Source organism: Pipistrellus kuhlii, unplaced genomic scaffold (assembly GCF_014108245.1).
Source record: "Pipistrellus kuhlii isolate mPipKuh1 unplaced genomic scaffold, mPipKuh1.p scaffold_m20_p_2, whole genome shotgun sequence".
In the NCBI taxonomy this organism is placed as follows: domain Eukaryota; kingdom Metazoa; phylum Chordata; class Mammalia; order Chiroptera; family Vespertilionidae; genus Pipistrellus; species Pipistrellus kuhlii.
Window position 1 is genome coordinate 98,731,430 of NW_023425515.1, and position 72,089 is coordinate 98,803,518.

Below are 72,089 nucleotides of genomic sequence, written 5' to 3' on the forward strand. Positions count from 1 at the left end.
ACTGCAAAGGACATCAGAAAGGGGAGACAATTGAAGCCAGAGGAAATAGAGCTGCAGACCAAACTGCTAAGGAAGACGCCCAAAGACCAGTAGGGCCTTTACAAGTCTGCCAGACCCCAACCTACACCAAACAAGAGGAAGAATTGGCTGAACAGAAGCAAGTCATTAAAGGACCAGATGGTTGGTGGACCCTACCAGATGGCAGACTGTTGGTCCCAGAGGCTCTAGGTCGGACGTTAGTTGCCCAGTTACGCCAGGTTACCCACTTAGGCATCAGCAAAACTTCTGAACTTCTGTGAGGCAGATACTACGAAGCTTAAGTAAGGTAAAAGCATAGTCACTAGAAGTACTGTCTGTGTACAGGTAAATGCTAAACAAGAATAGATGAACCCCCTGGGAATTCAGGCCCCAGGGAAATTCCCTAGGAGAGCATTAGAAGGTGGGTTTCATAGAGATTAAGCCACCAGCATTAAGGTACAAGTATATGCTAGTTTTTATAGACACCTTCTCAGATTAGGTTGAAGCATAGGATAGAAACTGCCTCTGTAGTAGTCAAGAAATTACTCCAGGAGATTATACCTAGATTCGAGTTGCCAGTAGTCATAGGATCAGATAACAGCCCAGCCTTTGTAGCAAGGTATCTCAAAGTATAGCTCAAGCCTTAGGATAGGCCTGAGCGGAACTCTATAAAGTTTAATTAAATTTGTCCTGGAAACCGGTGAAAATTGGACCAATCCCCTGCCCTTCACCCTATTATGGGCCAGATGTACCCCCTACTGGGATGGATCCCCCCCTTTTTTTTAGATCATACATGGTAGACCTCCCTCCATCCTTCCTGGGGTCAGGGAGAAACTGAAAGCTAGAATTCATAACCATTCCCTTGCTCAAGTCCTTATAGGCTCTGCATTTTACCCAGAGACTCACCTGTAAGCTTGTTCCAGATGCACTGCCAGTGCCCACCGTGGACCCTGTACACCCCTTCCAGCCCGGAGACTCAGTGTGGGTAAAGAAGTTCACTGTCCAAGGACTCATCCCAGCCTCACAAATGTCAGTTGTTCATGTCTCAACCCGGAACCCACTTATTATTCAGGAATTGCTGTTAACATCTCTCTTGGAGATACCCCACAGGACATAAGAAACATCTCCATGGACGCTGTGGAGGGTCACTGCCAGTGAGGTCGTAACCCGAAACTTACTCTCAGGGATCTACAAGGACAAGGGACGTGCTTGATGCCTGCTAATTACCCTCTGAAGGACTCTTTTTACGCCTGCGCCTCCACCATCCTGCTACCGGAGGAGCCATCTTGAGGAGGAGCAGCCCTGCTGGCTGCCCCTGAAGGGACTTGGTGGGCTGTACCAATGGAATAACTCCTTGTGCCTTTCCCCGTTTCTCTTAGACAAGAAATCGCCAGGCCTCTGAATCTTAGCACACATACTTCCTCAGGTCTATTACTTCTCTGGGGAAGGGGGCCGAGAACACTTAGGTCTCGCCCCACACCGGGTTAAGAGGGCCCCAGTCCTTGTTCCCCTTTTACTGGGAATTGGAATTGCAGGATCAACAGCTGTGGGAACATCAGCCCTTGTTAAGGGGAACCAGGACTACAAAGAATTGAGCCAACAGATAGATACTGATCTTAGCATTCTTGGAAGTACAGTCAGCAAGCTAGAAGGGTCACTGAGCTCCCTAGCTGAAGTTGTCCTCCAGAATAGACGGGGTTTAGACCTACTTTTTCTCAAACAGGGAGGGCTTTGCCTAGCCCTGGGTGAAGCTTGTTGTTTTTATACCAACCACTCTGGAGTTGTAAAGGAGAGCCTCAGCCAACTAAGAAAAAGATTAAAGGAAAGGGAGGAAGCCAGGGCCAGCCAGGGGAACTGGTATGAAAACCTCTTTATGTGGTCCCCTTGGCTAACAACAACTCTTATTAGTGCCTTAGCCGGCCCCCTCCTCATTCTATTGCTAGCTCTAACTGTGGGTCCTTGTTTGTTCAGATCTCTGGTAAGTTTAATACAATCCAGAGTCCAGGACCTTAAGATCATGGTCCTCCGAACTCACTATCATAGTCTCAATACGGAGGACTGGGAGGAGGAGGAATCAAAGATTTGATTCCCCGATAAGACCAGTAGGGAATGTGACAGTGGGCCCCATCTGCCCAAGAGATAAGGACTCTGGAGACAGACCTGGCCAGGGGGGAAAAAGTTAAAAAAATAAAATAAAATAAAGTCAGTTGTAACTCAGTGCCGGGAATTCCTTTGTAGTAAGATATGCAGACCTCCCTCCAGACCTGGCTAGGAGATTGGCATCATCAAAACAGCAGCATCCTCACTTCTGTTTGAAGTCAGAACAGACATTCTGCTTGAGGCAAAAACAGGCCAGGTTGTGTAAACTACCTGAGAAATAGCTCTGGAAGGCCAGGTCTTTGTCATGAGGGGCCAATCTGAGAGTGACATACCAACAGTGGGAGGGGTGGGGAAAAAGAGGTATAAGAGGAGGGACTGCCCCTCCATCTGGACTCTCACCTGGGTGTTTGCCGGCTGCTGTGTCAGACAAGGTTTGAGCCCGGATTTGAATCTGTAATAAACTCTAGCATGCTTAATCAAATTGGCTCCGGTGGTTCATCTCTTGGGGACTCACTTTGTAACAGACAGTTGTGTGCATTTGTTTCAAACTAGTTTCTCTCCCCAAGAGCACAGAAATCCCAGACAAATTTCTAAATTTTTTAAAAGTTTTCATAGTGAAAAGGATTCTTTAAATCAGCATACTGGGAGAGTGGCCTTCCATATTGGATTGCCATATGTCTCCCTTCCCCCACATCCTGCTTACTTCTGGGGAAGCATCAGTAACAGATCTGGCCACTTATCTTTTCATGCTTAATAGATAAAGACAGATCTTAAATTATTTCCTTTTTCACTTTCTGAAGTAATTACTAGCACCTAAGCTTATCTTTGCCATAATTTTGCATTTCCCAGCAAGTTCTTCTATAATTAAAAAAACAAAACAAAAAAAAACTTTAAGTAATCTTGTTGTAGTATACCCCAAATCTCACAAAGGATGCCTCAATCAAAAAGCCAAATTATGGAATCATTTATTCAAAGTGCAGTGTCTATGAGGGGCAACAGCACTCCAAGTCTTGCAGCCACGAAATGCTCACCAAATCTGGCTTATATAGGCAGAATATCAGAAAGGTATTGATTTCATCTTTGAGTTTGGAATGAGAGACCTGGTTTTCACAAAGCAGTTACAGTAGTAAAATTGAGCAAGTTAGTTATCTATAAATATTAAGTATAGTTTTGGGTCTATGGATCACTGAATCAACAGAAACACTTTATCTGGAGCCACTGAGGCAATTTAGAATAATTGTGCTGTCCTGGTTTTGGGATTACTGAGTCAACTGGAACACATTATCTGAAGCTATTGTGGCAATTTAGGGTAATTGTTCTATCCTGGTTCCCAAAAGAATGTGCTTTGATAACCAGTAAGATCACAATCAATGGGATATTCAAACCACCAACCATGGAGTATTCAATTGATTGGGATAGCAGACATAAGTTCAGAAAATCAAAATGACTTTTCTATTGTTTTAGCAAGCAAATAAGTACAGAAGCCAAACAGCAGGGTTAAAGTTAAAGTTAAAACTGCAATTTCTACTTGAGATGATTGCTACCATACTTTAATCTCATTGCGGGAGAGCGGATAGCCCTGCCCTCTCCTGCCATCTTCGAATTTCTCTGCACCAAGGTGGTTTTGGCAGCCGGGTTTCATTTCTTATTACATATTTTAGATTCCAAATACAAATTAAGATTTTAATTTTAATAAGAAACCACATTCCTTAATTATGCAAACCAAAAGTCTATAATTAAATTTACTTTATAACCTAATTCTGTTCCATTAGCCTGGCTGAAAAAGACGTTCCCATCCTACTTATAGATAGTAACTTCTGTAGCTGATAATGGGCTTTGCTTTCGGTGAATTTCCTTAACCTATATGGTGAATTCTTCCCCACCTTTTTGGTGTAATCTTCCTTTCTTTGTTGTAGGCAAAATACCATCTCCTCCAGAGGTCCCATGTTGAAGGCGCCAGTTTGTAGTGTTGCATGTTTGGGCTCCAGTTTGTAGTGAACCCCTTTCACATCCCACAGGGTTCAGGTTCAGGGTTTGGGCTCTAGAAGAGGCTGCACAAAAATGAAAGAGACTAGACAAGAGAATATTAATTTGGGAATTGGGGGCCAGGTGGGAGCCCAGCTCAAGAGGAAGGACTCTGCTTTGTTCTGCCCTTGATATCCTTTTTATTCAGGTTTTGGGATACACCCATAGCTGTTAGGCAGGCAATTCCAATGATAGCTCATCAGCAAGGATTTACACAAGACTAAATGGTGGAAGTTGCTTCAGCTCCCTTTGTCTCAACTAGACAGTGGGTGCTTGGCTCTGACCCTTGCCAAAGCCTTCAAGATTGACCAGCCTTGTCCAGACCTCTCTGCTAGTGAAGACAATAGTTAGCTTCCAAACAGCTGGTGAGGCAATATGTGGATAGAAAGGTCAGGTATCACCTAGAGAAAGGTGAGATCTGGGATCCAGACTGCAGGGAGAAACATGCACAGCAGGGACTAAAGTCTCAGATGAAGACTAAACCGAACAAAATCCGTGGCTGTTGGGGACAGTGTAGTCCTCGAATGTGGAAGGGGGTCCACAGGACTGCTGGCAGAAGGGGACTTTAGATATTATCCCACAGATGGGCTGAGAAAGAAAGGCAGCCTGAATTTATATACCAGCTGTGCAGTGCCAGGGGAAAAAAGAGGTGAATTGGCACACTTCATTTGGCTTTTTTTCCTGTTTAACTCCTTCCTTTTGCTTGCTAAGTCCAATACACAGGATCTTCCAATTAAAAACACTCACTGAGGCTTCAGGGGAAAGTTTTTTTGTTTTGTTTTGTTTTTGTGGAAACTGGGGATCAGAGTGGGTAGAGATGAACAGAAAACCAGATCTGGGGCAGTCTGTTCCTCTAACCCAGTATTAAGTGCAGCAGGGAAAGAAAAATCTAAACACTGGGTAGAGAGACCTTTTAGCCCCAGATGTCAATACAGAAACACTGTCACCAAAGGCTTGTATGAGAAATTCACTCTTGTGTAAATACAACTAAAGGAAGACTGAGAAACAAAAGGAGCAGAGAGATTCCACCTGCTTGTAAACAGTATTGTGGCTGATGACACAGAGGAGTGAAGGATCAAAAGGAACTTCAATACTGTTCTGACTACCTGACAGGAAACAGAGGTGCCAAGCAGAACATTAGAGGAAGTGAATGAACTTCACTATTTCATTTTTTATCCTTTATCTAAGAAACCAAATTTTTGCTCACTTGATTTTACTTTTTTAGTATTCTATTTTTATTATTTATTATTACTACTACTATTATTTTACATTTTTAAAAGTTTTATTTTGTTTTTATTTTATTTTAGGATTAGTGTTCTACATTTTATTTTTATTTTAGCATTATTTTACTCTATCTCAATTTTTCCTTTATGCCAACACCCTCTTCCTCACTGTCCCCTTTATTATCCTATTTCTCTTACCCTGTTCCTGCTTTAGTTTTCCTCTATCCTTTCTTTATACTCCCTGTTAAAATTTATCTTACTCATATATCTAATTTTCTCTCCCCTGCTCCAAGTCAATGCACACTTCTCTCTTCTTTTTCTTCACTGTCCAATTTTTTTTCCTTTCTCCCCCCACCCTCCCCACCCTTTTCTTTATTTCTGTCTTATTCTTGTTGTTTGTTTGATTGTTGGTAAGTCTGTTTTGGCTAATTTTTTTGCTTATGTTTTTCCTCCCCTTGCTTGTTCTCTTCTTCTATTAATAGATTAATTAACTTCAATCACCAACTCAGGCCTATTGACTCTCTATTCCCTTTTTTCAATAGTAAACAAATACATAGATTAAAGAAAGGGGAAATTTATGTACATATATTTTATCTCTTTTTTATATATTTTTAAGTATATATATTTTTTCTTTTTTGTATATTGTGTTTTACTTTTCTTCTTATAGTCTCTTTCTACCTCATCTATACTGAATTGTGGCTATTTTCCCATTCATTCAATCCCTTGGCCTTATCTTCTGGAAATAAGATCTGCCTCCTCAGATTCACTTGGGTGTTTCTTGTTTGGGTGTTTGTTCTTTGCATTTTTTGGATTAGTTGTTGTTTTATTAGAATTTTCTCATATATATATGTGTGTTGTGTGTGTGTGTGTGTGTGTATGTATATATATATGTGTGTATACGTATATGTATATATGAGATATATAATCCCATTTTTCCATTCTCTTTCATTTCTCCATTACATTTTTTCCTTTTCTCAATATAATTTTTGCACACTTTTCTATCCTGATTCTCTTTTTTCTAGTGGTCACCTTTATTTGAGGTTATTAGTATCTTGAATATATTTGTTTGGTGCACTGTGTGTTGTGTCTTCCTGTGTTGTATTTTGTGCCTTTAAGTCAATACAAGAGAGATCTACATAACCATACACCCTGACAGGAGTGATAATGGGGAGACAAAGAAACAGCCTGCATACAAAAGAAAAGGAGCAACACCAGAAAAGGAAATAAATCAAATAAAGGCAAGCAATATGTCAGAGAAAAAATTTAGAGCAAAGGTCATAGAAATGCTGAAAAGGTTCAAAGACAAACTCGACAATATGTGTAAGAACCAAGATGAAATGAAGAAGAACCCAGAAGAAATGAAAAATGACATCAATGCAATAAAGAACTCAATAGAAAGCATCAAAAGTAGCCAAAATCGGTTTGGCTCAGTGGATAGAGCATCGGCTTGTGGACTGAAGGGTCCCAGGTTTGATTCCGGTCAAGGGCATGTACATGGGTTGTGGGCACATCCCCAGTAGGGGGTGTGCAGGAGGCAGCTGATCGATGTTTCTCTCATTGATGTTTCTAGCTCTCTATCCTTCTCTCTTCCTCTCTGTGAAAAAATCAATAAAATATATAAAAAAGAAAGAAAGAAAGCATCAAAAGTAGATTAGAAGAAGCAGAGAATCGAATAATTGAGCTAGAAGACAAGGTAGAAAAAAATATCCAAGCAAAGCAGCATCTCGGAAAAAATCCGACCTAATGAAAGAGTAATGTGCAAATTAAGCATCATTCCACTCCACAAAACATGCCCACCAACCGTGCCCACCAGCCAATCAGAGCGAGTATGCAAATAAACCCAACCAAATGGCTACAGCTACAGAGAGCAGGAGGGAGGCGTTTCCCCAGCAATGGAGGAAGCCAAGCTTTCTGCCCTTGCCAGCCTAAGCCTCCACTCAAGGCTACAAAGTTTCAATTATAGAACAAATCCAAACAGAAACGGCTTGCTGCCACTGAGTGAGCAGGAAGCTTGCCTTTGCTCCATGTTATAAAGTTTGAATTGTAGAAAGTAAATATATCCCAGATACCAGGGCCTCTGCTTGGGTCACTAGGGGATATGGCCGGCCTGAAAACCACCACAGGGCCCTCGCTCAGGCCGCCTCATGCCCCAAGGGAACCCCCACCCTGATCTGGGACATCCTTCAGGGCAAACCAGCTGGCCCCCACCCATGCACCAGGTTTCTATCCTATCTAATAAGAGTAATATGCAGATTAACCATCATTCCAACACACAATATAGATGCCACCAGGTGGTCAAAGATCCTGACCCTATATGGACACAAGATGGCCAGTGGGAGGGGGAAGGGGCAGTTTGGATGGACCAGGCCTGCAAAGGAGGACAGTTGTGAGTGATCAGGCAAGTAGGGAAGGGCAGTTGGGAGGCACGAGGCCTGCAAGGAAGGGCAGTTGAGAGGGACCAGGCCTTCAAGGGAGGGCAGTTGAAGGCGATCAACCCTGCAGGAGAGAGCAGTTAGGGGTGACCAGGCTGGCAGAGGAGGGAAGTTAGGTGCAAACAGGCTGGCAGGGGAGCAGTTAGACATCAATCAGGCTGGCATGGGAGTGGCTAGAGGGTGATCAGACTGGCAGGCAGAAGTGGTTAGGGGCAATCAGGAAGGCAGGCAGTTGAATATTTGGGAGCCAGCAATCTGGGATCAGGCCTAAACTGGCAGTCGGACATCCCTGGAGGGGTCCCAGATTGGAGATGGTGTAGGCTGGGCTGAGGGACAACTTCCCATGTCCCCATGCATGAATTTTGTGCAACGGGCGTCTAGTAAATAAATAAACTTAAAGAACAGAAGGAGAGCCTAAGGGAACTTTAAGACAAATGAAATGAAACAACATCCATATTATAGGGGTGCCAGAAGAAGAGGAAACAGCAAGGAATAGAAAACCTGTTTGAAATATCGACAGAAACTTACCTGATATCGGGAAGAAAAAAATTCACACATGTCCAAGAAGCTCCCAGAGTCCCAAGCAAGATGAAAGAAACATAAAAAAACACTAAGACACATTATAATTAAATTGGCAGACACCAACAACAAAATAAGAAACGTAAAGGCTACCAGAGAGGAACAGAAAGTTACCTACAAAGGATCCCCCATCAGACTAGTGACTGAATTCTGAACAGAATCACATCAGGCCATTATATTGTACAAAGTCATGTAAAAATGAGTCTGAATCCAACCATACTGTACCCAGTAAGGCCATCATTCAAAATTGAGGGTGAAAGCAGGAGCTTAACAGACAAAAAAGAATAAGTGAATTTATTACCACCAAACCAGCAATGCAAGAAATGCTAATGGATCTGCTGTATGAAGAAGAAATAGGAAAGGAAGAAGAAGCACAGGCATAAAGAATAAAAATGGCACCAAACAAGTCACCTATCAATAATAACTTTACCTATCAATATTACATATCAATAATAACTTTAAATATAAATGAATTAAATGCTGCAATTAAAAGATTTATGGTAGCTGAATGGGTAAGAAAACATGACCCATATATAATAATAAGTGTACTGGTTAATATGGTGGATTTTGTAATAAAAGAAAACACAATAATTTCAAGAGAAACATCAAAAGTACTTTATTCAAGGTGATAGTCCATCGCTAGTTACACATTTTCCAATTTTTCAGGTAGGTTTTGGATTCCATCTCAATAGAGCGTTTCTTGTTTTGAGGCAAAACATTCAGGGACCCAATTTTTCACTTCTTCATACGTTTTGAAGTGCTGATCAGGAAGTGCATGTGCCATTTATTGTAACAAATGGTAATTCAAAAGAGAAAAGTCTGGTGAATACAGCAGGTGGGATAATACTTCCCAGGCAAGATCTTTTAATGTGTCTTTAACTGATTTTGGAGTGTGTAAGGGTGCATCTTTATGAAGCAAAATTACTTTGCCGTGTCTTCTAGCACATTGTGGCTGTTTCACAATTAAAGAGTGGTTCACATTGATTATTTGTGTTGGTAATGATCAGTATTAACCATTTCACCTGGTTTTAGAAATTCATAATACACCAAACTTTCCTGATCCCACCAAATGCTGAGCATTGTTTTCTTTCTGACGTGATTTGGCCTTGCAATTGATATTGATGGTTGACCAAGATCAAGATATAATTTTGAGCATTTGGAATTCTCAAAATAAATGCACTTTTCTTTTTCTTTTTTCTTTTTTCTTTTTTTTTAAATCAATCTTTATTGTTCATATTATTACAAAGGTTCCTCATTTCTTCCCCCCTCCACCAGGTTCCCACCCCACCCATCCCCCATTGTCCTCATCCATAGGTGCACAGTTTATGTTCAGTCTCTTCCTCCCTCCCTTTCCCAGATAGTAAATCCCTTTTCAGATACTAAGTCAGTTACGTAGCATTTTCTCATATCAATAATACCTCCACATGCCCAATGATACACTTCACACAAAAGACATTTCCAAATAGGTCAATCAGCCTCATCCAGGCCCCACCCAAGGCACTCACAGATCAACACCCCAGCACTATACTAACTCAACACATCCAGATCTAAGCCTTCATCACTTGATTCAGCAGACCCTCAAATTCCCACAAAAGTTTCCAGCCATGTCTGAGAGGCAGCCGTGGGGCAGGGGCAGGCGAGGAGAGAGCTGTTCTGGGCCTGGCTGCTCCGGGCCTGGCCTCTGTTGCTCTGGTTCGTTCCACAACCAGCTGTTCCGGGTCTGGTCACTGCCGCTCCCGACCTAGTTGCTCTGGACTTGGCAGCTGCTGCTCTGGGCCCGGCCGCTCCCAGCCTGGAAGCTGCTGCTCCAGGCCTGGCTGCTCCCAGCCTGGCAACCGCTACTCCGAGCCTGGCCGCACCAGACCCGGCTGCTCCGGGCCTGGCCGCTCCCAGCCTGGCAACCGCTGCACCGGGCCTGGCCAGCCGCACCAGACCCGGCTGCTTCGGGCCTGGCAGGCCGCACCAGACCCGGCTGCTCTGGGCCTGGCCGCTCCCAGCCTGGCAGCCGCTGCTCCGGGCCTGGCTGCACCCGACCCGGCTGCTCTGGGCCCAGCTGACCCAGGCCCGGCCACTCCGAATCTGGCCGCTCCCGGCCTGGATGCTCTGGGCTTGGCTACTGCTGTTCTGGGCCTGGCTGCTCCCAACCCAGCTGCTCTGGGTCTGGCTTCTCCAGGCCCGGCCACTACGGGTCTGGGTGTTCCTGGACTGGCCACCCTGGGCTTGGCCTCCTCCACCTCAGATCTAGCTGCCACTGCCCCAGGTCTGGCTGCTCCAGTGCTGGCTGTTGATGCTCTGGTTCTGGCTGCTGCTGCTCTGGGGCCTGGCCGTTGCTGCTCCAGGCCCGGCTGCCACTGCCTTGTGCCTGGCCGCTGCTGTTCCAACATTCTGTCCTTTTTTTTTTTTAAACGCATTTATGTTGCAATGTTGGCTGGTGAGTTGAGTTCTGACTTAGTCTTTGATTTTTTCAAGATCTTCTTTGTATTCTTTCTTAAGTAATTTTACTATCTTTTGCTCTCACTTGATTTCCTCACATTGAGAACTTCTTTGGTTTTTTCCTCCTTGTCCTGGGAGCTCAGCAGGGTGGCCTGTGGCACCCCTTTGTTCTCCGCGGGCTCCTGCGCTGCTTCAGCCTGTTGCCTGGGTCAGCACCGCCCAGGAAGCAGCCCCCGGCCTTGGCTCCATTGCCTGCGCTCAGTGGTTGAGGGCTCAGGGGCACCCCCCCCCGGGGGCCCCGTCACCTGGCTCCTTGCTGGTGCCCGGCTGGCCAGTGTCCAGCAGGGGCTCCTGCTCCTTGTCGCGTTCCTCCAGTCTGGAGCTTTTTTTTCTTCTTCCCGCTAGGGGAGTCTAGGATCAGAGTCAACAGACTGTCCTCTGCATGCAGTGTGCGCGACTCTGGGGGCTCCGCTTTTCGCCGCTCCCCTGGGATTCCACCTTACAGCCCCGTCTCCCCCTGCCTGAGCCTGGGTCCCCAGGGTCTGGCCTAGGACGGGTTCAGAGCAGTTGAAGCTGGGGCCCAACACTGCCAGGGATCCTGTTTCCTTCCCTCCAGGGCAATCCGGCATCAGAGTCAACATTCCTTCCCTTGCAAGCAATGTGCGCAACTCCGACTCCAGGGGCTCGGGCTTTCGCCGCTCTCCCAGGACTCCACCTCACAGCCCTGTCTCCCTCTGCTTGAGCTTGGGTCCCCAGGGATTGGCCTAGGACTGGGGTTCAGAGCAGTCCGGACTGAGGCTCAGCGCCGCTGGAGGCTTTGTTTCTCCTGGCTAGGGTAATCCAGCATCAGAGTCAATATTCAGTCCTCTGCACGCAATGTGCGCGACTCCGGGGGCCCTGCTTTTCGCTGCTCCCCTGGGATTCCGCCTCACAGCCCCGTCTCCTCCTGCAGGAGCCTGGGTCCCCAGGGTCTGGCCCATAACTGGGGCTCAGCGCTGCCGGTTCGAGGTTTCAGCCCAGGCTGGGGGTTTTATTTTCTTCCTTCTAGGGAACGCCAGGCAGCACCCAGCCCTCTCCTCCTCTCTGGCTGCTTCCTCTCCACACGCGGGCGCATGCGGGCGCGCAGCATGTCTGTGTACCTTAGACTTTTTTTCAGCTCCTCTGATTTTCCTTCTGGTTTTCTCTTTCCTTCTTGTTGTAGAATTTTCAGTCAGTCGACTACCTGTAGCTCTGGGCAATGTCCACTCTACATTTTAGTTGTATTCCATTGAAATTGTTGTGTGCTGCTGCGGTTAGATGTCTACCAGAGCAGCCATCTTGGATCCTCCTCATAAATGCACTTTTCATTGTGAGTCACAAAAAGATGCAAAAAGACTTTTTTTCATGCTGAAGAAGCAACATTTTACTGATGACTTTTGGTTTTCCATTTGTCTTTTATTCAGTTGATGTGGCACCCATTTTCCTTCCTTTAAATCTTTCCCATTGCTTGTAAATGACCAGAATTTGTTTGCTGAGCAACGTTTAATCATTCTGTAAATTGTTGTTATTGAGTTTAATACACATCTTCAACCAATAATGCTTGTAATGGTTTGTCTTCAAATTTTTTCAGTTGACCTGGACGTTCTTTGTAATTCACATAAAAATAAACACTTTTAAAGCATTTAAAAGAGCATTCACAAGTATCTTGAAATGGATTATTTTCACCATAAGCTTCCCAAAGTAAACAATAACTTTCAGCAACACTTTTTTTTTCCAAATAAAGTAAGGAATTAAAAGTTCCCGCAAATGCTCATTTTTGGGCAAGAAATTTGACACTTATAGCATAAAAATATCTATGATGATATAACCTTCAGCAAATTTGACATATGAAGTTTTTAAATTTGTTGTCAATACAATAAAATAGCATACATATCAAATTGCATATATATCGAAATATGTGCAACTCCACTATTGAAAAAATCTACTTAATAAGTGTTACACCTAGTATCTGCTGTCTACAGGAAACCCACTTCAGAACAAAGGACTCACACAGAGTTATGGTGAAAGGATGGAAAAAGGTTTTTCAGGAGAATAGAAATAAAATTAAAAAAAAACTGGGGTAGCAATAATTACAGTATATCTGACAAATTAGACCTTAAAGTGACAAGAGATAAGGAAGGCCACTTCATAATACTACAGGGCACAGTCCAACAAGAAGATATAACTCTGGTAAAATATGCACCCAATACAGGAGCACCCAAATACATTAAAAAAAAAAAAAACAAAAAACAACAACAACAAAAAAAACACAACCTTCTGGAGGATATTAAGGGAGAGATTGACAGCAATACAGTCATAGTAGGGGATGTTAATACCACACTAACACCACTGGACAAATCCTCTAAACAAAAAATCAGCAAAGAAACATCAATCCTAAATAACCCACTAGATCAGATAGAATTAATTGACATCTTCAGAATATTGCACCCTAAAGTCACAGAATATACATTCTTCTCAAGTGCACATGGGTGATTTTAAAAGCTAGCCCACGTATTTGGAAACAGGCAAACTATCTTCAAATTCAAGATAGAAATCATGTCAAGCATCTATTCAGATCACACTGGTATAAAACTCAAAATGAACTAAAATAAAAAATAAATCAAACATCTGGAAGCTAAATAGCATGCTATTAAACAATTCTTAGGTTACCAAAAATATCAAAGAAGAAACAAAAAGCATCATAGCAACAAATGATAATGAAACACAACAATCCAAAAGTCTATAGGACACAGTGAAAGCAGTCATGAGAAGAAGTTCATAGGCCTACCTCAAAAAACAAGAAAAAATGGTAATAAACTATCTAACCTTACAACTTAAAGAATTGGAAACAGAGCAACAAGAAAAGTCCAGTGTAAGCGGAAGGAAGGAAATAATAAAGATCAGAGCAGAGATAAATAACAGAGAGAAAACAAACAAACAAACAAACAAAACCAGGAGCTGGTTCTTTGAAAGGATAAACACGATTGATGAACCTCTCTCCAGTCTCACCAAGAAGCAAAGACAGAGGACCCAATAAACAAAATCAGAAATGAAAAGGTGAAATAACAACCGATCCCACAGAAATACAAACAATTATGAATAAAAAAAATACTATGAACAACTCTTTTCCAACAAAATGGACAATCTGAAGGAAATAGAAATATTCCTAGAAAAATACAACCTTCCAAAATTCAATCAGGAAGAATCTAAAAATCTCAATAAGCTGATAACTATGGAGGAAATTGAAGCAGTCATCAAAAACTTCCAGCAAACAAAAGCCCAGCACTAGATGACTTTACAGGAAAGTTCTACAAATCATTCAAAGAAGAACTAAAACCTATCCTCTTCAGAGTTTTCCAGAAAAAAAAGATTAAGGCACACTTCCAAACTGTTTCCATGAAGCATTACCCTATTCCCAAAACCAGATAAAGACACCACAAAAAAGAAAACTATAGGTCAAAATCCTTGATGAACATAGATGCTAAAATCCTCAACAAAATTCTAGCAAATCAGATTCAGTTTTTCCTTAGAAAAATAATACACCATGACCAAGTGGGATTTATTCCGGAAATGCAACAATGGTACTATATCCACAAATCAATAAATGTGATACATCACATAAACAAGCTAAGAGACAAATTCACATAATCATATTAATTGATGCAGAAAAAGCCTTTGACAAAATCCAACACCTTTACTTGATAAAAATTCTCAGGGAAGCTGGAATAGGAAGAGCAGTTCTCAATATGGTAAAGGCTATATATGACAAACCTAAAGACAACATCACACTCAATGGGCAAAAACTAAATTCATTTCCCCTTATAACAGGAACAAGATAGGGATGCCCACTTACTCCACTCCTGTTCAATATACTACTAGAAGTGTTAGACATAGTGATCAGTCAAGAATAATAATAATAGCCAAAGCCGGTTTGGCTCAGTGATAGAGCGTCAGTCTGCGGACTGAAAGGTCCCAGGTTCGATTCCAGTCAAGGGCATGTACATCAGTTGCAGGCACATCCCCAGTAGGGGGTGTGCAAGAGGCAACTGGTCGATGTTTCTCTCTCATCGACGTTTCTAGCTCTCTATCTCTCTCCCTTCCTCTCTGTAAAAAATCAATAAAATATATTTTAAAAAATTAAAAAGAATAATAATAATAATAATAACAATAATAATAAAGGTATCCAAATTGGAAAAGAAGAATTAAAGCAGTCATTTACAAATGACATGATACTGTACATAGAAAATCACAAAGACTCCATAAAAAAACTACTAGACATAATAAAAGAATTCGGCAATGTAGGTGGATACAAAATTAAGACCCAGAAATCGATGGTCTTTTTATACACCAATAATGAATTCACAGAAAGAGAAATGGAAAAAAACAAAAAAACAAAACAACAACAACAACAAAAAAACCCACCTATTTACCACTGCACCAAAAAAAATTAAGATACCTAGGAATAAATTTAACTAAGGAGGTAAAAGACCTGTACTCAGAAAATTACAGGACATTGAAAAAAAGATACAGGAAGACATAAACAAATGAAAGAACATACCATGTTTTGGGGTTGGTAGAAACAACATAATTAAAATGTCCATACTACCCAAAGCAATCTACAGATTCAATGCAATCCACATTAAAATTCCAAAGGCACATTTCAAACATCTAGAATAAACTCCAAAAATTCATCTGGAATAAAAAAAAGAACCCGAATAGCCACAGCAATCCTGAGAAAGAAGAACAAATTTGGAGGGATCATAATACCAGATATCAAGCTATATTACCAAGTTCTCAAAACTGCCTGGTACTGGCACAAGAACAGACATATAGACCAGTGGAACAGAACAGAGAACCCAAAAATCAACCCAAGCCATTATGCTCAATTAATATTTTACAAAGGAGGCAAGGCATACAATGGAATCAAGACAGTCTCTTCAATAAATAGTGTTGGGAAATTTGGTCAGATACATAAAAAACAAGAAAGAAAAGAAAGAAAGAAAGAAAAGAAAGAAAAGAAAGAAACAAACAAACAAATAAACTAGATCACCAACTTACACCATACACAAAAACAAACTCAAAATGGCTGACGGACTTAAATGTATGATGGGAAACCATAAAAATCATATGTAACTCCATAGGCAGCAAAATAGAAGACATATATTGTAGCAATATCTTTACTGACACAGCTCCTAGGGCAATGGAGACTAAGGAGAAAATAAACAAATGGGACTACATCAAAATAAAAAGCTTCTACACAGCAAAAGAAGCCGTGAACAAAATAAGAAAGCCCACTGCATGGGAGAACATATTTGCCAATGATATTTCTGATAAGGGTTTAATCACCAAAATTTACAGAGAATTCATGCAACTTAACAAAAGGAAGATAAACGATCCAATCCAAAAAATGGGCAAAGAATCTAAATAGACATTTTTTTTTGAAAGAGGACATACAGAAGGCCCAGAGACATATGAAAACATGTTCAAAGTTAGTAATCATCCATGAGATACAAATCAAAACAACAATGAGATACCATGTCACACCTATCAGAATGGTTATCATCAACAAATCAACAAACAACAAATGCTGGTGAGGATGTGCAGAAAAGGGAACTCCCTTGCACTGCTGGTGGAAATGCAGACTGGTGTAGCCACTGTGGAAAACAGTATGGTGCTTCTTCAAAAAGTTAAAAATGGAACTCCCACTTGACCCAGTAATCCCACTTCTAGGATTATATCCTACGAAATCAGAAACACCAATCAGAAAAGATATATGCATCCCTATGTTCACAGCAGTACAATTTACAATACAATGGCTAAATTTAGAAACAGCCTAAGTGCTCATCAGCAGATGAGTGTATTAAAAAACTGTGGTACATGTGCACAATGGAATACTATGCTGCTATAAAAAAGAAGGAACTTTTACCATTTGCAACAGTATGGATGGAATTGGAGAGCATTTTGCTAACTGAAATAAGCCAATCAGAGAAAAATAAATATCACATGATCTCACTCATACATGGGATAGAATGATCAACATAATTTGATGAACAAGAATAGATCCAGAGACAAATAGTAGGGTAAGGGTAGTTAGAGAGCAACCAAAAGACTTGTATACATGCATATTAGCATAACCAATGGACACGGACACTGGGGTGGTGGGGGCTGGCTCAGGGTGGGTATGTCTGGGGGGATCAATTAAGGGGAAAGGAGACATATGTAAAACTTTAGACAAAAGAAAAATGTAATAGAAAAAAATAAATGTCCAAAGCAAAACAAAAAGTATAGCACCCTGGCATGTGTTGCTAAGAGGTTAGAGCATCATTTCTAGCATAGAATAGTCGTGATTTGATTCTGGGTCAAGGGCACATGACTGGGTTAAGGTTTGATTCCAGGCCCTGATTGAGGTGTGGGTGCATGGGGAGGCAACCAATCCAGGTGTATCTCTCACATTAAAGTATCTCTCTGTCTCTCTCTCCCTCTCCCTCCCTTCCACTCTCTCAAAATATTAGTGGAAAACATATCCACTATGTAGTGTGCTACCCTACCTAATATTGATGATAGTAAAAGACTACTTTACTGGCTTGGAGCTACTATATTGTACTCTTTATGGTTATTTTAGGGTGTACTCTTTCTAGTTGTGAAGGAAGTTTGCTGTGAAAGGTGCGCTGTACTACATTGGCCAACCTGTCAATGTCGTGCTCACCGTGGCTCTTGGTTGCATCTTTTTCTCTTATGTTCCATGTAATCTCATGCTGTTTTGTATGTAACATGTTCATAGTACAGGCCTATTCCTTATAATACAGGCTTGTTTTCTGAGATCAATAGGCGATCCCATACCACCTGGGTGTGTAGTAGACAAGAGCATCTACCGTGTTTCCCTGAAAATAAAACATCCTCCAAAAATAAGACCTACTTACCAGGTTTCCTTCTGAGTGAAATATAAGGCATCCCCCGAAAATAAGGTCCCCTAGGCTCTGTCTCAGAATGAAAATTAGTTTACCATAAACTGGTCACTAAGGCCACCCCGACTGGCATCTAGCAACCAGTGATGTTACTCGGAGTCCTGACGTCACTGCTGTGTGGAGGTGGAGCGGAGGTCGGAGTGAGCGGAGGTCGGAGTGAGCGGTGAGCGTGGGGCGGGAGAGAGGAGGAGACTTTCGCAGATGCTTGTAGAAGAACAGGAGGATTAGAGCGGATGGGACAAGGCGAAGGTAGTGAGTGCTGGTCTGTCTCTGGTGACACTACCCGATGCTCGCGGCGGCCCTCATGATGACTGAAGGTTCTCAGTCAGTGGCAGACCCTGCTCCAGCCCAGATCCAGGCCCCAGCAAGCCCAGTGACAGTCCCCAGGCAGGCCCCAGGGGGTAAATGTCTGATAAAGGGGTAGGGAGGATGTCTGGTGAAGGTGTTCAGTAGAACAGGGGTGGGGAGAAGGGGGTCACTTAAAATGACACAGGAGGATCAGAGGGGGCAATCAAAATGACATAGGAGGATCAAAAGGGGTTACTAAAATGGTAGTCCTCCCTCTGATTCTCCTGTGCCATTTTGATTCCCCCCTCTGATCCCCCTGTATCATTTTAAGTGACCCCCCTCCACCCACCTTGATACCCCAATTCCTTTTTTTTACCCCTAGAAATGAGCACAAAAAAGAAAAAGCTACTCCGTGGAGTACAAGAAAGGAATTGTGGAAGACTCTTGGGGCCAAAATCTTACTGCTTCCTGCAAAGAGAAGATGTTGAGTATCTGATTGGTCCTAGAATGGCGAGCAGAGTATGGTAACCTCATTGAACAAGTGGACAAGGGAAATGCTAAAAAGCGCAAGTGTGGATCAGGTCGGCAACCATTATTTTCCAAGCTGGAAGACCTGATCTGTGAATGGGTTGTTGACAGGAGAGCAAAGACTTTGGTTGTGAATAGGGCTCAGATTCAAGAATTTGCCCTTGCAATGGCACCACAGTTTGACATAGCCCCCGAAGACTTCAAAGCATCACAACACTGGCTGGATAATTTTCTTCAGCGAAGTGAACTGTCTTTAAGAAGATCTACAACATTGTTTAGGTTGGAAGATACTCAAGTTATTAAGCGAGCACTTGCATTCAAGTTCTTTATTGATGATGCTGACTTCTCTAAATACAGTCTTTCCAACATGATTGCTATGGATGAAACTGCAGTCTTTATGGGCCAATCATCTCAAACATCAATTGAACAGCGGGGTGCCTCCTTAGTGTACATTCCCTCCACTGCTTACGAAAGTGCACGTGTTTCCTGCATTTTGGCAATTTGTCTGGTTGGCACTAAAATCCCACCTTTAATCATTTCTAAGGGCAAGAAGGAAAAGATTGAACGTGTTTTGGGCGTTTTTATTGTTGAAACTGAAAAGCCTGGGCTACACAAGCAGTTATAAGGAAGTGTGTCGATTTAATGCTGCTGCTTGTTATTCGAGGGAGCCAAAGAGGTCTGCTAGTCTGGGATGCAGCCAGCATTCACTGAACTAAAGACATGAAGACATTTATTCACGAAAGAAAAATAGATCAGATAAGGATTCCCACAGGAATGACAGCCTATCTCCAGACTCTTGATATTGCAATAAACAAGCAATTCAAAGACAATTTGTGCATGGAAATTAATGACTACATTTAAAATAGAATGGAGAGAAATCAGCGTGGAAACTTTGTGAAACCTAAACTGTGACTTGGGTGAAGTTGTGACTTGGGTGAAGAATTCATGGGAGAAAATCACTGACAGTTGCATTGCAAATGCACTGCGAGCAGGCTACTTTGACAAGAAGTACTCATTTAAAGACAGTGCTATTGCTAAACATGAGAGATTTGGTCCACTGATTCTGAAAGAAATGGAGTCACAAGAAATTCACCAGGAAATTCAGGAATTGGATGATGATGTTCCAGAAGATGATGACATGATTGTCATTGAATAAATGAGTAAATTCTTGATACTGTAGGATTCACAGTTTGTCTGGTTTGTGTTGACAACTACCGTATTATCGTAAATTTCCTTTATTTTCATTTAACAATAAATGTGTACTGTATTCTTCTTCATGGAAAAATAAGACATCCCCTGAAAATAAGACCTAGCTTATCTTTGGGAGCAAAAATTAATATAAGACACTGTCTTATTTTCGGGGAAACACGGTAGGTGTGTGTACTGCAATGCACTCTGTGGTGTTCACACAAGGATGAAATCTCCTAATGATGCACTTCTTAGAATGAATCGTCATTACAAAGTGTCCCATGACTGTAAAGCACAATGCCTGTCACTTAATGTGTATACATAAGGAGTGGGTATTATTTTAAATGATATTAATAGACCTGGATTATGTGTTCCTTCTCTCTCCTTGTCTCTTTCTCACAGGAGTTTCTTTACTTTCCAAACTCCAGGTTATCCCTGTGGTTCAGAAAGGATGAATTTTTCAGTAACTCTGGGCTTAGCCTTACTTCTTATATTTATTTAAAGCAGCTAATCTCTCTGTTCTAAAGAACCTCTGGCAGCTCTTGCACTTTTTAGGTGTAAACCTGAGTAGTCACTGTTGAAGATACATTGTTTCCAGTTCACTCATAGTCATCACTGAGTAAGGAATAAAATTCTGATACATACTACAATATGAATGAACCTTGAAAAAGTTATGGTAAGTGAAAGAAACAAGGCATAAAAGGATAACTGTTGCATGATTCCACTTATATAAAATTAGACTGAAAAGTATACCTTCTACACAGGGCTTGTTCTTTTCAAAAATAACTTTGCTTAGTTTGAACTTCCTGTTTGGCTTATTTTTTAAAAAGTATGGGAAGGCTAAAACCCAGTAAAATGTAGAATAATATTTCAAATAAATGTCTCAGCAAATGCTCTTAAGGTCAGACATAGTTGTACGTAGTCTTGAACTTTTACAATGACCTTCGCACCCATCCTCAGAATGGCTTGTGACACATCTCATTACTGCTGGTAGTATCTGGTGAAATGGACCAATTTGCAAAATGTGGCCCTGTTTTCATTCCCTCTCAGTTGAAAACCCCAGCCTTATATTGCAGACTGAATACGTTTTGCAGGAGAAGTCATTGGTAACATGCCCCTGATTTCCAAAAGGGTAAAATAGGGATCTGATTTCATGCTGACTCAGATGAAAACATTCCATGGCCCCCTTCCTCCCTCCTTCCCTTCCCTTCCCTTCCCTTCCCTTCCCTTCCCTTCCCTTCCCTTCCCTTCCCTTCCCTTCCCTTCCCTTCCCTCCCCTCCCCTTCCCTACCCTCCCCTCCCCTCCCCTCCCCTCCCCTCCCCTCCCCTCCCCTCCCCTCTCTCTCATAGAAACATCAATGGATCGGCCTCCTCCTGCATGTCCCACAATGGGGATCAAGCCCGCAACCTGGACATGTGTCCTTGACCGGAATGGAACCCTGGACCCTTCAGTCCACAGGCCGAAGCTCTAGCAATGGAGCCAAACTGGCTAGGGCTAAACCCTTCTTACTTGAAGCCTGGTGCATGAAATTCATGCACAGGGAGAAGGGGGGGAGGTAGGGGTGTCCCTCAGCCCAGCCTGCACCCTCTCCAGTCTGGGACCTCTCAAGGGATGTCTGACTGCCTATTTGGGCCTGATCCTAGTAGGCCTGATCCTAGTAAGCCGTACTGGGATCAGGCCTAAATGGGCAGTCAGACATCCCTCTCACAATCCAGGTCTGCTGGCTCCCAACTGCTGGCCTGCCTGCCTTCCTGAATGCCCCTAACTGCTTCTGCCTGCCAGCCTTATCACCCCCTAATCACTCCCCTGCCAGCCTGATTGATGCCTAACTGCTCCCCTGCCAGCCTGTTTGCCCCCAACTTCCCTCCTCTGCAGGCCTGGTCACCCCTAACTGTCCTCCCCTGCACATCTGGTCCCGCCCAACTGCCTCCCCTGCAGATCTGGGTCCCCCAAACTGTCCTTCCCTGTAGGCCCGGTTGCCCCCAACTTCCCTTCTCTTCTGGCCTGGTCACCCCTAACTGCCCTCCCTTGCAGGCCTGGTCCCTCCCAACTGCTCTCCCCTGCTGGCCAACTTGTGATAGCTATTTTGTGTCCACATGGTGGCAGCCATCTTTGACCACATGGGGGCAGCCATCTTGTGTGTTGGAGTGATGGTCAATTTGCATATTACTCTTTTATTAGAAAGGATATGTAGACTAGGCAAATGCATAGAGACAGAAAGTAAATTAGAAATTACCATGGACCAGGAAAAGAGGAAATGGTGAGTTATTGCTTAATGGTTAAAGTCTTGTTTGGGGTGATGAAAAATTTGGAAATAGTGGTGATGGCTGCACAGTATTGTGAGTGTAATTAATACCACTGAATTGTACATTTAAAATAGTTAGATGACTAATTTTGTTTTACCATGAGAAAGAAATGAAAAAAGATGCATCATGAAACACTAACAAAACAAACAAAAAACAAAAAAACCCACCACTCTAATTCATCATTTATAATAAACATTTCTTTATATTTTTACATACCTGAAATCAACATTCATTTTGCCATCAATGGTGACTTAAGTTTGCTGTTTTCCAGGCAGTATTTTTGAAGTGGAACCATTGCCAACACATGACAAAACATGGCTGTTATTCCATTATTATTGGAGAGGTGCTACCTCTAAACACTTCAATCAACACACTGTTCAAGAGTCATTTAAGGAGGATAACAGAGGTGCTTTTTATTTCCAGTCTGAAATCTTGTTACATCCACTACTAAATACAACAAAGTGTCAGCATCAGAATGGTGGCTATGGCTTAAGAAAATATTCTGGGGGCAATACTAAAGTGCTCAGGAGAAATGTGGCTTCAATATTCTTAATGACACACAGGGTAAAATATAGTGTGGAAAAAAATGTACAGTGAAGGCTCTGAAAAGAGAAGTGGGTCACTCAAGAGAATGGGTGACCTCTGGAACTCAGACTGAAAAATCCTGGGTTGGATTCCTGATCAAGGCCATGTACCTGGTTGCAAGTTCCTCAGCCCCAGCAGGAGAGCATGTGGGAGGGAACCAATCAGTATTTCTCTCTCTCTCCTCCTCTTCCCTCTCTTTCCTCTCTCCCTCTACTCTGTTTAGAAACCCATGGGGAAAATAACCATTGGTGAGGATTTTTAAAAATAATAAAAATAAAATATTTTCAAACACCTTAGCCCATCTATTTCACTTATGTTTTCCCCTTAAATATACACACAAAAAGTCTAAGCAAGCTCTTTCAATACATATAAAATAAAAATGTTAAATAATAAGACTTATTGCGACATTGTGTTTTTTTAAACCTCCCTCCCCTTAGGAATAATATCTTACAATCAATGGCATCTTAGATTTAATAAATACAGTAATTACAACAATTAACCAAAAATTAAAACCTTAATAAGATGAAGCACTCCTACAAAACAACAGAGATGTATGAACAAGCCAGATTTTATAAATGAGCAAAGGAAAAGAAGCAGTTCACACAAAAATTAAATGGCCATCAAACTTATTGGAGAAGTAGTCTGTCTCACGAGGCTAGAGCTGAAGTGTCAGGGGAAGTTAAGACATGGACTTCTGACTCATGTTTCCAGGTGGCTTTCTTGACCTACCTTGTCCCCTTCTTAGTGACCCATCAACAAGTGAATTTGGGAAAGGCAATTACTGGTAGATCTCTGTATCCAGCCACTTTCTCTTTCCTTATGAATTGCCAATTCTCTGCTTGTCCATGTGTGCTTTCCACACAGAGCTTCAATGACAAATCTGTCATCATTCCACTCTGCCTGGGATAAAAATGGGGAAAATTAATTGCAAGATACAGTATTTGGAAAACTACTGTTATCATGGACATAGGCCATGCTGTCCAATAGCTTTATCAATAGCATAGGCAACATTCTCCATCATATCTACACTAATAAAAGAGAAACATGCAAATTGACCATACCTCCATTAGGCCCACCAGCCAATCAGGAGAAAGTATACAAATGAACACAACAAAGATGGTGGCAGCCACTGAGCCAGAACAAGCAGGAGGCTTGGGTTTCCTCTAGCAATAAAGGAAAACAAGCTTCCAGCCCGCCCTGGCCTCCACTCAAGGAGGGGCTGGGAGCCTGGGTCGTGGGGAGGTGGGGGGGGGGGGGTAGTGGCCAGCCAGAAAACGGCCCTCAGCCCCTTACTCAGGCTGGCTATACTCCCTGTCTGCCTGGAAGGAGGGAAGCCATCAGCCCCTCACCAAGACTGGCGAGGCACCCCAGCAAGGACCCTGACCCTGAAGGGGATGTGGCCATCCTAAAAATAGCCCTCAGCCCATCACTCAGGCTGGCCACGCCCCCCCAGCTGGAACCCTCACCCCATGGGGGTGTGGCTAGCATGCAAACCACCACAGGCCCCTTGCCCCCAGGCCACCCCACTCCCCAAGGGAACCCGCACCCTGATCTGGGACACCCTTCAGGGCATACCAACTGGCCTCCACCCATGCACCAGGAATATATATATATATATATATATATATATATATATATATATATATATATATGGACAAAGCCATGGTTGTGGGGTCTAGGTAGAGGTGGTTAGAGGCCAAGAGTGGAGGACAGTTGTGGGTGATCAGACCAATGGGGGAGTGGGGGATAGAGGGTGAGCAGACCAGCAGGGGGCAGTTGGGGGTGAGCAGGCCAGTGGTGGGGGCAGTTGGGAGCAAGCAGGCTGGCAGGCAGAGTGGTTAGGGGCAATCAGGCAGGCAGGCAGGTGAATAGTTAGGAGCCAGCAGCCCCGGATTATGAGAGGGATGTCTGATTGTTGACTTAGGCCTGATCCCTGTAAATTGGCAGTATGACATCCTTCAAGGGGTCCCAGATTGGAGAGGGTGCAGGCCAGGCTTAGGGAAAACACCCTCCCCATGCACAAATTTCATGCACCAGACCACTAATATATATATACACACCCACACCCCACACCCACACAACCACATACACTAGAGCCCCGGTGCACAGATTTGTGCACCATTGGGGTCCCTCAGCCTGGCCTGCAGCGATACTGCTGAAACCATTCTCCAACATCCCCTGAGGGCTCCTGGATTGAGAGAGGGCACTTCTCGGGTGACACCCCAGAACTGGGCTCCCTCCTCTCTTCTCCCAGTACTATGTCACTTTCTCTCATATATGTCTCACTTCTTTCATATCACTTTACCCAAAGTTTGGCAGTAACTGATGACTTGTGGGAATTAAGCTGAAAAATGCAATTATTTAGCAAGCAGGATTTACTTATCCTGGAATCTAGTCAGCCTATGTCAGGACCCTGCTCAATGTCAGGCTCCCTCCCAGGCCCTTCAGTTCAGGCAGAGTCCTATGATGGTGGGAATATCCTTCTTCCCACCTGAGCTGCTCCTTTGCCTCCTTCCCTCCCTAGAGGTTGCACGATGGTATTACTGTCTGCCTGGAAGAAGGGAAGCTGCGGCCAGTTTTCCAGCCAAGTGGAAATCAATATTAAGTAGATGGGCCAGCTTAAGTGCCAGATGTCAGGGCCGCAGCCAACACAGCAGCCATCACGTCTCATCATTTAGCTAATCGAGTTGAAAAGTTTCTGTAAGGGCCAGACCCACAACCTCTGCAATGGGCTAGAGACCCAGTGGGTAGCCAAACCCAAAGTGGAAGCATATGGGCCAGAGACCGGGTGCATGGATTCGTGCACCAGTGGGGTACCCTGGCCTGGCCTGCAGGGACCAGCCAAAACCAATTCTCTGACATCCACTGAGGTCCCAGATTATGAGAGGGTGGTTCAGAGGTGACACACCCCAGAATCAGGCTTCCTTCTCTCTGGTTCCAGGTGTAGGACCCAAGAACCGCAGCTGCCAAGTCACCACAGCTCAGCAGCTCCTGCATTGAGCATCTGCCCCTTGGTGCTCTTGGTGGTCAATGCGCATCAAAGCTACTGGCTGGCTGGTTAAATGGTAGGATGGTCGCTTAGGATATATTATATAGGATATATACACTGAGTGGCCAAATTATTATGATCTCTGAATGAATAATCTGGCCACTCAGTGTATATCTTTTATAATAAAAGGTTACTATGCAAATTGTCCCCTCCACCAGGAGTTCGACCAGCAGGCAGACTGGACAACCGCCCTTGTCCCCTCCCCCTGGCCAGGCTGGCTAGACCCCACTCATGCACGAATTCATGCACTGGGCCTCTAAAAATTTATATATATATATATATTGTTTTCAGAGATAATAATATGGCAAGTGTATATATATATATATGTGTGTGTGTGTGTGTGTACTTGTGTGTGCATTTTATTGACTTCAGAGAGGAAGTGATAGAAACATCAATGATGAGAGAGAATCACTGATCAGCTACCTCTTGCATGCCCCTCATTGGGGATTGAACCCACAATCTGGGCATGTGCCCTGACTGGGAATTGAACAATGACCTCAGGGTTCATGGGTCGACATTCAATCACTTAGCTATGCCAGTTGGGCTATTCTCCATCTTCTTGATTCCTGCATTTGACTCTAGTCTAAATTAGGCTGAAAGGTATTAATTTTCCCAAGACTCATCAACTAATTTTCTTTAAAAATCTCTATTGTTTTGTGAGACAGTGAGAAGAAGAGAGCATCACTTCTGTGAGTCATCTCTTTTAACCCTCAGCTGTGGACATTTTCCCATTAATTTTTAGGGAAAGAGAGGGAAAGACAGAGAGAGAAACATTAATGTGAGAGAAATACATCGATTGGTTGCCTCCTGCCGAAGCCCTGAGCAGGGTCCAGGCCAGTGAGGAGCTGGCAAACAAGGTACGTGACCTTGACTGGAATCGACCAAAGGGTCCTGGGTTCTATCTGTTGAGCCAAACTGACTAGAGCTGTGAATCATATCTTCATCTCACAGCCTAGTGACTTCTTTCAATATTTGAATCATCTAAATATCTGTGATATATTATACATAGAAAAGGAAAGCTAAAATTGATAAAATCCTAAACTTGACTGAATGCCATGAGCTTATTTTTAAAGTCTGTCATCTATCAAGGTAAACTTTCTTACAAGTATGTATGCTTAAAACATAGAGTATAAGGCACTGCCCATAGATTCAACAATATTTATAGTATAATTTAACAATCTTAAAGGCTGAGGTAGTTCCCTAGAAACAGAATATATTAGTAAACTCATAATGAGAATAATAATCAGAGATTTAAAGTTTTGAGGTCAAAGGGGAAAAGTTCTTACCACCCTTTATTTTCCATTATTGTTCTCATTTTCTACCCTTTTCTCCCCATGTCCCTCTTAAACTTTACTTCTTTTTCACATTGTCTCTATCTCACTTGAGATTTCTCTTCGTTTTCTTGCCCTCACAAATCCTTTACTCCCCTTAGTAATTGAGGAAATGCATGTGAGTTTTTACAATTATATGATCTTACCTTCAAATATTTGCTTCTGGTTCTTAAACTCTGCATCCTAGTCTAGTAGAATATTGTAGGCAACTGGAAAATCCATGTTGAGCCCTAGGTCTGCTACTACTTATTTTTGTGATCCTGGGCAAATACTTTTCAAAAAAAAAAAATTAAAAGTACTATTACAAAATTAGGCACATAGCTAACTAGTGTAATAAACTATAGCTATAACATTATACAGTATACAATAGGTTCTTTTAAGTTTTTTCCACATACTAAAGCAAGTGCAAAATTAAAATAGATAAGGTTACCCAAGACATTCACCTTATGGTTCAAATTGTTTCCACTTTATTTTAAAGCTAACTTGTTCTAATTAGGCTAGAAAAGTAACCTTTGCATTTACTTTATGGGCTATGCAAGTCTCCTTTAATGCAAAACCTCCCTCCCCTTTTTCCTTGCAATTTGCTAAACAAAATAAAGTTATTTACCCTGTAAAATTGCCCATTCTGGACTCTCTGGACTGCATCCCATGGAGGCCTCTATCATGTTTCTCTATGCTGGGTATTTCTCATTATCAGACAGATCTGAGGGATTGAATAGATGCAGTTTTGTTGTTTTTCTGGGAAGAAACCTCATAGGTGGTGCTGGGTGCTTCTTTTCACTGGGTTGTACTGGAAAGCACATCAAAATTGACTAATAAATTCAGGTCTTGACCTCCTGATCATTTTTAATTAATAATGTTTGTATCTATTGATAATCATTGCCTAGCTCTTGTCAATTAAGAATTGCAAATGAGAAACATTTTAACAACACTCCTTCTGCATTTACTAACCGGAAAAATTCTACATATCCCACAGATTTGTTTTCCCCTTCAATTATCTCATTACTTGGGGTAAGGTATATAAATGCTTTTCTTTTTTTTTTTTTTTAAAGATATATTTTATTGATTTTTTACAGAGAGGAGGAGAGAGGGATAGAGAGCTAGAAACATCGATGAGAGAGAAACATCGACCAGCTGCCTCTTGCACACCCCCTACTGGGGATGTGTCCACAACCAATGTACATGCCCTTGACTGGAATCGAACCTGGGACCTTTCAGTCTGCAGACCGATGCTCTACCACTGAGCCAAACCGGTTTTGGCTAAATGCTTCTTTCTGTCCCAGATACCAGTTTTCAGAGTAATTCCTCAATATCCTTCCAGATGATTAAATTTGTTAATTTCTTATTGCTATTATCATTTTGAACGCATAATTAAATATTTAAACTGTTACAATCCATTTTTTGTTATCATGCTTATTCATCATCAAATACTTGCAGTTGCTTTTTAGACACCACCAGTGATATTTGAGGTTTTCTGTTTTAGTGATATTGAGGTATTACTGTTAATTATTTAGATGTGAAATATATTGTGGTTTTGTTGGAGAGACTGCCTAATGTATAAAACACTCAATTCAAGTATCTCAGATTTTCTTAAACTAAGCTAGAGGCTAGTAAGTTGAGGTATAGAAACAAGTTTGGCTACATGTTTTGGAGTTAGTATTAACAAAGACTTATGAACAAAGTTACACTATTGTTACTTATATTATTCTTTTGTATAAATTTGAAAAATTCTATGATATAGTCTAATACCATTTATAGTGATAAAAGTTAAAAATGTCATGATTACAGAAAAACTACATGCACACAGATAGTTTCTGGAAATTATATAAAAATACATGTAAGGGAAAAAATAACATCTATTCAACCTCACTTTCCACTCAAGAAAAATTTGGGTATTTGATGTTAAGAGATTATTTGACAAGAGTGATTCTTAAAGTATTCTTTATTAAGAGCATTAAAGTTGCAAAAACAACTTTACATTGTAAAGGCACGGGGAGACAATTCTGGTAAATTATTCAAATTAAACAGTACAAAAGACAACTTTAATGCACATAAAAACCCCAAATGTCTGATTCAAAAATATTTTACTGCATCTATTAATGGGCAATGATTAAAAATATAAATTGCTGCTATATAATAAATATCTGATAGTGAATATCTTGATAGCAAAGTGAACAAAAATTTATTGCTTTTCACATACATAATTTTCCCTGTTAAATTCCTCTTTTACCATCTTCTCAACTTTCTGAAGAAAATTCCACGTAACTTTACAAGAAATTACAGTTTTACAAAACTCCCTTATGCAACTATGATTGCTGGCAGCTGTTTCTCACTTCCTATTCTGCAATCACAATCACTTCCCAAAAGTAAGATAAATGTTTGCTAAGCCACAGAAAGACAACCTTTCTGTGACTGGCATTCTAAGATTGGTAATGAAGACTTATCAAATATAAAAGGTGCTCCGTTTTGAAAATGTATTATTTTGTTTGAAGTTTTGAGTGAAAGGCTTGAATGTCTGACAAGTAATTTTACCTATTCCCCTCAAAAGTTTTCCTAAGTTGTAAAACGTCAGCATAGTAAAATTTCTAGCACTGAATGTTTGAAGGCTAGTCGATATATGTAATGTACTGATGTGTAAAAGTTAATACATTGCAACCTATTTTACAATGAAGAAATCTTACCCTTCTTCCAGTATTAAACTAGAATTACCTTTATTAAGAACATCCTGCTCTTTTATAGCAACCCAGTTATAGATGGTACAAGTAGACTTTCCATCACAATAATAAAATAACATGAAAGCAGTAGCATCCTAGTTTAAGAAATACCTACATAAAAATATTTGATCATCATTATAAAGTTACTTAACCATGTCATATTCAGACAATGTGTGGAAGCTAGTAATATGCCTGGCACAGAGCTGAGGCTCAATAAATAGTTGCTAAATGCATGAAAAACAGAAGAAAAACCTGGCTTTGGTTGTGCATATTTTAATCACTTTCTAATTAATAAATAATGTCAGTTAGAACTAGAACTAAAATTAAATACTGCACCCTACACCAAACTTTGCCATACACAAAGTAATGATTTCAAACAAAAAAAATATATCAGTTAATGATAGTCATTATATATCAATTATAACTTTTTAAGAGAGCCCAAAAATTTCACATATTTGTTAATTTTTATCCACTTACTTAATTTTTTATGTTTAATAATTGAGTAATGAAGACCATGTTGGGCAGACTGGATACAGTATTATTAGTCCATCCATTAATAAAAGTCATGAGGCCTGATTAGACTCAAATGGTCACACCATGTTAATTTTTGCAAAACTACCGATGAATAAAAGTTAGAATACCTTTAAGTAGCCTATGCTGGGAAGCAGTAGCTTAAATTTTCAAGATAAAAAATAACCATAGATATTTAAATTTAATAATGACTAAGAACATATTATAAATAGGACCAATTTTAAATTCAAACCATAGGAATAGATCTAATAATTCTTTGGCATATGCATTACTATCTTAGACTAGTTAGCATTTAAAAAATATTGGGGTTATATTTTCCTGTCAAAATTAACATCAAGGTGAAAACTACTAACACACTCTTCTTAAAGCTTTTTAAAGGACAAAATGACATTTAGCAACATTTGCCAACTTCATGTTTAGTGTACACTTCTAATTACTGACACAGAGTGATAACTGTTAAATAACCTTAAATGAGCTCATGCAATGATGAAAACACAGAAAGTGGGAAGAAAAGTATTTACATAATAAAATATTCAGCTTCCTGAAAAAACACAGTAAACCTAGAAATCCTCCCCTAACAGTTAACATGTACTGCATAGCACTGAATTAAAAGTAGTTCAAATTTAAATGAATATCTACAGTTACCTGCATGTGTAAGACTGAAGGAAAAACATAAAAATAGGAAAAAAATTAGGAAGGAAAAAGTAGCCTATAAAACAGGCCAATCTAATGTGACATTCAACGTAAATGTAAGAGATTCACAAAATCATGATACTAATGCAAACTAAGTCAAGTATACCAAGTACCCTTTGATACACAAACCAATGTAACTATCAGATTCATTTCTAATAGCTTAACAATATTCATTAATGCACTCAGGCATTCAAGGGGGCAAAGCAGTCAAGGACAGCTCAATTTTCCAAAGTGTAAGAACAAAAAAACCTGCAAAAGAATCATATGTTTTTTGAAGTAATGTCTTATTTTGATGAATGTTAACATGAAATGTATCAGTGCACGTTTGTCATCCTTTGAAAGTATTACTTCCAAGTTTTCTTTTTTCTAGATAGTTTTTGGTGGTTTAGCATTAGCCAGTGCTATTTAAATGGAGGGGAAAAAAAAAAAAGTTCACCATAGACTACCTCACATTGTCACTCAATTGTGCTAGATATTCACGCAGTTCTTTTGCAGCCTGGAATCTGCCGTAGCGTTTCTTTGGGTTGGCGCACTCATCCAGCAAGGCCTCTAGCCGGCCTTCTTTGGCAATTTCACTTGGTGGATCGTGAAGGAGTCCTCCAGATGTGCCACGCCAGGTGGCATGTCTGGATAAGAGGTTCTGACAAACAGCATAATAATTGTGGTCCACAGTGGCACGAGCACAAAGAATTTCTTTTGAGAATGATAAACAAGCTTCCTTATCACAATCATCAAATTTACTTTCATACCATACATCCCAATTTTCAGGTTTATCTGTAAAAGGAGGAAAAGCAGAAAGAGGAAAATACATTTTTTTAAGAGTTTTTATTGATTCCCCAAATTTGACAATACCCTAATTAACATAGTATTTGTTCTTAAAATTATATTATCATTTTAAACATTTAAATATATTAATTTACATAAAGATTTATTGGGAGCACATCCGTGCCAATCAGAAGATCAAACAAGGCACCTACTACTGAAGAGTTCAGTCTAGAGGGAAAACTTCTATCATATAAAGTGGCATACAGTAGTATGGCACAGGAATACAGAGGAAGCACTACTTCTATCTGGGGTTGTAGAAGGCTACAGAGAGAACATCTGATTTAGGCCTTAAAATATAAGCAAGCCTTAAAAAAAAAAAGAGAATTCTAGGCCCAGGGTACAGCATGTGGGAAGGCATGGACCTAAGGGACTGATCCAGCTAGTTCAGAAAATTGTTCTCACCTGAGAGTGAGACGGGTACCTGGGAAGGAGGTATAGCAGAGGCTAGAGAAGTAAGTTCTACATTGTGTGGTCAAGACCATGATTTGTTTTACAGAAAGATATCTCTAGGCTGAAGACTGGAGGTAGTAACATGATGACAGCAACTAAAGGAGGTCCAGAAAGAAAAGAAAAAAAGAAAGAAAAAAAACAAGAAGAAGAAAAAAAAAAAAAAGCCAGGTTGTAGAAACATTTGAGACAAAAATTAACAGTTAAGTGTATGAGTAAAGTTTAAGGTCCTAATTAGATGGAAACCTAGACATATTAACATAACAGTGTTAATATTTTATAATATAAAATAAATATAAAGTAGTTATGAGATATTTAGGTGGGAACATGTAACATATGCAACTGAATATATTTAGATTGCATCAGCATAAATATTTGATGGAGCAAAGAGAATGGCTTAATTGTATTGAAAATATGTTGAAAACAAAGGGGGGGAAAAGACTGAGGGTAGAACATTAAAACTTAAAGGGGTAGAGATGTTAGTGAAAAAAAAACTCATTCATTCAGCGAGTAATTATGTGGAACTCTTCTCTATGGCAATCAGGGTGTACACTGGTAAAAAAAAAACAAACCAAAAAACATCATATACATGGCTCCTATCCTCACTGGCTTACAATCCCGTATGTGAAATAGAAACTAAGCAAGTACATAAACATTATCATAAATTGTAGGAAATGCTATGAAGGAAAGCAGTAGAAAGACTTATGAAAAAAACAACCTTCTTTACTGGTAGATATAGCAGTCAAGTCAAGTCTCTCTTAGAGTTAACATTTAAGCTAAAGCTTGAAAGACAAGTACCTAGCAGCATATAGAAGAGAGATGTGGCATTTTAGGCAGAGAAAACTGCATATGGGGAACCCAGAAGTGGAAAGGTTCATTCAAGAAACCAAAAGGCCACTCTGGCTAAGGCATCAAGGGCAACAATGGTCAGAGGGATATTAAAAATGAAGCAGAATAAGGTCAAGTCATACAGATCATGCCCTGGGGAGGAATTTAAATTTTACTTGAAGAACAATGGGAAGTATTAAGCAAGGAAATGATAAGATCAGATTTATGTTTTTAAAAAGGAACTATGTAAGTAGAAGGAAACCAAAGGATAAAGAATTTCATAAAGTTTTTACTAATCAGTGACTTCAGGAATTGGCCAATTAGGTGGTCGCTAATGGCAATGCAGATTTCTAAGAGAGGTTTTAATGGTTGAGGAATGAATGGAGACTCAGGAAGCAGAGATAGGCAGATTTTTAAAACTGTTGAAAAGCAACAAACTTGCTTATGGGAAGGTAAGAGAAACTGGATTTTAAGGAGGGTTGAAAGTTAAAGAAGATAGCTGATGCTAAGATAGGTTCTCAAAGAAAGCTCTTTACTGTGTCTGAAAAGGGATGAGTATGTATTGTTTTTACTGCTTAGAAGGTACTATTGATAGTAAAAGAGGGCCACATCAAAACCTCCATTTCCCCGTGAAGGATAAAAATACAGGCAATTTACTACAAAGAACTCAAGAAAGAGGGTAAATAGATATTGCCATTTGCAAAGTGGCTATTCGACAGCCTACAAGAGCCTTTTGAAAAGAAGTAGGTATGCCTAAAAAAGCATAGGAGTAATGCTCTTTGTATGAAAGGTAAGAATAGAGAAGCTGTAGGGTTGTATTCATTCCAAGTCAGGAATTAGTTGGTATAAAATTGTAACATGTATACCAAGAATGCTTACATCAAGAATTTTTTTTTTTTTTTTTTTTTTAATTTTAGCCCTGGCCAGTGCGGTTAAGTTGGCTGTAGTGTCATCCTTTACATTGAAAGGTGGTGGGTTTGATTTCTGGTTGGGGCACATTTCGGAGGCAGCCAATCAATGTTTCTTTCTCACATCAATGTTCCTCTCTCTCTCTCTTTCTCTCTCTCTCTCTCTCTCTCTCTCTCTCTCTCTCTCTCTCTCTCTCTCTCTCCCTCCCTCCCTCCCTCCCTCCCTCCCTCCCCTCCCCCCCTTCCTCTCTTTAGGATCAATTAAAAAAAAATTTTTTTACAAACATTGGAATGAATACTTTAAGGCCAGTTGTACAACTCTGTGAATATAATAAAAACCACTGACTTGTGTACTTTAAAAAATAAAAGCATGGTGCAAACTGCTGATGTATTCACACATGCAGGAGAAGAAAATAGGAATGAAACCTCCAGCAGGGTGTCCATCCCCTGTGGGTGGATCTACAGGGCAGTCAGGATACAACCAGGAACTAGGCTGCTGAGTGTTGAATAGAAAAAGACATGGAAACCAAATAGTATTTAACAGAATCAAGCTAGGATCATGTAGGAGTGTCAACTTGCTGTTACAATACATTCACTGAATTCCCCAGGTGCCACAAATGTTGGTCTCTGTACATAAGAAGATCCTCATATAAAGGGAGAGGAGGAAATTAAAAATATTAAGACTCTCACCATGAAGCAATGACCCCTCAATTTCTCTTTACTAAGTAGGTTAATTATAGAACTATAGGTATTGTCCCCAATGTTTTAAAATTCCTATGGCATTCAATTTTAAAAACATTTGCTTGTGTCATTTGCAGTTCTTATAAGTGTATTTCTACACTTATAGTATCACATGAGCTCACTCATCTGGGGAAATAATGAACAACATAGACTGATGAACAAGAATAGCATCGATCAAACTGTTGGACCTCAGAAGGAAGGTAGGGGAGAGTGGGGATAAGGGAGAGATCAACCAAAGGACTTGTGTGCATGCATATTAACCTACCCAGTAGTCATGGACAACAGGGGGGTGAGGGCATGTGTGGGGAGGGGTTTGGGATGGGAATGGGGTAATGGGGACAAATATACGATACCATAATCAATAAAGTAATTAAAACAATACAATAACAACAAATTTTCAGACACTCTGCCCACCTACACTTTGGAGAGTTCACAAGAAATGGAGAGTAAAGTTTGGGTGAGGTGTAATAATGTCAAACCAAAGCTAAAGATTTACAGTGCTAATGAAAAGAAAACAAATCACTGTAGGGACCCATAGAACAATGGAATGTAGAGTATCTTGGGAAAGTAAGGTATTCCCAAGAGCAGCACAGCCTTTCTGGGAGCCTGTTAGTATATAAAACTTAATTTTGCATTAGACTCCTAATGCTCATGAAACAGCAGTCTGTGTGGAAAAAGACATGTATACATGCACACTGAGAGTGAATCTGACTGAACCAACAGGATATTTTACTAAATATGAAGAAGCTGTGGCTAAGAACATGTATAATAAATCAGTATTTGTTTACTGATACTGGTCAAATAAAACAATGTAATCTAAGAAGAAAATGAAAGACTTCCTTCATATAAATGTAAACATTATTTTGATACAGGAAAAAAACAAATACAAAAATAAATCAGAAAGTTATATACTTACTTTGTCTAATTAACCTTTTGTCAGCAACCAAAACATTTTCAGCATCCACAATGATTACCTTCCCATCTCTAGGACCAACTGCAAAATTGTCAAAGCTGACGTCCAGGAGGTAGAGTGCAAATTCAAAGTCATTGTTAGTAAGCTGCTCTGCTATTTCCATTAATTGCCAAGCCAAGTCAACTCGTTTTTCCCATGGTGCATTAAAGTAGCTCCACAGTTCTTCTCCAACATAATTTACAGCCACCATTCTTCCACAAGCTCCAAGATACTTTGCAAATGGCCAACCTTCATCAGATGGAAAACTCTACAAAAGAATTATCTTAATATTATAAGCGATTCTGATGAAGATATCCTAAATCTATCCCTAGATTGTCTTAGTAGAGATTGATACTAGACATGAGCTCGGATTTTCTTATTGTAGTTCAGCAGAGAGAATGTCATTTCTTTTCTAACTCATACTGAAGTATGGTAGCAATCATCTCAGGTAAAAATTGCAGTTTTAACTTTAACTTTAACCCTGCTATTTGGCTTCTGTACTTATTTGCTTGCAAAAACAATAGAAAAGTTATTTTTATTTTCTGAACTTCTGTCTGCTATCCCAATCAATTGAATACTCCATTGAGGGTGGCTTGAATATCCCACTGATTGTGATCTCACTGGTTATCAAAGCACATTCTTCTGGGAACAGGACAGCTCAATTACCCTAAATTGTCTCAGTAACTACAGATAATGAGTTTCGGTTGACTCAGTGGCCCTGGAATCTGGACAGCACAATTATTCTAAATTGACTCAGTGGCTCCAAATAATGTGTTTCTGTTGATTCAGTGATCCATAGACCCAAAACTATACTTAATCTTTATAGATAACTAACTGGCTCAATTTCACTTCTGTAACTGCTTTGTGCAAACCAGGTTCCTCATTCCAAACCCAAAGATGTAATCGACATTTTTGTGATATTCTGCCAATTTAAGAAAGATGTGACGAGCTTTTCGGGGCTGTGAGATCTGGAGCATGTTGCCCCTCGTAGCCACCGGCCTTTAATAAATGACTCCATAATTTGACTTTTTGAGGCATCCTTTGTGAGATTCAGGGCACAATACCTTTACTATGGTTCTGAAAAAAAAAAATTTAATAGCTTTACATTATAAAGCTAAAAAAAGTATTGCTTATTAAAATCTCAGTGCAAACTGACCAAACAACAAAACAAGACACATTCTTTATTAGCAAATTTAGAGTTATTTTATGTTTCCTTTATCTTTTTTATGTATGTAAGGACAATCAACCAATCCTTTCTTTTGAATGGACAGCACTGCAGGTCTATTAGTCAGCATTATTTACCACACACCAAGCACTAGGCACTGTTCTTCAGTTGGCAATAACAGTGAACAAAACAGTCTCTAAAATAAAGATTAGAAGAGAAGACAGATACCAAACAAATAATCTATCCTATATAATAAAAGGGTAATATGCAAATTCACCTTAAGAGCAGAAGGACCAGAACTACTGCTGGACCAGTCATTATGAGGGGCACTGACACTTCCCGGTCCCTTTCCCTGGCCTGTAGGCGCCAATCGTCTGATGACAAACAGGGAACTGGGTGTGTGTGTGTGTGTGTGTGTGTGTGTGTGTATGTGTGGCAGGGGACACAGGCAGGGGATACAGGGGGCGCCAGGCCAAACCCCCGGCCCCACACACAGAGGTTGACCACAGTGGGGGTTGGGCTGATGAGAGGGCAAGAACAGCTGACCTCTCGGTCCTTTCCCCTGGCACCAATCACCCGATGGCAAACAGGAAACCGGGGTGTGTGTGTGTGTGTGTGTGTGTGTGTGTGTGTGTGTGTGTGGCAGCAGGGGGCAAGGCTGGCCGGGCAGCCAGGAAAGATGGCCCTGATGATAGGCCAGGCCTAGACAACCGTACCTGTGCTTGAATTTTGTGCACCAGGCGACTATAGTCTATATATACACAAAAGCCTAAGTGACCATAGACTGGTAGATATGATGTGCATTGACCACTAGGGGGCACACACTCCTATTGGTAGGTTAGCTTGCTGCTGCAGACCAGCTGATGGGGACTGGGTGATATGGGCCAGACACGCCCTGAAGCCGTCCCAAGGTCTTCCTGGCCCTATCGTGCACCGGGCCTGTAGTTATGAATATAATGTGTTAGTTTCTGAGAAGTGGTGCAAGTTCTGGGGATGGAATTCAGAGGATTCTGGGAAATGTCTTTCTCTATTCCAAGTCCCTTTAGTACCCAGTTACTCTTCTTTCCCTTCTACTATATTTCCTGTTCACCTTCAGGCCAACTTTGACATTATTTATTCTCCTATCTTAGCAATGTTTTCTAGCAGATTTTATTATAACTAATGGGAGGACTAATGTCCTAAAACAGAAACCTTCCATGATCATGAACAATTATTTTCAAATTAAATAATAGGCTTTATCTGAGGTACTTTCTAGTGCTAAAATGCCCACCAACAAAAGGATGGGAAGTAATATTTTAAAGAACTTCTTGAAAAATCATATGACCAGAAGAGGTATGTTTTATTTGTTCATTTTTTAAATATATTTTTATTGATTTCAGAGAGGAAGGGAGAGGGAGAGATAGAAACTTTTATCAATGATGAGAAGATAATCATTGATTGACTGCCTCCTACACAGTCCCTACTGGGGATCGAGCCTACAACCTGGGTATATGCCCTTGACTGGACTCAAACTCGGGACTCTTCAGTCTACAGGCCAATGCTCTAACCATTAGGCAAACCAGCTATATTAAGGTATGTTTTAATAGCCATTCCTTCAGCCTAACACCTATCTTAAATTGGAAAAAAATATCTGAGAAAATGATGTTTATACAAGTACTGCACAGAAAACACTGCAAAATAGAAATGTGCCTATTTCTATTGATAAACATTAAACAATCCACATATGTTAAGAGAGCTGGAGATGAGGCTTTTCTTCTGAACTTAAGAAAATAAGTAATATTACTTTTTGCCTTAGCTTTTATAAGATTGACAAAACTTAACAGTTTTACATTAAAATTTTTTATCAACTTTAAAACAAAAAGATTTAAAAAACTCAACTGCATCCAAATAATTACCTAGTTTCATTTGTGTTTCTTTTTTATTCTATCAGGACACAACTATTTTTATTTATAACTTTATTTTAAACATCTTCATTTTTGTGATAAAACACTAATTATATAAATTAAAAGTTTAGACATGACAATTTGAATCTTTAAATATAGTAGCTAAATTGATTTAATTTCTGTTCAGAGAAAATATTTACTGATTCTTTAGCAATAAAGAGAAAACACATTTTTAATCTTATACCTGAGGATTTTCTTTTTTTAGGGCACTGTGAAAAGTGACAGATTGACTCCTGTCTCATGTGAAGTGTAAAAGCTGTTTGTTAACTACATTATTTTCAACTTTCCCCCCCAACTTAATTATTTACATGACCTTGAAACTTTAGTTAGACAAAATGTTTACAAAAGATTTAACTGTTTTCCAGAAGTATTCATGTATAAAGTCGCTGGCATAAAAAATAAAATCAAGAAAAGTAAATATATATTATACAGTTTTAACATGCAAAAAGTAAAACAAAGCACTCCTCCATATAATTTTGTTGTATTATTCACATGTCATATTGTAAAACAGATTATAAACATATCTTTGTGAAAACAAAATGGCCTTTGACAACAGAAAAAAGGGAACCCTGCCAACATCTGCACATGTACAAATGTCTCCTTGTTTATGGAGCCTTTCTAACTGGCAAAACACAGTTAAATATACACTTCATTACCCAAGTCTCAGATAGAAGAAGATAACATATATGAATAAAAGTCACACTGAGCAACTTTATATTCATATTAGAGACCCCGTGCATGAAATTCATGCATGAGTAGGGTTCCTAAGCCTGACTGGCTATCAGGGCCTTCTGGCTACTGGCCAGGGCCTTTCAGCTGCCAGCCAGGGGCCTTCCTTCCCCAGCAGCCTGCTGGGACCGTCCTTTAATCTGCTCCACCCCTTGGCGGTCAGTGCACATCATATTGAGCCATAGAACTCCAAGTCTCCCAGTCAAACTCCCAAGGGGACACTATGCATATTAGCCTTTTATATATATATATAGATAGTGATCTCTGATAATGTTAACTGAAATCCTGTTACTCATTTTCAGAAGCGTACTACAATTCTTCCATATAGTTTGCTACTTAAATCTTTTAGAAGAACTTTAATAAATGAATTTGCACTACTTACTCAATTGACAAGAATTATTCATTGTATAATCAAAATCACCAGATTTCATTAATAAGAACAGAATTCGCCAAAACCGGTTTGGCTCAGTGGTAGACCATCGGTCTGCAGACTGAAAGGTCCCAGGTTCAATTCCGGTCAAGGGCATGTACATTGGTTGCAGGCACATCCCCGGTGGGGGCTGTGCAAGAGGCAGCTGGTCGATGTTTTTCTCATGGACGTTTCTAGCTCTCTATCTCTCTCTCTTCCTCTCTGTAAAAAAATCAATAAAATATATTTAAAAAAAATAAAAATGAAAAAAAATAAGAACAGAATTCTACTAAAAACGTATGTAGTGCAAAGAAAATGCTTAAAGGAAGCCAATGTAAGTGTAATTATACTAGGGGCACAGTGCACAAATTTGTGTGCCTTGAAAGAAACTGTGGGCCGTGAGGCTGCGGTGGGCACAGGGGCAGTTCTCGGCCCATCCTCCATGCCCCCACCCAGGCCATCCCATTATGGCCCCGGTCCTATCTGCCGGCAGCCTTGCTCCCTCTGCCGTTGCTCCCTTGTGCTGACAGCGCTGGCCCCGCTTGCATCGCTGATGGCACAGAGCTATTGGGGCTGGCACCAGCTGCTGCTGCCCTGATCACCCCTCAGGAGCAGGGGGAGGAGGAGAAGCACTGAGGGGCAATTGGGGCTGGCAGCTACCGCTCCCATGCACTGACAGAGCCAAGGGATTGGGGCCAATGTCAGGTGCTGACAACAGGTGCAACCAAACGTTGCCAGCAGCAGTTGCAAGGGGTGGCTGTTGGCCCCAATCATACCTCAGGAACAGGTAGAGGTGGAGAGCCATGAGAGGTGATCGGGGCTGGCAGCTGCCACTTTCACCCACTTACGGCACCGAGGGATCAGGGCCAGTGCCACCACAGGTGCAACTGGCAGCTCTGGAGCTGGCAGCGGGTGTGAGTGTGGCTGACACCAGCAACAGGTACGAGTGCCAGGTAGGACGTCGACATGTAGGAGTAAAGAATTTTCAGTAACCACCTGAGGATAGACTCAATGACAGTGGCAGGGGCCCCACTTTGGTTTGGCGCCCCCACTCACCTGCTGCACCAACACATTGCAGCCGATGCCTGCCATGTTCCACACTCTGCCGCCTGCCCACCATATTTCACACATGCCCCCTGGTGGTTAGCACACATAATAGCAACCAGTTGTTCTGCTGCTTGGTCTATTAGCTTTTATTACATAGAATTTAAAATGACCATGGGTGATTCCACTGGTTGGAGTGTCACTCTGTACACCTAGGTTGCCAGTTCAATCCTCAATCGAGGTGCAAATGGAAAGCAACTATTTGATGCTTCTTTCTCCTACCCCTTTCCTCTCTCTCTAAAACCAATAAAACATATCCTCAGATGAGGACTAAATAAAACACACAAAAAACAATTCTGACTAGAACCAAAATTACCATTGTCAAGCAGTTTGAGGTAAAATTTTAACACTTTATGGCTTGGATTTCTTAAGTATATTGAACAATAAGAAACACAAATTCTTTCTTCTGATTACCAAACTCCTACAAGATTATAAAATACAGTAGCAGAATAAGATGGTACTGCAGTCCACACTTCTAAAAATTTAAACCAAATCTTACAATCAGGTTTTCAAAATGGTTTGAACAGTCACATCATTTAAAGTAATCTTTTTTTTTTAAACATATTTTTTATTGATTTTTTACAGAGAGGAAGGGAGAGAAATAGAGAGCTAGAAAAGTCGATGAGAGAGAAACATTGACCAGCTGCCTCTTGCACACTCCCTACCGGGGATGTGCCCGCAACCAATGTACATGCCCTTGACAGGAATCGAACCCGGGACCTTTTAGTCCGCAGACCGATGCTCTACCACTGAGCCAAACCAGTTTCAGCACGTTTAAAGTAATCTTAAATAAAATGTATTTTAATGAGTTTACAATTGAAAAACTATATACAAGTACTTTTCAGTCAGAAAGGAGTGTTTAAAGGTAGAATGATTTAAATTATAATCAGATTAGAGGCACTCTAATTAATTCAGGATTTTTTTTATTAGTTTTGAAATACGTCATAAAGTATAATATGTAAAGTTGTTTTATTTTTTATTTAATAAATCTTTATTGTTCAGATTATTACTTATTCCTCTCCCCCCCCCCCCATAGCTCCCCTCCACCTGTTTCCCGCCCCACCCTCTGACCTTACCCCTTCACTGTCCTCATCCATAGTTGTGCAGTTTTTATCTAGTCTCTTCCCACACCCCCCATATCCCCTTCCCCCCCCGAAATTGTCAGTCCATTCCCTTTCTATGACCCTGATTCTATTGTATTCACCAGTTTATTCTGTTCATCAGATTTTTTATTCACTTGATTTTTAGATTCACTTGTTGATAGATATGTATTTGTTGTTCATAATTTTTAACTTTACCTTTTCCTTCTTCCTCTTCTTAAAGAATTAAATAAATAGATAAATAAATAAATAAATAAATAAATAAATAAATAAAAACAACTGAGTAGCTACAGCAATCTTAAGAAAGAAGAATAAAGTAGGATGGATAGCAATACCAGATTTCAAGCTGTATTACAAAGCCACTGTTCTAAAAACTGCCTGGTACTGGCATAAGAACAGACATATAGACCAATGGAATAGAATAAAGAACCCAGAAATCAACCAAACCACTATGCTCAATTATTTGACACAGGAGGCATGAACATACAATGGAGTCAAGACAGTCTCTTCAATAAACGGTGCTGGGAAAATTGGACAGATACATGCAAAAAAAAAAAAAAGAAAGAAAGAAACTAGACTACCATTTACACCATACACAAAAATAAACTCAAAATGGATAAAGGACTTGAAATAAGATGGGAAACCATAAAAATAGGAATCCACAGGCAGCAAAATCTCAGATATATGTCGAAGCAATATCTTTACTGATACTGCTCTTAGGGCCATGGAAACTAAAGAGAAAATAAAAATGGGACTACATCAAAATAAAAAGCTTTTGTACAGCAAAAGAAACCATCAACAAAACAACAAGAAAGCCCAATGCATGGGAAAACATATTCACCAATGCTATCACCAATAAGGGTTTAATCTCCAACATTTACTGGAAACTCATAAAAATTAACAAAAGAAAAACAACCCAATCAAAATATGGGCAATAAACCTAAACAGGTACTTCTCGAAAGAGGACCAAGGAAGGCCAACAGAAATATAAAAATATGCTCAAAGTCACTAATCATCCATGAGATGCAAATCAAAACAACATGATACCACCTCACACCTGTCAGAATGGCTATCATCAAGAAATCAACAAATGATAAGTGCTGGCAAGGATTCAGAGAAAAAGGAACCACAGTGCACTGCTGGTGGGAATGCAGACTGGAGCAGCCACTGTGAAGAACAGTATGGAGCTTCCTTTGAAAACTACGAATGGAATTCCCATTTGACCCAGTAATCCTTCTCCTAGGAATATACCCCAAGAAACTAGAAACACCAATCAGAAAGTATATATACACCCCAATGTTCATAGTAGCACAGTTTACCAAAACTAAGATTTGGAAACAGTCTGCCCATCAGATGAGTGGATTAAAAAACAGTGATACATCTACACAACAGAATACTTCACCACAGCAAAAAAGAAGGAATTCTTACCATTTGCAACAGCATGGATGGAACTGAAGAGCATTATGCTAAGCGAAATAAGCCAGTCAGAGAAAGATAAATATCACATGATCTCACTTATTTGTGGAATACAATGAACATAAACTGATGAACAAAAAGAGATCCAGACACACAGAAGCATTGATCAGACCATCAAACCTCAGAGAGAAGGTAGGGGAGAGTGGAGTTAAGGGGGAGAGATCAACCAAAGGACTTGTATGCATGCATATAAGCCTAACCAAAGGACACAGACACCAGGGGGATGACGGCATGACTCGGGGCGGGGGGGTGGGGAGGGAGAGAATGGGAAGGCAATGGGGGAATAAGGACATATATGTAATACCTTAATAAAGAAAAAAAAAGATTGTCTCAGAGTTTAAGAATTCCTATAAATAAACCAAATTGAACCTCCATTTTAAAAATGAGTCATCAATTACTAAGTAAATTATTAGACTGTAATAATGACTTAAGGAACAAAAATGAAGTTATTTGCTTTGTACTACTGAATCCTTATCTAAACACTATTTCCTATAATAATCATTCTATACATTGTACTTCATTAGGACAAATCCCTAAGCCCCCACCACTTTAATTACTATTCCAAAAACACTATAGCCTAAAGCAGCAGCCACATAGGTATATATGACATGAGTACATGAAAAAAAGGTGACATTTGAACATTTGCTATAAGAATAAAATGTAATATATTTCTAAGATAGATGTCAACATAATGCACTAAAGACCTTTCAACTACTATAGTTATCTAAAAATGGAATAAGGTAATTTATAAATTAGCTAGAGGCCCGGTGCACTGGGGAGGGTGGTGTCCCTCAACCCAGCCTGAACCCTCTCCAATCTGGGACCCCTCAAGGGATGTCTGACTGCCCATTTAGGCCCGATCCTGGCAGTCGGACATCCTTCTCACAATCCAGGACTGCTGGATCTCAACTGCTCACCTGCCAGCCTGATCACCCCTAACCACTTCCCTGCCAGCCTGATCGATGCCTAACTGCTCCCCTGCTTTCCTGATTCTCCCAACTGCCCTCCCCTCCCCAACAGATCCCCTCCAACAGCCCTTTTTTGCTGACCTGGTCACCACCAACAGCCCTTTTTTGCTGACCTGGTCACCCCCAACTGCCCTCCCCTGCAGGCCTGGTCGCTACCACTTGCCCTTCCCTGCTGGCCCCATCCCCCAACTTCCCTCCCATGTTGGCTCAGTCACCCCCAACTGCCTTCCCCTGCTGGCCTGTTCACCCCTAACTACCCTCCCCTACAGGCCTGATCACCCACAACTACCCCCTCCTGCTGGCCATCTTGTGGCAGCCATCTTTTGATCTCATGGGTTGGCTATCTTGTGTGAGCGTGAACAGGTCAATTTGCATATTATCTCTTCATTATATAGGATAACGCTTTGTAAAAATACTTTATAATTGCCCTAGCTGGTTTTGCTCAGTAGATAGAGTGTTGGCCTGAGGATTGAAGGGTCCCGGGTTTGATTCCAGTCAAGGGTACACGCCAGGTTTCCGGCTTGATCACCAGTTGGAGGCGTGCAGGAGGCAGCTGATGAATGATTCTCTCTCAGCACTGATGTTTCTCTTTCCCTCACTCTCCCTTCCTCTCTGAAATCAGTAAAAATATATTTTGAAAGAACATTATCGAGAAACCAAGACGGTGGCATAGCTGAACAACTGAACTTGCTGCTTCACATAACCACTTCAAAACTACAACTAAAAGACAAAACTGACACCTTCCAGAACCACAGGAAGGCTGGCTGAGTGGAAATTATACAACTAGAAGGAAAGAGAAAAGCACACAAAGACTCAGAGGAGGTGCTGAAGTATAGTGCAGAGATACAGAGGCATGTACACGGAAAGAGCTAGCAATTGAGGACATGGTTGTCTTTTTCAATCAGGAGGAAGACACAAGCTCCTGACTGCTCTGAACTCCAGTTCTGGGCAAGACTCTGGGGATTCAGACTCATATGGGGAGAAACTAGACTGTGTGACATCAGATGGATCTTGAGAGCAGCTTTGTCTCAGAAGTGCTTGAAATTATTACAGTGGGACACTGAGATCTGGGGCCTCTTAGGGCAGGGCTGAGGATCAGCCATAGCTGTTTCCTCTGCCCTGTTGATTCTCTGAGACCCCACCCCACCCCAGGTGTGTGCAGAGGCTTTTGCATATGAGTGCCCTGGCCTTTTGCAATCTAAAATTACCCAACAGCCAACACCGGTATGGTTCAGTGGTAGAGTGTAGGTCTGCAGACTGAAAGGTCCCAGGTTTGATTCCGGTCAAGGGCATATACCTTGGTTGCGGGCACATCCCAAGTAGGGGGTGTTCAAGAGGCAGCCGATTGATGATTCTCTCTCATCGATGTTTCTAACTCTCTCCCTCTCTCTTTCTCTCTGTAAAAAATAAAAAAATAAAAATTACCTAACAAACTGTAGCTGGGTCAGAGAAACCCAAAATATCCAAAAGAAGTCCCAAAGCCCTACAGCAACTGCAATGGTTCACAGCTGGGCCACATCTGGACACCTCCAAACCCCAAAGAAATCTGCAGATCTCTCCATAGCTCCTGCTGGGTGGCTTCAGGCAGAGGCTAAATTAGCACCTCCTTAGAGATCCAAGAGCCAGTGTACCCAATGGTCAGAATGGGACCATCCAGATTACAATTCCTCAGTTCTATAAAGGACACATTCAGGGGGCAGACTCAGTGAGCATCAAATTCCCACTGAAGCAAGTCTTGCCCCGTAAGGGTATCTCCAGCACAGAAGTTATCCCATAGTAGACACAGCTGATTCTCACAACCTGAAGGTCAATTCCTCACAGTGATACCAACAACAATCAAGACTTAACTACAAGAAGATTGAACACATAGCCCACAGGGGTGCACTAAGAGTGTCCACCTCAGGCAACTGGATCCCATAGGACACCTAGCACACAAAGTCACTATCAACTCAGGGAAGCAGCCAAAATGCCGAGACAAAGAAACAGGTCACAAATGAAAGAAATGGAGGAAAGCAAACGTCTGGATATAGAGTTCAAAACCATGGTTACAGGGTTTTTCAAGAATTTTCTAGAAACCACCATTAAATTTAGTTAGATCCTTGAGGATATGAAAAAGGACCAACTAGAAAATAATCATAAAGTGACTGAAATAAAATATAATATACAGAGATCGAACAGCAGACTAGAGAATCCCAAGAATCAAGTCAATTATTTGAGATTCAAAGAAGCAAAAAATACCCAAATGGAAAAACAAAAAGAATCCAAAAATAAGAAGATAGTGTAAGGAGCCTCTGGGACAACTTCAGGCATACCAACATCCGAATTATGGGGGTGCCAGAAGAAGAGAGAGAGCAAGATACTGAAAACCTATTTGAAGAAATAATGACAGAACACTTCCCCTACCTGGTGAAAGAAATAGACTTATAAGTCCAGAAAGCACACAGAACCCCAAACAAAAGGAATCCAAAGAGGACCACAACAGGACACATCATAATTAAAAGGCCAAGAGCAAAAGACAAAGAGAGAATAGTAAAAGCAGCAAGATAAAAGCAGGTAGTTACCTACAAGGGAGCACCCATACAATTGTCAGCTGATTTCTCAACAGAAACTATGCAGGCCAGAAGAGAGTGCCAAGAAATATTCAAAGTGATGAATATCAAGAACCTGCAACCAAGATTACTCTACCCAGCAAAGCTATCACTCAGAATCGAAGGCCAGATAAAGAGCTTCCCAAATAATAATTTTAAAAAAAGCTAAAGGAGTTCATCACCGCCAAACCAGAATTATATGAATTGCTGAAGGGGGTTCTTTAGGAAGAGGAAGAAAATAAAGATAAAAATTATGAACAAGTGAATCTAAAAATCAAGGGAATTAAAAAATCTGATGAACAACATTAACTGGTGAATATAACAGAATCAGAGGTATGGAAGGGGAGTGAACTGACGATTCTCGGGGATAATGGGAGTAGGGGGGGCGGTGCGGGAAGACACTGAACATAAACTGTGCACCTATGGATGAGGACAATGGGGGGTGGGGAAAGGGCAGAGGGTGGGGTGGGAACCTTTTGGAGGGGAGCAATGGAGGGGGGAAAAATGAACATTTGTAATAGTATAAACAATAAAGATTTATTTAAAAAAAATAAAAAATAAAATCCATCCTATAATGTAGGAATGTACTAAATCAAAGTAAATTAAAATATGGTTGATAGCAGGAATCATACTGTTTTTAAGGTGATCCATACTAAAGCTTCAAAACAGCTGATCTACTACACTAGAGTTACCTTTACCTTATTTAATGCCTAACATTGAGTGCTTTCTATGAATCACGCACTACTATATAAGGTGTTTTGAATGTATCATGCCATTTACAGGAATTTAAAAAAGAAACAAACAAAAAAAACAACTTAGCCCTCACTTGTTTGGCTCAGTGGATAGAGCGTTGGCCTGCGGACTGAAGGGTCCCAGGTCCAATTCCAGCCAAAGGCACATGCCCAGGATGTGGTCTCAATCCCTGGTGGGAGACATGCAGGAGGCAGCCAAATCAGTGATTCTCTCTCATCATTGATGTTTCTCTCTCTCTTCCTCTCTCTGAAATCAATAAAAATATATTTTAAAAAAATAAATAAAAGCTTAAAATGCAAAGCTTAAATGATAGTTACATACTATAAAAATCAAAGAAGTCCTATTAAAATCATGATTCAGAAAACTTAAGGCAAATAAAATTCTACAAAGTATAACAGTAAAACAAATTTCCACCTTTACTTCCCTGAACAACCAAGAGCTTCCTTTATTTCTAAGGAACCATCTTTACTATCTTCAGCTGAAAAAATCAGAGATATAGTCTGAACTTTGGGAAATCTAGGCAACAGTTTTTTCTCATAGACAACTTCTATAAATTCAAGAATAGAACAAATACTGATAGAAAATTTACCAATATAGCAATAGAAAATATGTTGCCATCCTACCAGATACTTCAACATCTCAACTTTTGAATATTTCAAGAATACTATTGCACAATATAAAATCAACAGAAGTCCTTCTCCCCAACTTTTTTCATTGGAGTATGGCATATTTGTAATTAAAATATATTTCTTGGTGAAGTTAAAAAGAGAATGAAAAGAATGTATCAGAGTAGAAAACAAAGTAATGCTAAAACTACTAGAATTACCCTGTTGCTTGATGTTTATAATTTTTTTCAATTATTTCATTAGTACCTTATAAAGGATGTTTTTAAATGTTTATTTTGGAAACATGCTTACCACACTGGAACTTTTGTTAAGAAAACTTAGATGATGTCAGTTCAAAAGACTTTTTCTCCAAAGTAACTTATTTTTATGCATTATAAGACAGAAAAAATCTAGTTTGTCATAAAATGTCCAAAAATTCAATAAGTAGTTCTCTCCTGAGGTGGGGAGGCGGGAGGAGGAAGTAGTGAATTTCTCCCTAAACTGTAAAACACATGCTTGTACCCTTACAAAAACATTTTTAAAAATACATCAATCTCCCTCAGTGGATAGTGTCAGCATTCGGACTGAAAGGTCCCTGGTTAAATTCCGGTCAAGGGTACATACTTCAGATGCAGGCTGGGTCCCTGGCCCCCATTGGAGAGCGTGTGGGAGGCAACCAATCCATATGTCCCGCGCACATTAATGTTTCTCTTTCTCTCCCCTTCCCTTCTACTCTCTAAAAAAAAAAAAAAAAAAAAAAAAAAAAAATCCACCAGGTAAAGATTAAGGGGGAAAAAAAGTACATGAACCAAAAAACATATATAAATAAAGAACCAAATTTTAATGAGTTTTTCTATTATCAACTAGTATTCCAAAACTATAAAAACAGCTATTAACAGTTTATATAAACTGTATAAAATACTAAAATTGTACACATTTGTCTAGATAACAAAAAAGTAATGAACATCACGATTTGACTTAGTGTGTACTTTGCACTTGATCACAGAATTTTAAGATTCGTTTCATTTTAGTGGTTTTGTACCATCATCAGACCTCAAGTAATATTGTCCACACTTCTTAACTCACTAGTTTTTACCAGAGATGAAGTGGTTCTATAAAGAAAGTAGCAGCTCTATGAAGATTGCTTATTTAAAAATAAGCCTTCTTTTTCTATTTGCTTATCAAATGCTGAAGTTTCTCATATTCAAATGTCATGTTTATAAAGAACTGATACATATGTTTTTAAAATATTAGTTTTAACATTAGCTGTTTCTAATGTCAATAGTTAGCATTACCTGATAAAATTCTATAATGATCCTATATAAATCTATATAATAATGTTACATAAGAGTAATATGCAAATTGACCGTCACTCCAACACACAATATGGCAGCTCCCATGTGGACACAAGATGGCCATCAGTGGAGGGAAGTTGTGGGCGATCAAGCCTGTGGGGGAGGGCAGTTGGGGGTTACCAGGCCTGCAGGAGAGGGCAGTTGGGAGCAACCAGATTGACAGAGGAGGGGAGTTAAGGGTGACCAGGCCAGGTAGGGATGTCAGTTAGGGGCCATCAGGCCAGCAGGGGAGCAGTTAGGCATCAATCAGGCTGGCATGGGAGTGGTAGGGGGTGATCAGGCTGGCAGGCAGAAGTAGTTAGGGGCAATCAGGCAGGCAGGCTGGTGAGCGGTTGGGAGCCAGCAGTCCTGGATTGTGAGAAGTATGTCTGACTGCCCAGTGGAATCGGGCCTAAATGAGCAGTTGGATATCCCTCGAGGGATGATTGGAGAGAGTTTAGACTGGGCTGAAGGACACGGACATGGACACACACACACACACACACATACACACACATGAATGAGTTTCGTGCACCAGACCTCTAGTCTATATACAAAAGAGGTGATATGAAAATTGACCATCACTCCAACACACAAGATAGCCACCCTCATGTGGATACAAGATAGCTGGCAGGAGAGGGCAGTTAGGAGTGACCAGGCTGGCAAGGGAGAAAAGTTAGGGGTGACCGGGCCTGCAGGGAAGGGCAGTTGGGGGTGACCAAGCCAGCAGGGGAGGGCAGTAAGTGTTTACCAGGCCAGTAGGAGTGGGAAGTTAGGGTGACTAGGCCAGCAGGGGAGGACAGTTGGAGGTGACCAGGCTGACAAGAGAAGGCAGTTAGGGGTGACTGGGCCAGCAGGGGAGGGCAGTTAAGGGCAATAAGGCCTGCAGAGGACAGTTAGGGGTGACCAGGCCAGCAGGGGAGGAAACTTAGGGGTAATTGGGCAGGCAAGGGAGCAGTTAGGCATTGATGAGGCTGGCAGAGGAGTCTAGGGAGTGATAAGGCTGGCAGGCAGAAGCGGTTAGGGGCAATCAGGCAGGCAAGCAGTTGGGAGCCAGCAGTCCTGGATTGTTAGAGACCTGATCCTACCAGACATCCCTCGAGGGGTCCCAGATTGGAGAGGGTGCAGGCTGGGCTGAAGGACACACACTACCCCCCCTAACCTCCCCCCCCCCCCCCCCCGCATGAATTTCGTGTACTAGGTCTCTAGTAAAAGCATAATATGCAAATCGACTGAAAGGCTGAACAGCAGAACAACCACGCTATGACATCCACTGGCGCCAGGCCAGTCAAGGCAGGTGCAATGTGATTGGCCGGGGCCTTGCAATCACCCCATGATTGCCCCACAAAGAGAGAGCTCAGGCCACCAGCCCGAGGGGGGATGAATCAGGGGGCTCCCCAATTGCCCCAAAGAGGGAGGCACACGCTATCTGGCAGCAGCAGGTGGGTGGGGCCTCCCCCTGAGAAGTGGGAGCAGGCTGGGCTCAGGGACACCCCCCCCTCAACCAGTTCATGAATTTCAGGCACCAGGCCTCTAGTCTTTTAATAGGCAGCCATTATTTTAAGTGCAGAAAATGTGTATTCTACTACTGTAGCTCTTTACTAAGTTTTGGAATCCCAGAGAATTAAGAGACTAATATACTCAGCAAACTACAAATGCTAAATCTTTTTTCAGGGATCACCTTGCTAACATAATCATCTATTTCTCAAAGAGAAAAGGCCATTCAAATTTTCAAAAAGTGTCAAATCAAATGTATATATATCACAAATACAGACTTAAACTTTAATGGATGACTAGTTTTAAAACAACCTCTCCAATGGATGCTTAACCATTTCACTGTTAAAGAGAGCAGTATTTAACATACAATCCATACTTTGAATTTGACTCATTACATACTATATCCTATCGCAACTTAAAATTTACCAAGACCTATACTAAAGTTTTGTTTGAGGCAAAATATTTATTTTGTGTTACGATTATCTGGCTGAACCAATCAAAGGAAACTAGTTTCTCTTAGCTAATCTGGGCAGTGAACTTGAGAAAAGAAAGCAACATAAATGAATATGATACATTCCTAATTTATGCAACCCCATAGAAAACCCCCAGCCATCGGTGACATTCCTAACACAAAAAAGGACATAAATTATATCACAATTATTTCTGATAACTTTTAAATCATGTTTCTCCCCCCACCCCCTTATTTTAAATACTACAGCAAATCTGGTGTGGAAAATGAGCAAGTAATTTTTCCTTGGGATATCAGGAGGGATCCTACCTCCACAGTTGTAACTACTATCCAAGGATACAGCTCTACCCCAGGGTGGGAATGTGCAGAAACTCAGTAACTGCTCCAAAGGTAAACAGAACCTTGTTTTTTCTTTTCTTTTTTTTTCTTTTTTTCTGTCGCGGTACAAAGAACTCAACATAATCCCCTAAAAGGTACACTTGTTTTAAAAAGGTCAAAGGAGGGCCAATAACTCCATTAGAAAGGTGAGAATCTCTTTCCTCTTTTACTTGCCCTGGCCTAACATTTCACCTCTTTCCTGCAGCAAAATGCCATAATAGGGAAGGTCACAGGAACAGGATGAAAAAGTCCTGGCCATAACCCTCCAGGCCCCCAAATCCAAGGAAGTCTTAATGTTTTCATCTTCTTAATCCCACCCAGAGCAAGATTCATGATTAACCCCACCCCTGACCACAGTCCCCATTTCAGTCCCTATCTTCCCCAACTTGTCCTCAAATCAGCTTTTCCAAGGACTTGCCAGGTAAGTGAGCTAAGCAATAAAACAAAGACAGACTTTGGAGCCGAAGGTAGGTCAGCCTTGCAGGGTACTTAAGGGGAGAGCAGAAAATACTTGAAAAGAACTAAGAAAGGTCCAAGGACTCGTGGACGGACTGTGCCTTGGAAGTCCAGGCCGGCAGATAAAACCAGAAAGGCACGGAGAACGAAGAAAACTAGCAGGAGAGACATTTTGGGAGCAGAACAGAAGCGCCCCCTCTGGTGTTGAAGGATCAGCAGTCAAATCCGAGAAGCGCCGCGTCGCGTCTAGAATACTAGGGCGGACTCTGCACCCGCCCCGGGAGACCTCCGCAATCTCACACAGAGTCGAAGGTTCCCCAGCATTGGCCCCTTCCCATGCCCTGGCCCAAGCGGATAGGGTGCAAACTGGAAAACGAGGGCCCAGCTCTCCTGTCTCCCGCTGCCCGCAATCCCCCTCCCCCAGCACGGACACCGCGCCTACCTGTAGCACCAGGGGCTCGGGGTTGAAGGCCAGGGTCAGCAGCAACTGCATGCGCTCCGAGTCCTTGAGGTTGCGGAGTAGGAAGCTGCCCGAGTCTTTGGTCTCCGCATAGCGGCGCACCAGGCGGTCGAGCAGGCGCTGTGAGGGGCAGTGCACCAGGTCAGACCAACCCTCCACAGCCTCGGGCGTCAGCAGCCGCACGTCGCCGTTCAGGCGCGCGAACTCAGTGCGCGGCATGGCCTGCAGCAGGTCGCAGCGAGGCCGGCCGGTGGCCCGCTTGCAGATGCTCTGGTCGAGCTGCGCCAGCTCGCGCTGCGAGCCCAGGCGCTTGAGCACCACTCGGCGGCGGCCACCCTCGCGGGGCTCGCCATACTGCGCGAAGTACACGTTCTTCACGTTGAGGAAGTCCAGCAGGCGCAAGCGGCCCCACGCCTCGAACACTACTTGCCCGTTGAGGAAGCGGCGGCACCAGCTCGTGCCGAAGCACGCCGGGCACTTATTGAGCTGCAGGAAGCGCCGGTCGGTCAGTTCATTGCGCTGCCAGGAGGCGAGCAGCGACGGCGAGTGCAGCACCATCAGCACCAATAAGCTGCCCAGAGCCGCCAGCTTCAGCGAGCGGGACAGGCGACCTAGCTTCGGGGGCACCAGGCGCCACATCCCGCCCGCCGCCCGTCCGCACAGGAGGGCGAGGGCACCCCCTGGGCGCCCCCGCCGCGCCGAAACCCCGAATGGGAGGAACAGCGAGGGAGCGGGCCGGGGTGGGAGCGAGGTGTGTGAGCTGGAGCGGGAGCGGGAGCGGGAAAGGGCCAGCTCTAGCAGGCTCCTACTTCCAGTTCCTAACCTCCTCAACTCTAGCTCCTAACACCGAGCTCCGGCCCCGGTTCCCGGGGCGCCTCTTTTCTGCCAGCCGAGTTATGGAGGGGCGGAAAGGGGGTGGGGGTGACGCGCGGGCCCGAATGCCACGCGCCCGCCCGCGCACGCGCACAGCACTCTCAGGGCGTGAGAGCTGCGGCAGAGGCCGGGTTTTGGGGAGATCAAAGGAGGGACTCACGGAAGAAGAAGAAAAGCTAGAGTGTCTCACTCCGCGAGCAGCAACAGTGTAGGAAGATGGGATTGAAGGAGGCGCCCGCCGCTGGCCCGGGCTCCTAGCTGGCTCTCCGGAGACTCTGGGAGTCGGGGGCGGGGCACCCGGAAAGCGTAAGCACAGCTCTTGGGTTGGCAGCGGGGCGTCTCCGTGGGGGCGGAGTCCGAGCCCGAGCTGTGAACACGCAGAATTGAAAGCCTTAAGATACCGTGTTAAAGGGACAGTAAGATAATAGCTTAATAAAAAAACGAAAGAATTTTTTTTTTAAAAAATAAAGGGACAGTAAAAGGAACAGGGAACCCTCCTGGCCTGATGTCCACATGACTCCTACCCTATACGTTCTGGAGAAGCAAAGATGAGCTGTTGGCATATTTGCTTTGCTCCCCACCTGCTTTCCCAGACTGGCCCAGAAGCCTTTTCCTATTGGGCACAGAGACCGCCCAGGAGCCGGTGGGAGGGCACCCCACGTGGTCCCCTGCAAGCAGGGACTTGCTGTGGCGGTAACCATGGGAACGGGGGACGGGACAGCCTGGTGCTCTGCGCAGGCGGGTTGGCTCTGGTTCATGGCAGCACTGCAAAAATAACTCGGGAGTGAATTACAGCGCCTTGTTTTGGTATAAATTTTAGAAGACCAGGATTCTAGCAGTAGCTGCGAATAATAATGATTCTCAATTTTAGCGTTAGAATGAGGAGTTGTTAGTCTGAATGATAGGTGGTTCCTGATACAGTATTAAATACCTAGGTCTTAACTGAGTTAATTTTAGAGATGGAACAATGATTTTTAGGAGACCTCAGTAATTGTCATGTATAGACCATCTGTACAGGGGCCTAATGAGAAGCACTGTCAAATTCACTTTTCTCTATAGCTGTTGTAAATGAGCCATCGTCATGAGACGTACTGTTGAAGTTAATATTTTGTCCTTCATGATATAAGGACTCAAACTTAGGGAAAAAAGCTTTGGACAATTAAATATATTCAATATAGAAGTGATTTTTTAAAATGCTATTACATTAAATACAGACAAATTGGGAGATTTAGTCTTCAAGACTGCTACAAAATGATTTAAAGAAATTTTGCTGCTACGTGAAGAAATTTTACTTCCACCTTTGGCAGTAATTTGGTTTAACTTGCCTTCAAGCATCCCAAAACTCCATACAAAGTAAAGTTCTGAGCAGAATCTCAAATGAGAATTTTTATAAGAATAGAGATTAATATGATTGGCCTGGAAATGTCAGAGCTGCTGCTGCTGAATGGTTGGCAAGTTTATTACTAAATGGCAGACTTCTTTAGCATCTTTTGTACCTGCACGGTTTCCCTGAATTGATACTAGCACATGTGTCAAACACAAGGCCGGCGGGCCAAATCCGTCCCGCCAGGCCTTGCAATGTGGCCCGCACCGCGCTGTCATCACTGCACTCCGCTGCATTTCCATCACAATGACAGTTTATGACTGTTCAGTAAACCATTCGGCCCGCGATTTAGGCTGGATTTTAGATTTTGGCCCCTTCTCTGATTGAGTTCGACACCCCTAATTGATAGGATGGCTTTGTGTGTTTGGTGTCCTATATGTCCCAGTGGGTCAGCCTCCCCAGTTACCTGAGGTAGATACTCTTGGTGCTCCCCTTTGTGGAGTGCATGTACAACCTTGTTGTAGTTAAGTCTTGATTGTTGTTGGTATCACTGGGAGGAATTGACCTCCAGGCCAATTGGCTGTGAGTATCAGCTGTGTCTACTCCAATACCTTCTGTATCAGAGAAAGTCTTATAGGATCAAACTTGGAAAATTGCAAAAGCCTCTGTGCTCAGCATGGATGGGGCGGAGTCTCAAGGCTAAGCCAATAGTCTTGGCTTCCCGTCAGCCCTACCCTTGTGTGCTAGCCTCAGACCTCTGCATTCCACGGATCCCCTAGGTTTCCGCCTGACAGTCCAGATTCCCCTTGCAAGAGCTTGGGTGCCCCAGGAACTCACCTGAAATTGGGTCGGGTCTCTAGTCTGGAGCTTCCAACTCCTTCTGCTATGGAGCAGCTGTGGCAAAATCTGTGGTCAGACCTCTCTGCACGCACTCACTCTCATGCTCTGGCTCCAGCTCCCTGGTCTCTCAGTCTGGTCAGAACTTTCTGCGTGTTCTCACTCCCGAGCTGCTGCTCCTGGCTCTCCCAAGTCTCCCAGTCTCTGAGTCTCTGGGTGTCTTCTTTACAATCCAGATTCCACCCCTATGAGCCTGAGTCCATCGGGTTTCGGCCAGGTTTGGGGGTTAGTGCAGTCGGAACTGGGGTTCAGTAGAGCCTGGGGTTTCCTTTCCCCTCCCATCAGCCAGGCGCTCGGCTGCCCTTCCTCTCTGTGCGCACGTCTCCCTACTTCAGCGCTTTGCAGTTCCCCTGATCCGTGAGCCTCTCTCCTTCTTTCTACTTGTAGATTTCCCACTCAGCCAACTTTCAGTGGTTTTGGATGAAGTCCGTTCTGTCTTTTAGTTGTTTTGAAATTGTTGTGTGAGGCGGCAGCTTAGGTGCTTACCTAGGCCGCCATCTTGGTATCTCCCCTGAATACTTACTTATTTATTTTTCATCATATTTATTTTGAGATTCATCCATGTGTTGCATTTATCAGTCCATTGCTATTAATTGTTGAGCAGTATTCTATGCCACAACTTATCCTGTCTCCTATTCATAGATTTTAAAAAATATATATTTTATTGATTTTTTACAGAAAGGAAGGGAGACAGATAGAGAGGTATAAACATCAATGAGAGAGAAACATCGACCAGCTGCCTCTTGAACACCCCCTACTGGGGATGTGCCCACAACCAATGTACATGCCCTTGACCTGAATCGAACCTGGGCCCCTTCAGTCCGCAGACTGACGCTCTACCACTGAGCCAAACCGATTTCAGCAGATTTTGTTTTTTATGATTACTATGTTCAGCTATTATGAGCACTCACTTATAAGTGTTTGTATGGACATAAGCTTTTATTTCTTTAGGGTTACTGCCTACGAGTGAAATTGCTGCTAAGATAAGCGTATGTTTAATTTTTAAGAAATATTGAAATCGTTTTCTGAGCAATTGTAGCATTTATATTCCCAACAGCAGTGTATGAGGATTACAGTGGCTCTAAAACCTTGCCAATACTTCGTATGGTCAGTCATTTTTAGCCATTGTAGTAGGTATGTAGTAGTATCCTGCTGTTTTATTTATTTTTATTTTTTGCATGGTTGAAATAATTTATTAACTTAGTTTGCTATACACTTTAAAAATCACATATTATATATACAGTGTAGTAAGATGTGTTATTTTCCCCATTCATATTTATGAAGCAGTTTTATTTATGCTTTTAACACTTTTTATACCTGTGTCAAAATCATTAAGAGTTTATCATTAACCTTTCACAGAACATACAAACTTTGAAAAAGTGCTGTGAAACAAATATTTGAGCAAAAACAATTTGTGTATGATGCTGGGAACTTTTTTCTTTGTCACAAAAGCCTGATTGTATAATATTAGGTTGCATGAATTAAAAAAAAAATGTGGAAGTGTGGATTTGTCATCTGCACAATATATTGTAGTAACCACTTCTTTATTGCTCTTCAAGTGGTTTTTTTTTAAAAAGGGCTTGTTTCAAAAGACAATACTTGCAAATGCCCACGACTAACGATTGAATCTGTGTGGAATGTGTTTGCCTCCACTTTTTGCTGAGTTTGACAAGACACCTCCATGAAAATCCAAAACTTAATTAATTGAGGTTGTTTTAGGCTAATGAGTTTCCTGAAAGAGCGATTTGCTGTTCACAGGGCAGTAGTTGAGAGCATGAGCTATAATGTAGAATTCATAAGTACTTGAATATAAGAAAAATACATCTTACCTGAGGGGTAATTTTGGAGCAAAATCTTTTTTTAATTTATGTTTTTATTTATTGATTAAGGTGTTATATATGTGTTCTTATCCCTCTGTTTCCCCCCGTTCCCCACTCCTGCTGTCACCCCCCTGGTGTCTGTGTCTATTGGTTAGACTTATATGTATGCATATAAGTTCTTTGGTTGATATGACCCTCTTACCCCCACCCTCCCCAATTTTCCCTCTGAGATTTAATGGTCTGATCGATGCTTCTGTGTGTCTGGATCTGTTTTTGTTCATCAATATATGTTGTTCATTATATTCCACAAATGAGTAAGATAATATAATATTTATCTTTCTCTGACTGGCTTATTTTGCTTAGCATAATGCTCTCCAGTTCTATCCATACTGTTGTAAATGGTAACAATTCCTTCTTTTTGTATTGCAGCATAGTACTCCATTGTGTAAATATACCTCAGTTTTCTAATCCACTCATCTGCTGATGGGCACTTAGGCTGTTTCCAAATCTTAGCTATGGCAAATTGTGCTGCTATGAACATAGGGGTGAATATATCCTTTCTGATTGGTGTTTTTAGTTTCTTGGGATATATTCCTAGAAGTTGGTCAAAAGGGAGATCCATTTTTAGTTTTCAGAGAAAACTCCATACTCTTCTCCACAGTGGCTGCATCAGTCTGCACTCCCACCAGCAGTGCAAGATGGTTCATTTTTTCTTTGCATCCTTGCCAGCACTTGTCATTTGTTGATGATAGCCATTCTGACAGGTGTGAGATGGTACCTTATTGTCGTTTTTATTTGCATCTCATGGATGATTAATGATTTTAAGCATGTTTTCACATGTCTCTTGGCCTTCTTTATGTCCTCTTTCAAAAAGTAACTATTTAGGCCCGTTTCCCATTTTTTGAATGGGTTGTTTATCTTTCTTTTGTTACCTTGTATGAGTTCCCTGTAAATATTGAAGATTAAACGCTTATTGGTGATAACGTTTGTGAATATGTTCTCCCATGCAGTGGACTTTCATGTTGTTTTGTTGATGGTTTCTATTGTTGTTCAGAAGCATTTTATTTTATTTTATTTTTTAAATAATATTTTATTGATTTTTTTACAGAGAGAAATTGAGAAGGATAGAGAGTTAAAAACATTGATGAGAGAGGAACATTGATCATCTGCCTCCTGCACACCTTCCACTGGAGATGTACACAACCAAGGTACATGCCCTTGACTGGAATCGAACCTGGGACCCTTCAGTCCTCAGGCTGATGCTCTATTCACTGAGCCAAACCAGTTTCAACAGCTTTTTTATTTTGATGTAGTCCCATTTGTTTATTTTCTCTTTAGTTTCCATTGCCCAAGGAGCTGAATCAGTGAAAATATTGCTTTGGTATATGCCTCAGATTTTGCTGCCTGTGGATTCCTCTAATATTTTTTATGGTTTCCTGTCTTATGTTAAGTCTAGTATCCATTTTGAGTTTATTTTTATGTATGGTATAAATTGGCGACCTAGTTTCATTTTTTTTTGCATGTATCTTTCCAATTTTCCCAACACCATTTATTGAAGAGACTGTCTTTTCTCCATTGTATGTTCTTGCATCCTTTGTCAAATATTAATTGAGCTTAGTGGTTTGGACCTATATCTGGGTTCTCTATTCTATTCCATTGGTCTACATGTCTGTTCTTGTGCCAGTACCAAGAACAGACATGTAGACCAATGGAATAGAATAGAAAATAGGTTTTGGATTGTTGTGTTTTAACTGTAATTTATTTCCAGGATGTTTTAAATTTCTCTTTGATCTCTTTGGTAACCCAATCATGGTTTAATAGCATGCTATTCAACTTTCAAATGTTTGAATTTTTGGATTGTTTTTATTGTAGTTTATTTTTAATATTATGACATTGTGATCTGAGAAGATACTTTTTAAGAACAGTGGCAGTTTTAAGAACAGTGGCTTTGTAATACTGCTTGAAATCTGGTATTGAGATCCCTCCAACTTTGTCCTTCTTTCTCAAGATTGCTGCAAGTATTCAGGGTCTTTTTTTATTTCAGATGAATTTTTTGAGAGTTCGTTCTATGTCAGTGAAATATGCCATTGGTATTTTAATAGGGAGCACATGGAATCTATACATTGCTTTAGGTAGTAAGGACATTTTAATATATAATATTGATTCTAACAATCCATGAAAATGGTATGTTCTTCCATATGTTTATGATTCCCCTGTTTCTTTGCAGTGTTCGGTAGTTTTCTGTGTACAGGTCTTTTTCCTTCTTAGTTAAGTTTATTTCTAGGTATCTTAATTTTTTAGGTGTGATGATAAAAGGGGATTTTTTTTAATCTCTCTTTCTGTAAATTCACTATTGGTGTATAAAAATGCCATAGATTCCTTGGCATTAATTTTGTATCCTGCTACATTGCCAAATTCATTTATTAAGTTTAATAGTTTTTTTATGGAGTCTTTTGGGTTTTCTATGTACAATATCATGTCATCTGCAAATAATAACAGTTTTACATTTTCTTTTCCAATTTGGATACCTTTTATTTCTTCTTGACTGATCACCATTGCTAGTTCTTGTAATACTATGTTGAACAGGAGTGGTGAAAGTGAGCATCCTTGTCTTGTTCCTGTTCTTAAGGGAAATGAGTTTAGTTTTTGTCCACTGAGTATGATGTTGGCTGTAGGTTTGTCATATAAGGCTTTTATTATGTTGAGGTATCATCCCTCTATTTCAATTTTGCTGAGGGTTTTTATTAAGAAAGAATGTTGGATTTTTTCAAATGCATTTTCTGCATCAATTGATATGACTGTGATTTTTATCCTTCAGATTTTTTAATGTGATGTATCATGTTTATTGATTTGCAGATATTGTACCATCCTTGTATCCTGAGAAGAAAACCTACTTAGTAGTGGTGTATAATCTTTCTGATGTAATGCTAGATCTGATTTGCTAGAATTTTACTGATGATTTTTGGCACTTATATTCATGAGGGATATTGGCCTGTAATTCTCTTTCATTGTTTTTTTCTTTATCTAGTTTTGGTATTGCCAGGGTTATGCTGGCCTCATAGAATAAGCTTGGAAGTATTCTTTCTTCTTGATTTTTTTTGAAATAGTCTGAGGAGGAAAAGTCTTAGTTATTTTTTGAATGTTTAGTAAAATTCCCCTGGAAGACATCTAGCTCCAGATTTTTTTTTTTTTTTCTGGAGGCTTTTTGATGACTGATTCAATTTTCTCCATAGTTATCAGCCTATTGAAATTTTTATTGAGTTTTGGAAGTTTGTATTTTTCTAGAAATATGTCCATTACCTCTAGGTTGTCTAGTTTGTTGGAATAGAATTGTTCATAGTTTTTTAACAATCCTTTTTATTTTTATGGGATCTGTTGTTATTTCACCTCTTTCATTTCTGATTTTGTTCATTTGGGTCCTCTCTTCTTGCTTCTTGGTAAGCCTGGCTAGAGGTTCATTAATCTTATTTATCCTTTCAAAAAACCAGCTCTTGATTTCATTTATCTTTTTTGTGTTTTTTTGCATTTGTTTTGTTTTGTTTTGTTTTTTGTCTCTTTGCCATGTATTTCTGCTCTGATGTTTATTATCTCCTTCCTTCTGCTCACTCAGGGCTTTTCTTGTTGCTCTCTTTCTAATTCTTTAAGTTGTAGGGTTAGATTTTTTATTTTATTTATTTATTTTTTTAGGTAAGCCTGGAGAGCTATCAGCATCTCTCTCAGGACTGGTTTCACTGTGTCCTCTAAGTTTTGGATTGTTGTGTTTTAACTGTCATTTATTTCCAGAATGTTTTAAATTTCTCTTTGATCTCTTTGTAATCCAATTGTGGTTTAATAGCATGCTATTCAACTTGCAAGTGTTTGAATTTTTGGATTGTTTTTATTGTAGCTTATTTTTAATATTATGACATTGTGATCTGAGAAGATACTTGATATGATTTCAATCTCCTTGAATTAGGAGAGACTTTGCCTATATCCCATCATGAGGTCTATCTTTGAAAATGTCCCATGTATACTTGAGATGAATGTATATTCTATGGCTTTGGTGTGAAATGTTCTGAAGATTTCAATTCGTCCTGAACATTTGCCACTAGTCCATATGGTCTAGTGAGTAATTTAGGACTAGAGGTCCAGTGCATGAAATTTGTGCATTGGGTGTGTGTGTGTGTGTGTGTGTGTGTGTGTGTGTGTGTTATCCCTCAGTCCAGCCTGCATCCTCTTCAATGTCAGATATCCCTCTCACATTCTGGGACTGCCGGCTCCCAACCACTCGCCTGCCTGCCTGTATAAATTCCCCTAACCACTCTGCCTGCCAACCTAATCACCCCCTAACTACTCCCCTGCTGGCCTGATTGATACCTAACTGCTCCTTTGCCAGCCCTATCTCCCCCAACTGCTCTTGCCTATTGGCCTGTTTGCCCCCAACTGTTCTCCCTTGCTGGTCTGATGGCCCCATTTGCCCTCCTCTGCCAGCCTGATGGCCACCTACTTCCTACCCCTACCAGTCTGGGCTCCTCCAACTGCCCCCCACCCCTGTCAGCCATCTTGTGGCAGCCATCTTTTATTGGTATAGATTTCTGTTTCTTTGCTGATTTTTTTTTTTTTTTTTTTGTCTAGATGACGTATCCAGTGATCTTGGTGGGGTATTAAGGTCCCCTTCTATGATTTTATTGTTGTCAATTCCTCCCTTGGTATTATCTATGAGTTCTTTTATGTATTTGGGTTAAGTTGTATGATTTTTTTTATTGCATCTATATCACATTGGTTGCTTATATGTTTACCAGGATTATACAATATCTTCTTTTTGTAGTGATCCCTTTAGTATTATGAAGAGGCTTTCCTTATCTCTTGTTATGGCCTTCACTTTGAGGTTTATTTTGTCAGATATAAGTATTGCTACCCAGATTATTTTTGTTCATTTCCATTTGTCTGATAAATATTTTCCCATCCCTTCACTTGAAGTCCAGGTGATTTCCTTGTTCTGAACTGGGTCCCTTGTAGACAGCATATATATGGATCATGTTTTTAATCTATTCAGCCACTCAATGTCTTTTGATTGGATCATTTAGTCCACTTACATTTAAAATTATTGATAGTTACTTGTTTGTAGCCATTTTTATGTTTTGTGGCTGTGTTGCTTCTACCCTTTTTATTTCTTCTTTTTACACCAGTCCCTTTAGCATTTCTTGCATTGCTGGCTTGGTAGTGATAAACTCCCTTAGACTTTTATTTTGTGTGTGTGTGTGTGTGTGTGTGTGTGTGTGTGTGTGTGTGTCTGTGAAGCTCCTTATTTCCCCTTCAATTTTGAATAATAGCCATGTGGATAAAGTATTCTTGGATTCAGTCCCTTGCTTTGCATCACTTTGTAAATTTCCTTCTATTTCTTTCTGGTCTGATGTGTTTCTATTGGAAAATCATTTGATAATCTATTGGCAGATTCCTTGTACATAATTTTATGTCTCTGTCTTGCAGTCTTTAAGATTCTCTCTTCGTCCTGAACATTTGCCATTGTAATTATGACCTGTCTTGGCGTGGATCTTTGGGTTCATCTTGATTGTGACTCTCTCTGCTTGTGTGACTTTTTTCTTCCCCGTATCACAATGTTTTCTGACATTGTTTCTTCAAATAAGTTTTATAAACCTTGATCCTCTTCCTGTCATTCTGTCACCACTATTATTCGTGTGTTGCTTCATTTCATGTTGTCCTAAAGCTCCCTTAGATTCTCCTCCTGTCTTTTAATTTGTTTCTCCAATTACAGTTCATTTTGGGTGTGTTTTGCTTCCCTGTCTTCAAATTTGCTTATTTGGTCCTCTGCTTCTCCTAGTCCACTGTTGAAACTTTCCATGATGCTTTTTATTACAGCTATATCACACTTTATTTCTTCTTGATTGTTAGATAAGTTTTGATTTTTTTTTCCATCCATCTGGTTTATGGACATTCCGATCCTTATTCTGATTTCTTTTTCTGAAATATTGCATGCATCAATTTCACTTAGCTACTTTACTGCTGATTCCTCCTTTTCTTTCCTTTGTGGGTTTTTTTGTCTTTCCATTTTTTGCTCTCACAAAAGTATCTAGGTGTCGAGTCATTGAAGGGATGCTCCTGGGGCAGCAGTAAATCCTCTATCTGTTTTTTTCACTGTCATGTAATTTACTTAGTTAAAGTCCTTTACCTCCTTGGTTAAATGTATTCCTATGTATCTTAATTTTGTTTGAAGGCCAGTCTTACCCTCAAACAGGGAGACCTTGAATACCTCCCAGGACCCTACAACCACAATGCCTCAGGACCAGCTGCCTTAGCTAAGAACCCACGAAGTTTGAGACCCAGACTCCCTGGCCACAAATGTCTAAAATATTTGTCTAGGGGGAGACAAGGTGGCAGCTAAATATGTGGTCAGGTCCTTTTTTAAAGATAAAATAATAGTAATAATAAAAATTAAAATCAACAGCAGTGAAAAGGAACAGCTGAATTGAATAACAGCCACCTGGAATTGGCAAATATAACATAGGTGGTGAGGCATTCCACGGACAGAAAGGTCAGAGATTGCCTGGAGAGAAGTGATATCTGGGATCCAGGCTGGAGCGAGAAATGCACACAGCAGGGACTAGAATCTCAAAGGGAGACTGTGCCCCACCAAATCCATAGCCTTTGGGTTCATTGTAGCTTTCAAATGTGGAATGGGGTCAACAGGGCCGCTGGCAGAGAGAGACATTGTGCCCAGAAAGGCAGCCTGAAGTTCTACACCAGCTGCACAGTGCCAGAAGGAAAAAAGATGCAATTCAGTGCAATCCCTTTGTCTTTTTAACTTCCTTGCTTGCTAAGCCCAGTACATAGGATCTTCACACTCACTGAAACTGCAGGGGATAATTGTTTTCATGGAAACAGGGGATCAGAATAAGGAGATAGGAACAGGAAACCAGCTCTGGGTCAGTCCATATCTCCAACCTAATATTAAGTGAGGAAGGGAAAGAAGAGTCTAAACACTGGGTCAAGGGGCCATTTTGGTCCTGGAAACTAATCTAGAAACACCATTACCCAGGGATTGTGTCAGAAATTGACTGTAGTGTAAATACAACTGAAGGCAAACAAATAAACAAAATGACCAGAGAGATTTCTCCTTTTTGAAAAGAAGATTGTGGCTTATGACACATAGGAGCAGTGGATTGCAGGGAACTTCAACACTGTGCTGACTACCTGACAGGGAACAAACCTGGCAGGCAGAAGAGAGGGGTCTTAAAACAGTCCCTATGGGTCATTGAAGCCTCACTGAAGTGAGGAACCTTCATTACTTCACATTTTTATCTTTTATCTTAAGAAACTAATATTTTCTTTTTTCTCTCTTTATTTTACTTTTTTCATTATTATTATGTTTTTAATTTTTATTATTACTAATATTTTATCTTTAAAAACTTTTTTGTTATTTTTTCTTTATTTTATTTTTTTAGATTAATGTTCATTCTATTTTTATTTTAATTTTAGCATTATTTTATTCTATCTCAATTTTCTTTTATGCCAACAATTTCTTCCTTACTTTTACCCTTTTTGATCCTGTTTCTCTTACCCTGTTCCTGCTTTAGTTTTTCTCTGTTATTTAATTTGACTGTCTGTTAACAATTGATCTTAATCTTATATCTAATTTCTTTCCACTGCTCCAAGTCCATCACACTTCTCTCTTTCTTCACTAGACAATTTTTTTCTTTCCTTTTATCCATTTTCTTTCTTTTGTCTTATTGTTGTTTGTTTGTTTGATTGTATGTTAGTTTGTTTTTCTGTGGCTTTTTTTTTTTTTGCTCCTGTTTTTCCTCTCCTTGCTTGTTCTAATCATCTACTAATAGCTTAATTTCAATCACCAACTCAGGCCTATCTTTTTTTAATTTTATTTTATTTTATTGATTTTGTACAGAGAGGAAGGGAGAGAGATAGGGAGTTAGAAACATCAATGAGAGAGAGTCATCGATCAGCTGCCTCCTGCACACCTCCTACCGGGGATATGCCCGCAACCAAGGTACATGCCCTTGACCAGAATTGAACCCGGGACCTTTCAGTCCCCAAGCCAACGCTCTATCCATTGAGTCAAACCAGTCCCAGCCAACTCAGGCCTATCTACTTTCTAGTCTACTTTTCAAAAAATATTGATATATACATACATAGGTAGATAGAATAAAGAAGGGGAAAATAATTTATACATATATATTAAGTACATATATGTATAAATATATATATGTCTTTATATATATTTAATATATATGTATAAATTATTTTCCCCTTCTTTATTCTATCTACCTATGTATGTATTTATCAATTTTTTGTCTTTATATATTATGTCTTTATCAATATATGTCTTTATATATATTTAATATGTGTTTAAATATATATAATATAGACATATATGATGTCTTTATATATATTTAATATGTATTTAAATATATATATATATATTTTCTCTTTTTTTGTATTTTATTTTCTAAATTTTTTTTTATACACTCATTCTCTTTTTACCTCCTATATACTAAGTTGTGGCCATTTCCACATTCATTCAATTATTTGACCTTATGTTTTAGAAATAAGCTCTGCCTCTTCAGATTCACATGTGTATTTCTTGTTTGGATGTTTGTTATTTGCATTTTCTGGAATAGTTGTTGGTTTTTTTGAGTTTTCTCCCCGTATACATATATTTCCCCCATCCTTTTTTCTTTCTTACATTTTTTATTTTTATTAATATTATGTTGGCACTATTTTCTCTCCCCCACTTCTATTTTCTCTGGTGGCCACCATTATTTTTGGTTATTGGTATCATGAATATATTTGTGTTTGTTTCCCTGTGTGTATTTTCTTGTCATGTTTTATTTAGTGCCTTTAATTCAATTCAGGGAAGAGAGAGCTACATAACCAGACACCCTGAGAGAAGTGAACATGGGTAGACAAAGAAACAGCCCCCATACGAAAGAAAAGTATTAATCACCAGAAAAGGAAGTGAATAAAATAGAGGCAAGCAATTTGTCAGAGAAAGAATTCAGAGCAATAGTCATAGGATGTTGAAAACAATGGAAGAGAAATTCAATAATGTGTGTACGAATCCAGAGGAAATGAAGAACCAAGAAGAAATGAATGAAATTGCTGCAATAAAGAACACAATAGAAAGCATCAACAATAGATTAGAAGAATGGGAAGAAAGCATCACTGAGCTAGAAGACAAGGTAGGAAAAAATATTCAAGTAGAGCAAGAAATGGAAAAAAAAAATACTTAAAAATCAGGAGGATAGCCTAAGGGAACTTTGGGAGAACACAAAAGGAAACAACATCTGCGTAATAGGCTAATCAGAAGGAGCAGAAAATGAGCAAGGATTAGAAAATCTGTTTGAAGAAATAATGACAAAAAACCTCCCTGATATTGGGAAGAAAAACAAACACTAGTCCAAGAAGCTCACAGAGTCCCAAACAAGATGAAGCAAAAATAAATAAATAAATAAATAAATAAATAAATAAATAAATAAAATTATTTATATATATATATATATATATATATATATATACATACATACATACACACACACACACACACACACACACACACATGACACTGAGATACATTATAATTAAACTAGGGCCAAGTGCACAAATTCATACACCTTGAAGGAACTCTGGGTCACAAGTCTGCAGTGGGAACAGGAGTGAGCCTTGGCCCAACCTCTGCACACACACCCAGCCTTCCTGCCATAGACCCTGGTTCCCTGTCTGCAGCAGTCCCACTCCTGTTGTCACTGCTCCCACGTGCTTGTGGCAGCAGACCCACTCACACCCACTGATGGTGTAGAGCACATGTGTCAAACACAAGGCCCGCGGGCCAAATCCGTCCCGCCAGGCCTTGCAATGTGGCCCGCACCGCGCTGTCATCACTGCACTCCGCTGCGTTTTCATCACAATGACAGTTTATGACTGTTCAGTAAACCATTAGGCCCGCGATTTAGGCTGGATTTTAGATTTTGGCCCCTTCTCTGATTGAGTTCGACACCCCTAGTGTAGAGTAATTGAGGCCAGTGCTAGCAGTGGATGCGTGAGCTGGGCTGGCACTGGCAGTGCTGCAAGTGGTGGTTCCACTGCTGGCCACAAGTGCAATAGGGGCTGGCACTGGCAGGTGTGAATGCTGGGTGGGACCATGGTGCATGGGATCAAAGAATTTTAGTAACCACCAGAGGCTCACTCCAATGACACTCCTGCTCACCTGTTCCATCATCCCACCACAGCTGTTGCCCACCATGTTCCACACACAACCCCTCGTGGCCAGTGCTTGTCGTAATGGCCAGTTGTTAGGTCATTCCAATTGTTCTGCCTTTTATTAAATTGGATTGACAAAACCCAATAACAAAGTAAGAACTTTAAAGGTTGCCAGAGAGAGAGAGAAAGTTACCTACAAGGGATCTCCCATCAGACTTTCAACTGATTTATCAACAGAAACACATCAGGCCAGAAGGGAATGGGTTAAAATATTGATATGTGAAGTCATGCAAAGCAAGTATGTGAATCCAATAATACTGTACACAGCAAGGTTATCAATTAAAGTTGAGGGTAAAATCAGGAACCTCACAGACGAAAAAGAACTAAGGGAGTTTATTACCACCAAACCAGCAATGCAAGAAATGCTAAAGGGTCAACTGTAAAAAGAATAAATAGGAAAGAAAGAAGGAACAAAGGCAAAAAAGAATAAAAATTGCACTTGTATGAATGCATATTAGCATAACCAATGGACAGAGACACTGGGGCTGTGAGGGTTTTCCAGGGTGGGAATGGCTTGGGGGAATGGTCAATTGGAGATATAGAAGACATTAAAAAAAAAATTCAGACAATAAAACATTATATTAAAAAAGAATAAAATTTGCGAAAGTACCTAATAAGAACTTTAAGTGTAAATGGATTAAATGCCCCAATCAAAAGATGTAGGGTAACTGAATGGGTAAGAAAACATGAGCCATATATCTGCCCTCTACAGAAAGCCCATCTCACAACAAAGGATTCACAGACTGATGGTGAAAGGATGGAAAAAGGTTTTTCCAGGAAATGGTAATTAAAAAAAATACTTATATCTGACAAATTAGACCTCAGAGTGAGGCTATAACAAGAGATAAGGTAGGCCACTTCATAATACTAAAAGGAGCAATTGATCAACAAGATATAACTCTGGTAAACATGTATGGATCCAACACAGGACCATTCACATACATAATAAACTTCTGGAAGCAATACAGTCATAGTAGGGGACTTTAATACCCCACTGGATAAATCCTCTAAACAAAAAATCATTAAAGAAACATCAGTCCTAAATGACTCACTAGATCAGATGGAATTAATTGACATCTTCAGAACATTTCACCCCAAAGCCACAGAATATACGTTATTCTCAATTGCACATGGGACATTTTTAAAGATAGACCACATATTGGGGCACAGGCAAACTCTCTTCAAATTCAAAAAGATGGAAAGCATATCAAGCATGTTCTCACATCACAATGGCATAAAATTAGAAATGAACTACAATAAAAAATGAAAAAAATCAAAGACCTGGAGGCTAAATATCATACTATTAAACAATGAATGAGTTACCAAAGAGATCAAAGAAGAGATAAAAAGCATCATGGCAACAGACAGAAATGAGAACACAACAATCCAAAGTCTATGGGACAAAGTGAGAGCAATCTTGAGAGGGATGTTCATAGCTCCACAGGTCTACCTCAAAAAACAAGAAAAAATATAATAAATTATCTAACCCTACAACTCAAAGATTTAGAAAGAGCAATAGAAAAAACCAGCATAAGCAGAAATAAGGAAATAATAAAGAACAGAGTGGAAATAAATGATATAGAGACCAAAAAACAAATAAACAACAACAACAACAACAAAAAACACCCAACAAACAATTCAAAGATCAATAAAACCAAGAGCTGGTTCTTTGAATGGATAAACAAGATTAATGAAACTCTATCTAGGCTCACCAAGAAGCAAAGAGAGAGGACCCAAATTAACAATATTAGAAATGAAAGAGGTGATGTAACAACCAATCCCACAGAAAGACAAAGGATTATAAAAAAATACTATGTAAACTCTATTCCAACAAAATAGAGTTTTGTTGTCCAACCTAGAGGAAATGGACATATTCCTAGAAAAATACAAGCTCCCAAAACTCAATCAGTAACAATAATTAAAAAAAAAACCTGAATAGACTATTAACCACCAAAGAAATTGCAGCAGTAATTAAAAATCTTCCTGCAAACAAAAGCTCTACTCTTTCTCCAACAGACTTATTTCACTTAGCATTCAAAGAAGACCTAAAACCTATCCACCTCAGACTATTCCAAAAACTCAAGAGGAAGGTACACTTCTAAGCTCTTTCTATGAAGCTAGCATTACCCTAATTCCAAAACCAGATAAAGACACCACACAAAGAAGAGAACTATAGGCTAATATTCTTGATGAATATAGATGCTAAAATCTTCAACAAAATTCTATTGTACAATAGTATATTGGATCTATCATTTCAAAGATCATACATCATAACCAAATAGGATTTATTCCAGGGATGAAAGGATGTTTTTAATTTCTTTTTTGATCTCTGATAACCAATTAATTGTTTAATAACATGCTATTCAGTCTCCAAGTGTTTGAATGTTTTGATTGTTTTTATTGTAGTTGATTTTTAATATTATGCCATTGTGGACTGAGAAGATGCTTGATATGATTTCAATCTTCTTGAATTTGGGGAAACTTTAACTGTGACCAAATATGTGGTCTATCTTTGAAAATTTCTGATGTGTACATGAGAATGTGTATTCTGTAGCTTTTGGGTGAAATGTTCTGAATATGTGAATTAAGTTTATCTGATTTATTGAGTCATTTATGATTGCTGATTTTTGTCGAGAGGATTTACCCATTGATGTCAGTGGGGTATTATAATCCCCTGCTATCATCCTATTGATGTCAGTAGGGCATGTTTTCTTGGCCATTCAGCTCCTGGATGTCTTTTAATTGGAGCATTTGTGCCATTTATATTTAATGTTATTATTGATAGGTATTTGTTTGTAATATTTTTATTTTTGTGCCCATATTCCTTTTCCCTTTCCCCCCCTTCTTTTTATAACAGTCCCTTTTAGCATTTCTTGCATTACTGACTTTGTAGTGATACACTCCATTGGCACTTTTTTTGTCTGTGAAGCTCCTTATTTTCTATTCAATTTTGAATGATAGCCTTGCTGGATAGAGTATTCTTGGATTCAGTCCCTTGTTTGCATCAATTTGTATACTTCCATTCCTTTCTGGCCTGTTTTGTTTCTTTTGAGAAATAATTTGATAAACTTAATGGAGATCCCTTGAAGTTAGCTTTCTGTCTCTCTCTTTTAGCATTTAAGATACTCTCTTTGTGTATCCAAAAAGGACCACACCAAGACACATCATAATTAAAATTCCAAGAGAGGACAATGGTGAGGAGAAACCAAGAAGGCGGCATAGGTAAATGCCTAACTGCAGCCTCCCACAACAATTTCAAAACATACAACTAAAATATAAAGTGGAACTTCCTGGAAGATGGTGGCAAGGTAAACTTGTATGTGCTGCCTCTCATAACCACATCAGTGCTGCAACTGAAAAAACTTACAAAAACCACAACAGTGGGGGCCCTGACCGGTGCAGACAAGTGGATTCCACTGAAAGGTTAGATTTTGCTGGGGATAATGTGGGGGGTCGGTGTCCCAACGGCGAAAGCTGCAGCTGCAGAAGCTGAACCACTGTGGCAGCAGAGGCAAAAGAGTGCGCGCTGGGACTTCGGAAACCTGTGTACAAAAAAGCCCCCTGCTGTTGGGTCTGGCGTGATTCGAGAGAGTGGACGGGGCTCTCCAAGGTTGCTAATAGTGGGGTTCTCTAGAGATCAACCCATTCTGATCTGACATGGAGGGAGATCATAGGAGTTGGAAAGCAGTCTGTTTGTAAGTGCACGCAGACTAGCCCATCGTGCACCTAGGCTGGTTCCCCTGCAACCCTTTGCTTCTGAT

At 40.6% G+C, this 72,089-nt stretch overlaps 1 protein-coding gene across 2 annotated transcripts; it reads right to left on the minus strand.

Moving 5' to 3' along the window:
• Positions 1-28,993: 28,993 nt before the first annotated feature.
• DIPK2A (divergent protein kinase domain 2A) lies at positions 28,994-54,317 on the minus strand. Of its 2 annotated transcripts, XM_045584114.1 has the most exons (4): positions 54,176-54,315; positions 53,125-53,262; positions 35,673-35,976; positions 28,994-31,781 (listed from the first exon to the last, which is right to left on the minus strand). In XM_045584114.1, exons 2-4 carry the CDS (start codon positions 53,173-53,175, stop codon positions 31,450-31,452), a joined length of 687 nt encoding a protein of 228 aa, XP_045440070.1. In that variant the 5' UTR covers positions 53,176-53,262; positions 54,176-54,315; the 3' UTR covers positions 28,994-31,449. The 2 variants fall into 2 exon arrangements, with proteins under 2 accessions (XP_045440070.1, XP_036301629.1); XM_036445736.2 differs by having other exon boundaries at positions 53,125-54,317.
• Between the last annotated feature and the right edge of the window lie 17,772 nt (positions 54,318-72,089).

Bases quoted from the DNA above. Each gene is read 5' to 3' on its own strand.
- DIPK2A (XM_036445736.2), bottom strand. From the start codon at position 53,781: ATGTGGCGCCTGGTGCCCCCGAAGCTAGGTCGCCTGTCCCGCTCGCTG. The intron at 35,977-53,124 runs GTAGGCGCGGTG...ATTCTTTTGTAG, and splicing joins CCGAGCCCCTGGTGCTACAG to AGTTTTCCATCTGATGAAGG. The intron at 31,782-35,672 runs GTAAGTATATAA...CTCCTTTTACAG, and splicing joins CAAAAGGTTAATTAGACAAA to ATAAACCTGAAAATTGGGAT.